The 72,089-nt window shown below is 38.1% G+C and overlaps 1 long non-coding RNA gene across 1 annotated transcript; it reads left to right on the top strand.

The window, feature by feature from the left end:
- The first annotated feature begins 22,880 nt into the window (after nt 1-22,880).
- LOC125173938 (uncharacterized) lies at nt 22,881-30,093 on the top strand. Its single transcript, XR_007155197.1, has 3 exons — nt 22,881-22,953; nt 26,107-26,184; nt 29,890-30,093. It is a non-coding gene; the product is annotated as an uncharacterized LOC125173938 (long non-coding RNA).
- The last annotated feature ends 41,996 nt before the right edge of the window (nt 30,094-72,089 follow it).

Here is a 72,089-nt window from a genome sequence, read left to right as displayed (position 1 = left end):
AAATCAGTGTTCAGGGAAATAGAGTACATTCTCTTGGATCTATAAAAAGTAATTTTACATATTTCTGATATTGGTTAAATTTTCCTTTCTATTATTGAAACAGGGTGCTGTCGAAAAAAACCACCAGATGCCGAATAGAAGTGAGGAAAGATTTTATTCACAGCCGGGCCAAACCTGATCTCTTGATCTTAAGGAGAAAAGTGCAGAGAATGGCCCCGAACAAAGGTAGCAGTGAGCTTATATGGATTTTAGCAAGTCAGAATATGTCATTATTTAGTTAACCAATTACAATTTACAGCATTTCATGGTAGCCAATTATATTGTGACATATAGACGTTAGTTTTGGTGGGAACCTATCAATTTAAAGTTCTTTGTTCTAAGAGGGTTTAAAATGACCAATCATAGTTAGACACCTAAGATACCTTGGAGCAGTGAGTTCTTGACTTTTTACATGTTGGTCTTTGCCTAGGCCGGATCTTGGTAGAAGGGATGGGGGAGTGTTTTGCAACCTAAGTTATGCATTTAGCAAGCAGGCGAAGTTACAGAAGCGAGATAGGGTTGTTAGTAATTTCTGATAACCCTAATAGGGAACTACATAAGCTTTTATCTCAATTACCCATGAAAGGTGAGTTTAAGCCGAACTTACATACAATAAGCTTTCATATCTTATAAGTTGACCTATTACAATTATATCATGCCTATCTGATTAACCTTTGCTAGTATGATTGATAACTTTACTATTGACTATCTTTTACCTATTTTTTTAAATGTTTATAAATTTTTTAATGTTTATTTATTTTTGAGAGAGAAAGAGGGGAAAGGGGCAGAAGGAGAGGGGGACAGAAAATCCAAAGCCGGCTCTGTGCTTTCAGTAGAGAGCCTGATGTAGGGTTCAAACCCATGAGCCCTGAGACCATAACTTGGGCTGAAACCAGCTGCTCAAACAAATAAGCCACCCAAGTGCCCCTATAATGCTTATTTATTTATTTTTGAGAGAAAGAGAGAGAGGGCAAGTGTGTATGAACAGGGGAGGAACAGAGAGAGGGGAAGAGAGAGAATCCTAGGCAAGTTCAGGCTGTCAGCACAGAACCCTTCCAGAGGCTGTCTCTCAGAACCATAAGTTCATGACCTGAGCCCAAATCAAGAGTTGTTCGCTCAACCAACTGAGCCAACCCAGGCACCCAATTAACGACTATATTTTTAATGTTTACTTATTCTTGACAGAGAGAAAGAGACAGAGTGTGAGCAGGGGAGGGCAGATCGAGAGGGAGACATAGAATCAGAAACAGGCTCCAGGCTCTGAGCTGTTAGCAGAGTCAGACGTGGGGCTCAAACTCACAAACTGTGAGATCATGACCTGAGCCCAAGTCTGACGCCCAACCCACTGAGCCATCCAGTCTCCCCAATGACTATCTTTTAAACCCAATTTCCACTTCATGGATATTTCCCTTTCAGTGTTAGCACAAGTTCAAAGTTTTGTCTTCACCCTTTGTTTCAAGAATTTCATTGAACAGTTTACAGCCACAAAGCACGTGCTTTGTCCATTGTGCTGATGAGGAGTAAACCGCTAAAATACCTACAGCTCATTTTCTTCTAAGCGCAGTGAAGGGAAGTGTGTCCAATTGAGCAAAGCAGAATAACAGGTTTGTACATTCCTCATATTCAAGGTTTTGCTTTGCCTCTTCAAAATGCAACACTATCATCTACCCCATTCAAATTATATTAAATGCAGAATGACTCAAATAGTGCCAGCTGCCAATTTAAATTTCAAATGGAAACCTGCTCATTTGCTGACTCTTCATTCACTCCTTCTCCTCCCACCCCGAAACACTTTTTTTCTACTTCTTTTTCCAATTTATTTTAAAGCTACTTAATAGGTATTTCTTATGGAAAAGCCTGCTCTAGTGAGTAGTGCCTTTGAGTAAAAAACTACTTCCGTATTTTTCCCTGTGCCATAGCAATATTTTCTATTTGCCTGCCACTGCTTATGGACAAACCTTAGAAAGCTTCAGATTATGTTACAAAAATGAGGACCCCATTCTCCAGTCGAATTGCTCCAAAAGGGGGAATGACTATTCTCTGATTTTTTGCGGCCAGAGATAAGGAACTTAAAAATAACTGAGGCTTGAACTGAAGATCCATATATGGATCCATGCATTTAGACTTAGCACAAAGTTATTGAGAACTGTGTCTCGCTGTCTGTAAGTGGGTCTTGTCTCAATGCCGTGCTCTACTGCTATCTGAGGTGATCAGAATGAACTGTCAGTTCCCAAATAGTTAAGGTATGATTCAGGGAAGGTGGTAACCCCACCGAGAATTTTGCTTTCTACTAGCATTTGAAGGGCAGCACGCACAGGCTGTGTTAGAGATCACCCTAAGAAGAGGTTGGAGTTAGTTTTAATGCAGTTAGTGGAATACATATTGAAACTTAGAAGTGATAGATGGTCCAATTCTTAACTGAACTCTAAATCTTCACTCTTTATTCCGTTGCGGCATTTTTTAAATAAAAACTTTAAAAATTCAAGTATAATACACAGAAACATGAGCAAATGCTAATTGTCTATTTAGATGAATTTTCACAAAGTGAGCACATCCATGTAACTAGCACCCAGAGCAAGAAACAAGGAATATCCAGAACCCTGGTAGTCTCCTCATTCCCATGCCTGGTTACTATTGCCTGTTGAAGGCTAATATCCATCCTGACTTCCAGCACAACTACCAGCTTTTCTTGGCATTGACCTTTATGTTAAGGCAGCCACACAGTCTGAGACCCTCATTCTCAAAATGGTTAAGAAGAAAGAGAATAAAAGAACTGACTTTTTTCTGACACCCCTTCTCCTTCTTGCTCTCCTTCCCCTCCTCCTTCTCCTTGCCTTCTTTTTTTTTCTCCTACTTCAACAAACTTTATATTTTGGAATAATTTTACATTTACAGAAGAGCTGTAAAAGTTTTCCAGGGGTTTTCTGTATAACAACTATCAATGTTTCCTAATGTTAACATTTTTAACACATTTGTCAAGACTAAGAGAACAGTGATCTATAACTTTAACTAAAAATCAGACTTTATTCATGCTTTACTAGTTGTTAACTAATTATTATGTTTTTGGTTTTATGATCCCATCAAGAATAGCACACTGCATTTTGTCATCATGTCTCCTTAGATTCCCCTGGTCTATTACAATACCTTAGTCTTGTTTTGCCTTTCAAGACTTTCATAGATTGGAGAATACTGCTCAGATGTTTTATAGACTGTGAATTTGGGTTTGTCTGATGTTTCTCTTCTTATTGGCTTAGGTTATGAGTTTGGGGGGAAGGTGAAGTGCTCTTTTCTTCATGTTATATCAGAGAGTACATGATATCAACATGACTTATACTGGTGATGTTAACCTTGACCACTTAGGTTACAGTAGAACCTGCCTGGAATTTTCACTATAAAAACACTCCCCTTCCCTTTCTACTATATTTTTTGGATACAAGATACTAAGTCAAGGCCCCACTCAAGGAGGAGTGAGGCATAGGAGTTACACTCCACTTCCTGGAAGAAATAGTATCACCCTATGTTGTTGTGTGGAATCCTCCTATAAGGATCATTTGCCACTTTTCTCCTACCTATTTATTTAGTCAACACTTATTTATATCAGCATGAACTCATGTATATTTATTTTATACTGTGGGCTGTAATCTAGTGTGATGTTATTAATTCTGTTACTCATATTGTTCTAGCTTTTGTATTTGGGAGTTTGTTCAGAGTGGTCCCCATGTCCCTTTGACATACTACCATCCCTTTGTATGTTATTTATATGTTTATTTATGCTTATTTATTTATATGTTTATTTACTCCTGTCTTGTGTTTTGGCATAGATATTCTTTGAATTTCCCAACATTACCTGGGAATGTTGACTCTCAGTTTAAAAATAGAATTGAGGCTCAAAATATGCCAGTAACTTATCCATAATCACCCAGGGAGTTAGGAGTAGAACTAATATTTAAAACCAGAAACTGTGGGTGCCTGGGTGACTCAATCGGTAAAGTGTTCGATTCCTGGTCATGATCCCATAGTTCTTGAGTTCAAGCCCCACATCAGGCTCTGTACTAACAGCACAGAGCCTGCTTGGGATTCTCCCTCCCTTTCTGTCTCTCTCCTGTTCTTTCACTCTCAAAATAAATAAACTTTAAAAAACAAAACAAAAAACCCCAGAAACTCTGATACACAAGTCCCCAAGGTTTTGGCATGACAATACCTACCTCACAAGATTAATTATAGCTAACAAGACACCAGGACCCAAGCAGGAGAACTTTACCTCTAAATATCAGTGGACTCAGAAACAGCTCTCTGGCCTTGGAACCTCTGGAAGGAGCATGAAGGATGCTGGGTCCCTGGTGGGACATTAATTATGAAAGCTAAAATTAATTGAGCAACTAGGCAAGTTCTGAGCTCTGTTGCTATTTGGTGCTCTTGTGGGCATGCATGGGGTCACAGAAAACTAATTTTGACTTGTTTTTTGTTTCCTCTCTGTTTTATACTTTTAGGTTTCCAGATTGTGCAAGTATGTATCTCATTAAATAAGGTTCTATGATCAAACCAGCTAAGATTTTGCCGAATATTTCTGCCACGACTACAGTATCTAGCCAAGAGAAGGCTTATTAGCATTCAGAAGGTGACCTCTCCAAGACTCTGGTCCATCAGTTACACTCTGAAATAGGTATTGCTTTTAGCTGGCCAAAGCATTTTCACTTAAATCACGTTGGCCAAACTACTGGATTATACATAGTCATAAAGAAAGCTATCACTTGTACACAGGAAATAGACATTTGTGTTTATAATTGTCAAAATACTTTTCCTAAATTCAGGGGCCAAAATGCTCATATTGGGGGAAGTATGTAAAATGTCTTCAATGGTCATATAATGCTACACTTGCAAATTTAGAACAGTACACTAAACTTAAATTAACATGGGAACAAGGGACTTCAATCACATTGGAGCCACAATGTGGATTGTCCTCAATGTGGATAAAAGAATTTATCATGCTTTTCGCGATACACCCAGAATATTTTTTTACATTTATTTATTTTTGAGAGACAGAGTGAGACAGAGCCTGAGAAGGCTCTGAGCAAGCATTCAGCACAGAGCACTATGCGGGACTCTAACCCACAAACTGTGAGATCGTGACCTGAGCCGAAGTTGGACGCTCAACCGACTGAGCCACCCAGGCACCCCAGTACACTCAGAATTCTTGATAAAGGTTTCTTTACATAAGAGGGAAAAAAAACCTCTATATTTTAACAACTGTGAATTCATTTTTTAAATTTTTTTAATGTTTATTTTGGAGAGACAGAGACAGAGACAGAGAGAGAGAGAGAGAGAGAGAGTGTGTGTGTGTGAACAGTGGAGGGGCATAGAGAGAGAGAGGGAGACACAGAATCAGAAGCAGACTCCAGGCCATGAGCTGTCAGCACAGAGCCTGCCGCTGAGCTCAAACCCACAAATTGTGAGATCATGACCTGAGCTGAAGTCAGACACTTAGCTGACTGAGCCACCAGGGGGCTCCTCAATGTTCATTAAATCCAATAACACTGGGGCAATTTGTAAAAAAATAATTTTAAAAAATTTTCAAATTAATCCCAAGCCAGTAAAAGATAGGTCACTGAATGGTATACAGAATACTCCAACAGTAACATAGGAACAAAAATATGGGTGCCTATTGTACAACTCCAGATTAATGGTGGTATATGCCTCAGGCAATGTCCTTAGAACATGTACTATCATTCTTTGACATATGATTAATCCATTTCATCATTCTGAAGCCAAACAATGTTTAACGATGCCAATAAAAAAGTAATTAGAAACTGCAATTTTGACTTAGGACTGAGAACGTGTTTATAAATATAGCCTAATAAAGCAGCGATTGATCTATGTGTCTTATTCTAAGATATGCTTCCCTACTCTCACCCAATGACATGGAATTACTAGAAAAGGAGGCCATATATGAAATTATAACTTTTCTTTGGGGATTGATTACCATAGTACAGAAACAGACTTTCCAATTATCAACAAAGGCACACATTACCCATTATTTAGGGTATAGAAAGTGTATAAATCATTTTGACAAGTGACTGAAAGTTTGCTCTCCAGACCTTCACTTCCCAAATGCCCCCACCAGTCTTCCACTGACTGCTGTCTCTTGGATTTCCAGCCTATTATTATTTTTGAATCATGGGGGACACAGGCAAGCAACAACAATGGAACAGAAGACCTTTCCTTTCTCTGAACTATTCAGTTCTATGAAATTTGCATGAAAGTGTTTATGTCTATGAACTCGGTATCATTAGAGCCAAATGTCTGTGGTACTCCTTCATGGCTGTGTAATTGAAATGACAAGTTCTCTGAGCATTGTGCATTGTTAATAATGCATGGATTGGTGGTGGCTCAGGGACTGTACCAAAAGTCACAGCTGGACAAAGACTGGAATGACCCGTCACAGATAATGTCAAATCCCAAGGGAAAATGCCATCCTTCTGTCACCATTCTTCTGAAAAAACCCAAAAGTAAAATATAATATGGACCTGTGGTGGCCATGAGGTTAAAAATAAAGCTCAAAAGTAGAAATGCAATGATAATTTTAGCACATTGGAAATATTAAAACAGTATTAAATGTTTTTGAAGCACACTTTATCTGTAGGATACCAGAATGAGCCATCTTAGGATAAAAAAGACAAAGAAAAAATATATTCTCCTTGCTTTCAACTTACTAGAGAGATGAAGTGTACCCATATGATATACTGGAGAATAATTACAAAACAATACAGGAAAACATATAGTTTGGCCATAATGAATTGGTACTCAGACATGAAAACTGAAAAAAATTAGCATGGTATCAGAAGTAAAACGTTGAATCAATGCATGTCTCAAGTGAAGGAGTATTTTAGAAATTGTCTTGTTAATTTGGCTGCTAATTTGACAGTAATTTGTAGATGGCCAAAGTAGGCATGTGGGACCCAGATAATCAATGTGTAGGATATCTTACCATTCTGCTTGAGACAGTTTGTGACATTTTTAAGTTTTTGCTGGGGCAGTATCTTTTGAACACTGCTGTATTGCTAGTAGCCCAAACTGAGTTCGACATACGGTAGGCAACCAATTAATATCTGTTTTTTAAGTAAATATTAAGGAATACAATAATATGGTTGCATTGGGAGTTTATGATACGCTAAGAAGACCCACAATACTGTAGTCATCCTTATAGCTGTGATTTATTACAGTAAAAGGATGCTAAAGGTAAACAAAATAAATGAAAGATACATAGATAAATCCCAGAGGAAATGAGGGTGCAAAATTCTAAGAGTTCTTCTGGTAGAGTCACATGGGACATACTTAATTCTTCAGCAATTTCTGACAACGTGTGTGAAAGGTTGGCATTAGAGAGCCAGTTCCTAAGGTTTTCATTGGGGGTTGGTCATATAGGCATCCTCTGCCTTGCATCTACCAAAATTCCAGACACCCAGAAAAAAAGTAGGTGTTCAGCACAAGCATATTGTTTGTAGAAACACTGTAGGTACAATAAGCCATTTTTGCCAGGGAACAACCCTCTCAAAATCCATGTTCCCAGGTGATAGCCAAGGATCAACATTTTAAGCATGCCCAAGCATATGCAAGCTTGCTATGTTAACTATTTTTGGACAAGAAATTTACCTACTTCTCTTTGGCAAACATCTGAGTTTGTGTATGGACGACAACTCTAATGGGGAATTTGGTGGTTCCCTAATTAACATGATTGTTCATAACTTTTCAAAGTGAGCACACTTCTGAGTGATGCCTTATTTACAGGTCATCTCAACACTACAAGCCCTTGTGTTATTGCTAATATACATCAAGTTCAAATGGTGCTCCATGCATTGTATTCTCATATTGAAGCAACACCCTAAAGATTTGACTGGCTCATTTATTCATTACCCATAATCATGGCTCTTCTTCAATAGTATCTAATGAACACAAAATATAAACTAAGAATATATGTCAATTATCAATTAATTCAAACTTCTTTTTTAAGTTTTATTTATATATTTTCTAAAGAGAGAGTGAGCAAGCAAGGGAGGGGCAGAGAGAGAGAGAGAGAGAGGGAGAGAGAGAGAATCCCAAGCAGGCTCTGAATTGCCAGAATAGAGTCCAGTGTGGGGCTCAAACTCATAAACCGGTAAGATTTGATTTTGACCTGAGCCAAAATCAAGAGTTGGATGCTTAACCAACTGAGCCACGTAGGTGCCTCAATCACCAATGAATTCAAAGTTAGGGAAATAGGGTATGTCAATTTAAATTTTTTGGTTTCTTTTGTTGACACTTAGAGCTTGTAAAGAAATCAACAGAGGCACGATAACTTGAAGACATGACTGTTATCCAATGCTAGATGAAAAGTAAAATATTAATTCAATAATATGAGTGTTTAGATCACCAGAGTTTAACATTTCATCAGAGGAATTGCTTTCCTTTCTATGTAACTTTCTAATAGTTGTAATACTAAAAGCTTTGCATTTTATAGTACAGATGCCTGCCACATATGTATACTTGAATATCGTAGCAAGTTTTTAGTGTTTTCCTCCATTTGATTACTAGGTGTCCTTCTTTATTTCCTGTTGGCCATGTTCACTGGTCATTGAGCTAAGCCATAATGCCCATTCAATAATCTATAGTCATCTGCTTCTCCTCAGTGGGGACAGATGGTAGGCATGTTCAGGAGAGTTGACGACCTGGGTTATTTTCTGACATAAGATATTGAAATACATACTGTAGTTTTCATTTTTTTCCCCCGGAGGAAATCTATTTTCAAACAAACTCTCACTTGGAAGCCCAAGTAAAAAGTAAAAATCAGAGGTAACAACAAGAGATGAGGGAGCCCTGAAGCTGTACTTCACTTCCTCAATGGTAGCTCCTTTCCAGCAACTTTCCAGAAAATACTATTAGCACTATTTACTCTTCTTGGAATCTAGCACTCATTTGTTTCTTAATATGCAAATCTGTCAATTTGATCACATTCACAGAGCTGTTTCAGTGGATGAGGCAGACTAAAGTTGCCCTGACCCCAAAATGAGACATGACAATATTGGATTTATCCACCATTTTTGAGGTGATTTGAACTTGACCCCAGTTTCTCTATTCAGGGGTGGAGCAAAAGAATCCCAGAGCAGTGTGATTACACACACCAGACTTCTTTGATGTCTGGTGTGACCTCACACTTGAGTCTAGGTTTCTTTACTCTGAGGACATGAATTGGCTACTATACTAGAACAGTGTTTTCATTCTTTTTATGTTACTCTTCATTCTTCTCAAATCATTTTCCCCTCAATTTTTTTTGTCCTTTTATAGTCTATACTCATGCTTATGTCTTTTGCCTGTAAATCTCAATCACCAGGATTGTTATGTGAGAATCAGCAAGTTCCTTTGTGCAGTATAAATTAATACTCATAAAATGATATAAGGGGAAAAAGAGTCTCTTCTTATCTATACTCTTGTCTGATAAATATGTTACAGTAAATTACCTAATTAAACAAGCATAACATGAAAATTAGATGTTTGTTTCTATACATCTTTGAAGAAGTAACCATTTTCCTTCCTGTGTTATTTATTATCCCTTCAATTTGCAAAAGCTGAGTCATCAGGAATTCCTCACCATGGCTTTAATTGCAAGCATATCCACTAAGTGCTGATTTGGGGATATTCAGTTGCTGAGCTTTTTAAAAGTGACAACTTTTTCTTTTCTGTTTTCTTCTCCTTTTTTTGTTTCTTAGTAATTAAGGTAGCCTATATAATCATACCACGCCCTTATCTGCACAGTATTGTTCTTTAATATGTATAGTTTTTTCTTTAATAATCTAATTACTTGACAAATAACAAAGATACTGACAATGATAATAACCATAATAATAAGTACAGTTGGTTGTCTGCATGCCATATGCCAGGCATCACGTAAGCCCTTGAAATGCATCCTTTTGTTTAATGATGTCAAGAAAATTATTTAAGCATTTCTCAATGCATCAGAGGAAAACTAATTCAACCCATGGCGCTTGCTCTTCTCCAGAGTTCTGCATCACAAGGAGTCAGGAGCACATGCTCACTTACTGTTCATCACACCATCGTGGACCATTAGCTCACCACTCATATCCAGCCACTTGTGTATTGAACAATGCATTTACTTATGGAGACTGAAACTCAATGGTTCCTTTTCCCACAGTCTCTCTCACTTTCTGTGTCTCACTTGCCACCAGGCTCTGTAAGTCTAATCTCCAAAATCAGGGATTCTCACAGTTTAAGATGCATAAGCATGCTCGGGATCCTGTTAAAATGCACATTCTGAATCAGCAGGTTTGGACATGTCCATTCTGAACTTCTCTCAAACTTCCAGGTGATGCCATGCTGCTGGTCCAGGGACCTCATTGAGTAACAAGGTCCTAAGCAATTCCAGAATTGCTCATTTACCTTCTGTCCTCGGTTATTGTCTGGACTATGTGAAAGGAACTAAGGACTTGATTTGTGGATGAGATCATGGGAATAAATCCCAACATGCCAGTTTTTTCTCATGTTGCTCTGTCAATAAGTACCTTTACACTCCCTTGTCCTCCTTCCCTATAAGGTGTATAAAACTCTAGTCAGGCAAAAATGTGGCTTATGGGTTTTTCATACACATTATTCTCAAATGTTTGTATCTGATGGCTCTTAACCCAGATGTCTTGATGGATTAATGTGGTGAAGATTCTGATTCCAGAAAGTCTACATGGGGCTTTTAGAAAAGAGCCTGGTGAAATCTGTATTGTGGGCTGGTTGATTTTTAGTGCCCCTGCCCCAAACCACAGCTAATTTATGAAACACATAATGATGAACCACCTGTGACTCTCACAGTTTATCTCACTGTTCCATGCCAACTGCTTAGCCCACTTTCTATTCTTGGGGATGATCCTTCCTGGGAAGGCTTTACTAAGGGAACAAAGTGAATGGACCTACAGCAATCTGTGGAAAGATACCATTCAAACAAAGTTAAATGACCAGATATGGTGAAAAAATATTATGAAAGATGCTCAACTCTTTTGATTAGTAAGTCAAGGAAATGCAAAGGAAAAGATTTTGTTGTCTCTATAAGATTGCCAATAAAAGAATAATAGTTTTGCTGAGGATATGATCAACCTCATGTATTGCTGGTGCACAAATAAGTTCAGGGGACTTATTTGGGAAATGTATGTCACATGCCTTAGAAATGTATATGCTTTTCCATGACCAGCAGTTCAACTACCGAGAACTTATCCTGAAGAAATTAGTAGGCAAGTGTGCAAATGTCATTTACTTACATATATTTAGACAAACACAGGATTGTGTATACATGGTATTTCTCTAGATACTGAAAATTTAAAAACAAATATTTAAAATTTAGAAATTATTACATTATGTTGCACTGTATTGAAATAATTTGTAACTAATTATCTATGACCTAAGAAAATGGCACTTTAATAGGGCTCACTTTAATAATTAGAGTACATAAGAATAAAAGAATACCAGAACACTATTAAATGTATTTATGTATGTATATCTATAGATATGTACCTAGAAACATATATGGAAGACCTTCAACCAAATACCAATAGTACTTATATCTGAGTTTTAGGATTATATTTACTTTTCCTTTTCTGTATTTTATCATTTTTCTCTCAATAAACTTGGGCAAGTATGTAATTTCAAAATAAATAAATAAAAAGGCCAGCACTGAGATAACCAATTAGTGATTTTCCCACATTAACAATTTTAAGCTCATTTCCAGTAACCCAAAGTTGGGGGTACTTCAAAGTATTTTCTGCAGATGGTGACGGGATAATATGTGTTATTAGAAAAAGTAATTTCCAGTTATTGTATTAGAATTCAGTAATTACTTTTTCAATAAAGAAAGTGAAAACTATTAAGAGCAAAAATGTGAAATAAATTAGCTTTATATCCTACACTCAATTAAACTATCATAGCAAGAAGGTAATGAATTAAGATAATTTGAGGATAGGAATAAGGCTTTACAAAGCAGAGATTTAACACTCTTCTAAAATCCATTAAAATACTCCAAAAGAAGATCACAGTAAAGTGGGTAGACCACAAGATAGTTAGACAAACTGCAATGTGCATGCTAAATAGGTAGAGAGACAATTTTCGGCCTCAGAAGTCTTACAGGCTCATGCAAAAAGTAGCTTGAACTTTGCATGGTTTGGTGACAGTGGCCTGAAGAGTAAAGCTGAATTTGTCACTGGCTTCACTACTTTCTAGAACAGTAAGATCGTCCTGGTCTTCTGGCATGTGTTCTCTCAAGGAATCCGCATAATATTTGAGCAATCATTGACGTACAAGCATTTAATTAATTATAAGGGGCTGTTTATAAATAGTAGGGCCTGCTACTCTCCTACTAAGAACTCTCCCATGTCTCCCTACTGCAGAATAATCTCATTTGGAATAAAAATGAGATTGCTTTCTGGAACCTACAAAGCTTCAGCTTTTGCCTGTCTCACCATTGTTACTCTCTATCATTCACATGGCCTTCTCTCTGTTTCTATAGTCCAAACTCTTTCCTGTTGCCATGCCTCTATGCTTGCTGTATCCTGTAGTGGGAATTCTGTCTCCTGTTCTCTGCAGGGCTAGGTTCTTGTCATTCAACCTGGGCTCAAGTGTCAGCCCCTCAGAGTTCCCCAACCAAAAGGCAAATGAAAACAATCACCTACTCTTACCCTTGTCATTTCCTATCATATCACTTTTATTATGCTTAATTTTCTTCACAGTACCTATCACCATCTGACACTCTGCTTTATTTGGGAACCCCAGGAGAAAGAAGAGGATGTATCCTCAGTTCCTAGAACTATGCTTGGTGCATAGATATTCAGTATATGGTTGAATAAATGCCATGGCCACCATGAGAGTGGTCTGGATTATTTCTTTTGTGTGGATAAAATGGTTCAAGGGAACATAACTGAAAAGATGGAGAGTCTAGGGATCCCAACTTTCTAGAGTCCTGGCCAGAGCTGGTCAGGTGGGTTTCTTAACCAAATACCACAGTGCCATTTGGTTCTTCTGGGCTTTTCCAATTCACCTCACTTTGATATGAACTAAGCTATCAGTAACCAGATGGGTGCTCAAGACTGGCTCATGTCATTTTTTATATAATCAAACATCTGGAGGTTCTGGAATGAACCTCTAAAGAGACACTTTCTTACCTGAGAATTGTGGCAATTTTTTTTCTGCATGTTCTCTATGATTTATAAAACAAAATTTTACTTTATGTAATCTGGATTACAGAAACTGTGGCTTTTTTTCTAAACATGAGGTTACACCTCAATATTGCTTAAATCTTTTCAAACTACATGCTGGCCCAATTTCCACATGCCTCACCATCTTGACAGACATCTTCCTCCTTGCTCCACACTTCCCTGCCTTGAGATTCAGTGAAACAGAGCAGTGCTTCCTGAACTATTATCCTCTTACTCTTGAGGATGCATAGATATATTTTCAGAAGTCCTTGAAAATGTGTTTCCTTCCAAAGGAGTATGATGTCTCTCACAGAAGTTCGAGAATCATTGAGGTAAAAAGTTAAATGAAGGAGAATTTACACTTAAACGCTAATATCTCTAGGGGAACAAAGGTTCTGTCATTCATATTATAGAGTGATTTAGCTTAATCAGCTTATTTTCCCCTAATGCACAGCTGAGACGAACTACTATGTGAAAATTGGAGGCTTTGCTAGAAAGAAGGAGAACAGCAATTTTGTATCATGAAGCTACTGGTCTTGTTCTCCAAATAGGAGCTCTGGGGCAAGCGTATTAGCATAAGAAAGAAGGAAGGAGGTAGTTGAAAATGAAATTAGGGCTTTGTGTGCTGAGACAAACTATCATTTTAAATCTTGCTTATTGGCCTTGAGTTCAGGAAAAGAAAATGGGATTACCTTCTTCCATCTATTTATTCCTGCCAGAATATAGAATTTAGGCTTAAATTCTCCTTAGCAGTTTATTTAATTTCTTTATTGTTTAAGGCACCTTTTATAGGTTACTATGGAAAAACTAGATCCCACACCTAATGGCATTAATAAAGCAAAATGCATTCTGAATTTTCAAATCCCAGTCTACAAATTCTTTAGCTCCTTAGACTGAAATCTTTTAGGGACAGGATTCCATTTTATTCATTGCTGAACTCCCAGGGCCCTGTGGATTATCTCTAGGGTAAATTCTCAATAAATACTTTTGAGTTCAAGTATTGTGATGTGGCAACACAAATGCTCATAAGCTGAGAGGTGTGTTTCTGGTTTTTTATTTAAGGAACTGGCCATGTCTGTGCCATTCATGAGGCTCAAAGATGGTATCTAACATCCCTCCCTCAGTTACAGTCCTCTTGCCTGCATGAAAGAGGCCCTTTCTTGGCAGGAGGCAGTGGGACTTGGTCAAGGACAGAGCTTCCAGCAATGTACATACTAACAGAGAAAAGGACACCTCCATAGTTAGAGACAGTGTTTCTCACACCAGACCAGGCAGCAACTTTGGCAAGGGGAAACTTTAGAGGAAAAAACCCCAAAAAGCAAAAAACAACAGGTGCCCTATTTCCATCATCTCTCCCAAAAGAGCAGCATGCTGTCTATTTTTAAGAACTTTAAAAAACACATAAGACTCAAAACACAATGGGGAGGGATGAGGTGTGATTAAAGAGTTCAGTCATGTATTTTTTTCAACCATTCAGTAACCAGAAAGGAGCCCAATCCCACTTGCTCTACAGGGTGACATAGTTACTGTAGCTGTAAGGGGATTGGATGCAAAGGAAAATAAATGAAGCAAAAATCTATCTCCTAGAGTGGAAAAAATCTTGAAAAAGTTTAGTAAGGAAGAAGGAAGAAGGTAGAAGGAAGAAGGAGGAGGAGGAGGAGGAAGGGAGGAGGAGAAGGAAGAAGAAAAGAAAAAGAAAAAATTACTGCCTTTTCAGCTTCTTATGCATATTGTGAGGGCAGAGAAGAATAATGTGAATACCTTCCTTTTACAGCTCAGTCTAATTTGGCATGCCATTATAATTTCTGGCTCAGTTAGCAAATGACTGGAAACACTGTTTTCTGCAATTTTCCCTAAAATATGACAGTTCTATAAGTTGTTCTATTGATGTACTTGAAACCAACCCAAGATGGGAGTGACTATTATTCTTAATTTTTATTACCAGGGAGGCTTTATCAGTACCTGTGTGGAACTACCTGAGGGGCCATCTACATACTGTCATTATGAGTTTGGGGGAAGAAAAGACTTGACCAGTTTCAGGAATGAAAACGCCTGGAGTTCTCACTAGAGATCAGCTCCTTTGGATTAAACTTCCACCCTCTGGAGTAATATTTTTCCATATGGATATGCTTGAAAAGGTTATAATAAGCAATCACTACTGATATCTTCACATGAGAAGGGGCACGAATGTCTTAAAGTTATCAGAGGGGAGGGAGAAAGTAAGGCCTACTTAGGGACAGATAGAAGAAGAAAAAAATTTAAACTGCCTCAAGTTCTGAAGCAAGGCACTTAAGACCAAGTGTTGTTTTTCCTTATAAACAAGGTGACCTTGAGTAAATTACATAACCTATCTGAACCCTGATCATTCTTATCTGTAAAGTGAGTGATAGAAGGGAGATTTGAAAAGGAAAGAAAGCCAAAATAATGCTACTTTATCACTTTGGCCTTCACTACAGGAGGTTCTTGATCCCAGGGGGCCTTCTGAGAAGCTTTGTAGAACATCTCTCAGAATTTCCACACCAGCACCACAACACCTTTGGATCAAGAATGGCCCTATAGGCATCAAGTGTCCTGCCCTGGGCTTGTGCGTGTACAAGTGCAAAGTGCTGCCACCTTGTACCTGAGAGCAACTGGTACAAATAGTCACCAATCGGTCGCGACAGCAGTGCCTCGAGAAGAGGAAGGATGGGGGTATTTTTTTTATTTTTTTATTTTTTTATTTTTTTTTCAATATATGAAATTTATTGTCAAATTGGTTTCCATACAACACCCAGTGCTCATCCCAAAAATGTGCCCTCCTCAATACCCATCACCCACCCTCCCCTCCCTCCCACCCCCCATCAACCCTCAGTTTGTTCTCAGTTTTTAACAGTCTCTTATGCTTTGGCTCTCTCCCACTCTAACCTCTTTTTCTTTTTTTTTTCCTTCCCCTCCCCCATGGGTTTCTGTTAAGTTTCTCAAGATCCACATAAGAGTGAAACCATATGGTATCTGTCTTTCTCTGTATGGCTTATTTCACTTAGCATCACACTCTCCAGTTCCATCCACGTTGCTACAAAGGGCCGTATTTCATTCTTTCTCATTGCCATGTAGTACTCCATTGTGTATATAAACCACAATTTCTTTATCCATTCATCAGTTGACGGACATTTAGGCTCTTTCCATAATTTGGCTATTGTTGAGAGTGCTGCTATGAACATTGGGGTACAAGTGGCCCTATGCATCAGTGCTCCTGTATCCCTTGGATAAATTCCTAGCAGTGCTATTGCTGGGTCATAGGGTAGGTCTATTTTTAATTTTCTGAGGAACCTCCACACTGCTTTCCAGAGCGGCTGCACCAATTTGCCTTCAGGATGGGGGTATTTTAAGTGGCACGAGAGCAATGCCAGATGCATGTATTTTATGTGTATGTGTGTAGCTATTTAATATCTGTTTCCTGCCTCAGTAAAGGAAGCTCCATGAGGGCAGCCGAATTGTTTTCACTTACTTTTGTTTCACCCCTGCTTTTAGTCAGTACTGTTGAGTAAATGAAAGAAGAACAATAGTTGCCTTTGTGCTTTAACTATGATTTTTTTCTGGTGTAGATTTTTGTTCTGAAATGCTTATTTTTGCTGTTGTTTTGGTGTGTTCTATCACCAGCATTGAGCTTTTTCTCTTTAAGCACCTTCCTTTTTTCAATTAACTTTCTTTTTACCATTTTTCCCCGGATGCAATTTTACACTTCCAATCACTGAGTTAAGGGTCTTTTCAAATCTTGTTTACTTTTAAAGGCTTTAATTTAGTTTTTATATTACATCATTAAATTTCTTTAAATCCTTCCTAAACTAGCTTTTAATTTTAATGATTTTGCTCATAGATCCTTTTTGTTTCCAATCTGTCCTTTAATTTTCCTTGTAAAGGAAATGGTTTACGCTTCTGGATTAGCATATTTCACCAATGTTGTCTCATTTGATCATTATATAGACCCTGTGTGGTAGAAATGACAGGGGAGAGCATGGTTCTCCCCTCTTCTTATGACCAGAAAGCTCACGAATGTTTGCAAGCTGATGTCCACTGGTTCTCACTCTCTTCTTTCCATTCTACTATGTGGGGTGCATCGTGTGAAATTACTGAAACAAGCTAATTGAAATCACTGAAATTATTCTCCAGAAAAGCTGGGATATGGTAACATTTACTTTAAGGATGCAGTTAACATAAAATGCTACTATAGTCACTACCCACTTAATTACTTACTCTTGCATAATGTGTTTTCCCATGGCTCTGAATGCTCTAAATCTGTAAATGTGACAATAAAATAAAAAGAGAAGTTAAACTGGTGTTGATAACAACTGCACTCAATTGACCATTTGGTTCCCATGTCCCCTCAGAAGCAGTCAGTATAACTGTTATTTTTCTTCTCTACTCAAATGGGTGACTTCAGATTCTATAAACTCAATAATCTAATTCGAAGGAATTTTCTTTCTCTGACTAACTTTTTGCCACAGCCAAAGGTAAGTATAAAGAATTGTGGTATGGTCATACACACACACACACACACACACACACACACACACACACTCATACATACACACAATTTTAATTTAGTAGGCTTAGGTGTAGCTTCCTGAGATGACTTTGAAGAAGTGACTGACTTCGTGCCACTTTAATTTCTTTACTTTCTTCAGCTGTGAATCAGGAATAACACTTGTTTAGGGCTACTTTCGAAGGTAGTTCTAAGGATAAAATGGGAGGATGCATTTGTAAAAGGTATTTGAAGAGTAAAAAGTACGATATAAGATTTAATGTGCCTTATTAAAAAAAAAATTCTATGAGGGCGCCTGGGTGGCTCAGTCGGTTGAGCATCCGACTTTGGCTCAGGTCATGAACTCATGGTTTGTGAGTTCGAGCCCTGCGTCAGCTGTGTGCTGACAGCTTGAAGCCAGGAGCCTGCTTTGGATTCTGTGTCTCCTTCTCTCTCTGCCCCTCCCCTGCTCACACTTGTCTCTCTCTCCTTCAAAATAAATAAACATTAAAAAAATTCTATTTTATTATTAAAAAAATGATACATAAGGATTATGGAGAATTTGGAAGATGCACAGGAGGAGGCAAATGTGAGTGGCCTTGGACCCTTGTTACCTTCTCCCTTTCGGTAGTTGAATGAAAAGCTGGCTCTGCAGATCTGACATAAATCAATGGAACAACAGGCAGATCCCATAGACTGAGCTCATGATATTTGACCCTTTTTGAAAAGGTCATTTTCTTTGGCAAGATGCTTCCATTATTTTATTTACCTAGATGTTCCCTGCTCCCCTACTTTCTACGTGGGCAGAAGATCACAGTGGCAGGGTTTTCTCTCCCAGGATGCTTTTCACAGTATGTTGAAGTCTGCTGGTTCCAGCCTATTTCTTGATGGAAAAACAATAGGAGTTTCTGTATCATGTGCTCTGAAATTGCTACCAATGAATCTTTTCATACGCCTGCACCATGTGTCACAAACAGTGAGTATACCTGTTTTCCTTTGCACAAATATAATTGAATAAATGCATAAATAAATAGTAAGCCATGAATCCCACAGTCCATGCATAATTACTTACTGACATTTCTAACAGCACTTTTAATTCATTTGGAAACATTCAAGTATTTGAAGATTCACAGCTAAAAGCAACTTGCCTCTGTGAGCTTTTACAATCATCTATACAGCAAACTGATAACAGCCATGTATTAAGAAGATTTAGAAAAACCAGAACTGTTTGCCTCCAAACTGTACATGCAGAGACATTTCACTGGGAGAATGGACGTTTTTTGGTACTGATCTCCCTCTCTGTAAAAAGTTATTTTGTGTTTATTCACTTATTTTATTTTTAATTTTATTCAACTATTGTTTGTTGGCTGCAAATATATGGCATTTTATGGGAATCTTAGAGTGGTTAAAAAAAGGAAAAAGTATATTACACATCCCTTGCCTTCTGAAACTTCTATCCTAGAAGGAGAGACAAGACAATCACATGTAAATTAAGTGTTTCATTTGCCATTATATTCTCAGTAACTGACAAATGGCACTCAACAGAATAATCTTCCCAATAACACTGTAATGTTCTTGACTTCAAGAGTGTCTCATATCTACCCTCAACATATGCAAAATTCTCATTCAGACCAAGTCAAAATAAGAATGCATTAAAGTAATTTAACCAGGAAGTCTATTAATTTAAAATGTCCTTCTTTTTATGTTGATAAATTCACCAATCAATTCTGTAAGCATTTAAGACATCTTACTTGAATATAGTTTAACAAAATTTCTAATAATGAAAATAATAATACCCTTCAAACACCAAAGCATCTTTCTTGAGAAATGTGGCATTTAAATAAGTATATACAAAATTTAGTGGTGTGTTAAGGTAACAGTAAACATAGAAAATTTAATGGAATTAAGAACAACAACCAGCTAATTTTTGTTTTGATATATAAACATATTGTCTTTTAGTATATATCTTAAAACCAAATTGTCTCCTGTATCCTAAGGCATTAAATAATTCTGAACTCCAACTTCTGGAATTAGATTGCCACTTAGATTGGTGCTCACTTTGACTAATTATGTCTTTTACATTTTCCATGGAACTGTATTTTCTAAGGAATATACAATTCACATATAAAGAAGTTTCCATGGGGGAAAAAATGAAGTATGACAGTTTGCCACTTGTTTTGTTTCCTCAAAGTAAAACTTTAAAAATGGTTGATGGAGTTTGGTGACAAAAACCTCCTATGTTATCACAGCAGTATCATCTGCATTTGATTTCCTTGGATTAGTCAGGACAGATCTTTCCTTTTTCCTTCCTTCCTTCTGTTCTTTCCTTACCTTTCTGTTTTCTTTCCTTCCTTCCTTCCTCCCTCCCTTCCTCTCTCCCTCCCTCTTTCTCATGATACCCTCATAAGGAAATAGTTTTGGAATTATTGATAACCATGGTCACAAAAGTGTGAATGGCTAAATTCCACTTGATGAAATAATAGTACTGACAGAATTCCAGAGTGCTATCAGATGATTCTAGCACAGTTCTGGACATCCCTAATGCCAGGATATGGTAAGGGGGTGATTATCACCGAGCAGAACATGTTATAAACAGGCCATAGAATCAAATGGCAAGTAAGGTCAAGTTGGACTTATGATGAGATATAAAGTGTAAACTGATATTAGATTGGACCCTGACAAAAATTAGTAGTATTCAGTCATGAGTTCAACTTTTATAAGATAAAAAGACAAAAAGACCCTCTAAGGAAACTGGGAGACCTCTGATGCCCTAGGTATGCTACAACCTTGATGAGAAGCTGCCATGGACCTCAGCTAAATCCCAGAGAGAAAGTTGTCATTTTGTTAACACTTAAAATCATTCTGGACCATCTCTCTCTCTCTCTCTCTCTCTCTCTCTCTCTCTCTCTCTCTCTCTCTCTCTCATCATCTCTATCTCTAGAGAAAGATCCTGAGAAGGGTCTGGTTGCTTCTGTTCTGTTTTTCTTGTGAGAACCTAGCTTCATCTTTATGAAACAGAGTTCCTCATTCACATGAAGAGCATTTAATCTCCACATGTACATTCAGGAGAGAAAACTAAGTCTTTTATCTTGAAGTTCCCCAGAGGTATATACTAATTAGAAGACCATCATCAAGGTGCTGCTAATTTTTACTTGTATAAGAAAGGGGAGAATAGATTATACATCAATTTTATAAGTACCACAAATGATTGTGACACTATTAAATTATACATTGTCTTTCATTCAATTAAATTCATGATTTGTTTTAATATGTTAGAACCCTGTGGCAGAGGCTGCTGGCAATACCAAATTTCCATTATATTTTCTACCTAAACATATATGTGGACTCCAGGTTCTGGTCTGTTTTGGGATTAGGTGCTGCCATGTGCCAAGTTGAGACCAATAGGAATTGCATGAAATTGGCCCATACCACTTTCAGGCCTGGTTCCTGCACTCTCCTGTGTCATCCTTTATGATATTTTCTCTTTTCATCTCCCAGTTTGATCAAAGCAGGTCCAGTGGGACACTCCAAGACTCTAAAGCTTAACAAAGCCATTAGACAGAATAAGCCTGAAACCCTAAATAATTGCATGGAGCAGAACCAACCTACCCCCTCCTCCCCCATGTATCTTAAATCAACTATAACATGAATAGGAAATAAATCCTTATTATATTAAGCCATCAAAACTTGGAGTTGTTATAGATTTATCCACTGCAACTATTGTTATATGACACAGTAGATATTTTTGAATATTATTATTTGATTAAATCACATTATATAATCCCAACCATACCAATGTCACTCACCTTATTTTTTTCACTCAAAACACACACACACACACACAAAAAAGTGAAACTTTTTCATGGGTAGTACACTTTAGCGTCTTGCATTGTGAAAATCAACTATGATCCATTGAACCTAGGATAAGACTTAGTCTACTGTTACAAACATAATCCCTTAATATTACTTAAATATGATGATGATGATGAAGATGATGATTGATGGTGATAATGATGATATCAATATCTTACTGAATTATAAGTACATCTTATAAGTAATATAGTTTATTTGATTGTCTTACTGTCAAGATGAACATTATTATTCCCATTTTAAAGGTATTAAATCTGAAACCAGGCAATGTTAAGTAACTAATAAAAGACAAGAAATATTCAAATTCATATCTTCAGATTATTGAGCCTAAAGACCATGCTTTACCACTACCCTACAATTTTTTAGGCAGACCTTGTCACCCAAATGATGGGTGAACAGGAGTCTAGTTAAAGGGCATGGAGCTTTTGGAGGATGTCACTTGGCAAAAGTTACTATAAAATATCTCGGTACTGAGGATCAAGGCATTTCTGTTTAATGATGTCATTACCATATAGTCAGGACATTATATTGCATTTAAAGAGATGTAAAGTTGTCATTTAAATATTTGCTGCTGTTGGTTTCATATTTATTACTGATTGCAGCTTTGAGATGAAGATTCAAATACTACTTTACATTTATTTCTCAAGTTCTGTTATAATGGATTTCAGCACAAGGCATTTAGCATTTCTGAAATGGCTGCTCTTCCCAGCTAGTTGCATCGGGTAAAACCCCCTTCTCTACTTGCTGTCCATGACTGTAGCAAGTGGCTTAACATTAGAGATTGAAATGGGACAATTGCCCATTTCTGAAACTTTTGTCTAGAAGAAATATGAGTTAGTAGGAATAATATATCCAAATTCAATACTCAATTGAAAAAACAAAAAAAGAGGATCTAAAAATTTCTATAGAATGAATATGGCCACCCCCAAAATTCTTATGTTAAAACCTAATACCCAACATGATGACATCTGGCAGTGAAACCTTTGGGATGTGGTTATGTTATGAGGGTGGAACCCTCATCAACAGGATTAATGCCCTTATGAAATAGTACCCAGAAAGCTCCCTTTTCTCTTCTTCACGTGAGAACACAGAGAATGAACAGTCATCTATGATCCAGGATCCTCACAAGACACTAAATCTGCCAGCACTTTGATCTTGGACTTCCCAGAGCTGTGAGAAATAAATATTTGTTGTTTAAGCCACCTACTCTATGGTATTTTTGTTATACAGCCTGAACAGACTAAGACAGAAGTTGGTACCTGGTACCAAGAAGTGGAATGTTGCTGTAACAAACGTCTAAAAGTGTGGAAGCTGCTTTGGAACCAGGTAATGGATAGAGACTGAGGAATTTGAGGTACATTCTAGAAAAAACCCATACTGTTGTGAATGGAACTTTAAAGGCGATTCTGGAGAGAACTCAGAAGGAAAAGAACTGTAAAGAAAGTCTCCATCTTCTTAGAGAAAACCTACAGAACCATGAACAAAATATTGGAAGAAATATGGATGGTAAGAGGCATTCTGACAAGGTCTTAGACAGAAGGGAAGAATGTGCTATTGGAAACTGGAGGAAAAGCAAACCTCATTACAAAGTGGTAAAGAACTTGGCTAAATTGTATTTATGTTCTAGTGTTTTATAGCAGGTAGAACTTTTTTTTTAATTTTCATTTATTATTTTTGAGAGAGAGTGAGCAGAGGAAGGGGAGAGAATCAACAAGAGCCCAATGAGGGGCTTGAACTCACTAACCAAGAAATCATGACCTGAGTTGAAGTTGGACACTTAACCAACTGAGTCACCCAGGTGCCCCAACAGGTAGAACATTTGTGATGAAATTAGATATTTAGCAAAAGAAATTGCTAAGCAAATCTTTGAAATAGAGTCTTGGCTCCTGATTACCTATACTAAAATACTAGAATAGAGAAAAAACTTAAAGATGAATTGTTAAGCAAAAAGGAAGGAGAACTTAAATATTTGGAAAATTCTCAGCCTATTCATATTGCAAAAAATGAGAATACTTAGGGTGTGGCCAGGAGACCACTAGATAAGGAGGTTAGTGTGGATCACCCTTTTCAGTAAAGGCCAGGAATTGTTCTTCAAGACAAAGGAAGAATGACCCTACAGGTAATTCAGAGATACACTTGCTGTGATGAGTGCTGGGTGCTGTATGGAAGTGATGAATCAATATACTGTACATCTGAAACTAATATAACACTGTATGTTAACTAACTAGAATTACAATAAAAACTTTTTAAAAAGATAAAGCTGGGGCGCCAGGGTGGCGCAGTCGGTTAAGCGTCCGACTTCAGCCAGGTCATGATCTCGCGGTCCGTGAGTTCGAGCCCCGCGTCAGGCTCTGGGCTGACGGCTCGGAGCCTGGAGCCTGTTTCCGATTCTGTGTCTCCCTCTCTCTCTCTCTGCCCCTCCCCTGTTCATGCTTTGTCTCTCTCTGTCCCAAAAATAAATAAAAAACGTTGAAAAAAAAATTAAAAAAAAAAAAAAAGATAAAGCTTAGCATGAAAAAAAAAACAGGCATTAAAAAAAAAAACCCACATGTATACAAATGCACAAATGCTCAAAGTGTCATTACTCATAACAGCCAAACAGTGGAAACAACCTAAATTTCCATCAGCTGAGGAATGGATAAACTTTTTTCTAGCCATAAAACAGAATGTTATTCAGCCATAAAAAGGGATGAAATACTGATACATGCTGCAACAGGGATAGCCCCTGAAAACATGCTAAGTGAAGTAAGTCACCAAAGACCACATATTGTATGATTCCACTGATGTGAAATGTCTAAAATTGGCAAATGTATAAAGACAGAAAGCAGATTAATGGCTGCCAAGGGCCCAAGAGCTGGGATAAATCAGCAGCGGTTGCTAATGGGCATAGGGTTTCTTTTTGGGATGATAAAAATACTCTAAAATTAGATTGCTATCACGATTGTCCAACTCTGTGAATGTACCATAAGCCAATGACTTGTATACTTTAAATTAGTGAGCTGTATGATATATGGTTTCTCAATAAAGGTACATATGTATATACATATACATATATATAATGTTGGAGAACAACTGTTGCAATGAAAGTATGTTACAAGGGAAAGAATGATCCATAATTTGGGAATTGAAAGTCAGGAAAGTTTTCGTTGACAAGGTACTTGAAGTGCTGCAACCTTAAGGATAAGTGTGGGTCTTTTCCCTCTCTGTGTAGCCAAAGCCATTCAAGCAGAAGGAGTGATGTGTCCAAAGGCATGGATGTGTGATGTACCAGGGCATGGTTGTTTACCCATGGTGCAATGGGAAAATTTTCCAGAAATGGAGAGGTAGCCCGGACTCAGATCATGGAGGACTTTTTGATCGCTAATTGTTGTCTAGTTGTTCACTCAATTAGATAAAGTCCCTAACAACTAAGATGTATGTGCACCTAATTTTTTCTCTGAAACTTTGTCTCTTTATCAATCACTCTATCTAAATCAGTATGTTTTCCCATCCTGCCTTCAAAACCCATCTCATTTTCCAGTTCTCCTGGAAAGACATTTCTGACTTCATTCCCCAATTCTCCTGCTTTATGCATCCTATCACAGTGAACTTTGTCTCCTTCAGGGCAGTTCCCTTGTGTCTCTGTATATTTATTACCAAGAATGTAAATTTATTTACTTAGATATCTCTGTCACCTTAAAGGGTAGTTCTTTGAAATCTGAGACAGCTTATTATTGTTTTTATTGCCGAAGCCTAGAACAGCATAGACTAGAGTTATCCAATATTTATGAACTGTGTTTAATTGTGTGATATGTTTTTAGATTGCAGTTCAAATGGTTAAACAAAAAGTGCTGTGATTTTAATTGTTGGAAATGTGAATATTCTCTGTTTTCTGGCTACACCTTTCTAATTATTGCTGCCATATACTCAGAGGGAATCAGTTCTAAGACTTCATGGAAACATTGCTTAGAGAATGAAAATTTACGAGGCTCCTCTGGCCCGCTAGAATATTCCTGCAGGCTGAAATCTACTCAGTTTAAGCTCAGCTCAAGCAAGATTATAGGGAAGCTGATAAGAATAACAGAAAATTTCCATAATGCCCAGAAGTGGGATAGAAATGCTGATCCTTGAATTTCTGTGTATGGCTTTAGGACATTTCTAAACTTGTCACCAACCTGAGTCTACCCCCTACCAGCTACAGAAACCCGAAACTCCCAGTTAAAATCAGTTAATTTCAGGGTTAGAAAGGACTTTTAGATATCTACATTGGCATATCTCAATTTGAGCAATATACAGGCTGTAAGTCTAGCAGTAGATTCTCCTGGTATGTTCCACTCACTACTAAATCTTTCCTTGGATATTTCATTACATATATAAAATTGGGATAATAATAGTAAGTAAATTATGGAGTTGTTTTGAGGACTAAATAAGATGATGCATAATGTTTCCCCTCTAGTTGTATCTCTATCTAAGCACTTAACATATCAATGTATCTTACAGAGTCAAGAGTGAGGAGCAGGACCCAGGCTGGTTGAGTTCAAATTCCATCTCTCTTACTTAGTGGTTGTGTCATCTTAGGTAAGTCACTTGATTTATCTAGTATTCAGATTTCTCATCCTTAAAATGGGAATGATAGTAATAACTACTAAAAATTTTTTGAAAGAATTAAATTATATGAAGAGTTCAAGACAGGGTCTGTCCATAGTTAACAGAGATGAAGTTGAGATAAAGGTTAGCATCAGATCAAAGAAGTAGTTGAATCTCATGTTTCAGGAAAACAAGTTAACTCTTGTAGGGTTCCTACTATATTAAAAAAAATTCTTGTGAAGCTTTGGCCCATTGATGTTACTCAGTCACTATTGTTCATTTATTACCAGCTCATCAATGAATTTCCCAATGCATTTATAGATCATATACCATTATTTGCAATCATGATAAATATAGTCATTTCTGCTTCACAGTTAACTTCTGAACTTCAATAATTTGTAAAAGTCTCTTCAATTTTCTAGTAAAAATTTAAAGCTAGTGTTAGGGTATATACTTGTTTTTCTTAAAATAAAATTATTTGACTCTAACAGAGTCACCCCAAACCTCCTGTCTCTTTATTCTGTTCCTTTCTCTAATAGCCAACTATGTCTTAAGATTACTATTTTTTCCCCCTCTCTTGAGAAGTTCAAATATGGGGCACTTTAACAAGCAAGTTAATAAAGACAAAGCCTCAAGGCCCCATTTACTGTTATGGATAGGATGGTTAGGGAATGCTGTACATGAAGACCATTTGCTTGCCTAGAAACCATTCAGGCTCACATAAGAGTGTCAATTTCACCATATATATCTTTTTATCATTTTAAGTTATGAGATTCTTAAGGACAGAAATTCTATATAATCATCCCTGGGTCCCTAACTCCCAGCACAGATTAAAACCCGCAGTGGATGTGTTGAATAAATAAATACAAATACTCGATTCTTCTTAGACATTGGGTTACTGATACTTTTTAATTTATGATTATGTGTGTGTGTGTGTGTGTGTGCACACATTGGCAGATACAAAAACAAGCAACGAAGTGTAGAGATTGTATCTATATGGACTATTCCATCAGTTGATTGCATATGGATTTCAGAATGTTTTTAGATCTAGGCTTTTGTAGTGATTTTCAAGGACTTTTTAGTAAGTTTAGATTCCTAGAATCAGATCACGCGTCTGCATTGCTTCTTTAGAGAAATGCAAAGGCCTTAGAAATGTGCTAAGAATGAAAATGCTTGCTTTGGTTTCCAATTATACCTTGCAAGATAAAGGACATTAATTTAAGAACTGTTATGCTTAGCTCCTTTGGGGAAAGGGTGTGGAAAGAACTAATGTTTATTGATCCTGCATTATGTGTGAAACTCATTACACATCTTCATTAAAAATAAGAAACAGGTTTGTTGAGTTATAATTTACATAAAGTAAAAGTCCATGATGAGGTTTGACAAATGTATATAGCTGTATAACTGCCACAACAGTTGATAAAGACAAGTATATATCATCCCCCAAATTCTGCTTGTGCTCCTTACTAGTTGACTTCCTACCTGTACTCCCAGTCACTGGAAAGCATCCATCTGACTCATGCCTAAGGTTTTGCCTTTTCAGGGATGTCACATAAAAGAAATTATATGGTATGTGTAGGGTTTTTGTCTGGCTTCTTTTACCATATGTCATAATTTAATTGTTACTAAAACCCTATGAGGTATTTGTTGTCATTTCCATTTTATAGAAAAGAAAATGAAGTCTTAGCTTAAGAGACTTACCCTAAGCTAGGTTTTATCTCATATCTAAAAAAAGATGAGATGATACTTTTGGGATAATGTTAATGAAATCCATTACTTAGGTATCTGCTCACATCTAGCTAATGCTGATATATTGGCACATAAGTGGAAAGGTCACTGGATCAGAACCACCTGGTTCTAGCATTTTAACATCAAGCTCAACAGATGCTAAAAAAAAAAAAAAGAATTCTTAAGGAAAGTTAGGAATTGGTCATGATGAGATGGCCCTAATGTTCTGGTCTACCATACCTCTTAAAATGAGACTGAGTCAGTGCAGAAATACTTGCTTCAGCTGAAAATAAGATATGAGGTGGAAGACATAAGAAACATACACTGAGATAGAGAAAATTTATCCACAAGGTACAATATTTATAGAAAAATCTCCCATTCTGTGAATGAGGATGACATAATTGTTTATCAGCCAAGGTATATACATTCCTCTATTCTTATAAAAGCCTAAGTCAAATACGTTTTATATTTTATTTTGAAAAGAATAAGTAAGACAAAAATTTTGGGTAACATGTTATTAGAAATAATTTTATGTTCCTCTGCTCTAATAGATGATTTCATATCTTAGCAAAGAATATTAGGGTAATTCTGATATAATGTGAGAATTGGGGAGAAAAGAATTCTACCAGGAGAGATCATTTAGATTCTAGAATGAAGAATTTTCTTTAATAGTTAATCTTACTTGATAGCTATTATTGACCTTACTATATTGGCCTGAGAATGAAGGGGTTATAAAAAGTAATCTGCTTTCAGGGTGCCTGGGTGGCTCAGTCGGGTAAGCATCCGACTTCTGGTCAGGTCATGATCTCATGGTTTGTGAGTTTGAGCCCCGCATCAGGGTCTCTGCTGTCAGCACAGAGCCCACTTCGGATCCTCTGTCTCAACTCTCTCTCTGCCCACCCCACCCCCCCACTGAAAATAAACATTAAAAAAAAAAGTAATCTGCTTCCTTGGAAAAATCACAGTATTCATAAATGTGCTTGCTATATTTTTAGGCCATGGGGCTTACATATTTTTTTAAAAGTCAGACATGTTTAATCTTTTATTAGCCTTAAATCAGATTAAGATTATGTATGACTCTGGAAAAATATGCAATTCTTGGAAGTGTTCAATGGATAAAAATTGAATACTCCCCTTTCTAGTTCAACTTAGGATGTCAAGTGGTAGTGAATGTGGGTTTTCCCACATGTTAAGATTCTGTCTCCTTTCCTCTATTGACATATGGATGCTATCGCTAAAGATAAAACAAGATCCTTTCAGAAATAATTACTCCTTTTTTTTGTATCCAAGATATTATCTTCACAAAATCTATTGCATTCTTTGAAGAAGAAGCCAAACACTGACTTTGTTTTCCTCAAGTCATTTATCCTTATGAGGATGGACTCTCTCTGGTAACTCTGGCTGCTGAATCAGGAAGATGATGAGCCAGACAGGCCAAACAATGAGGGATATTCAGGTGGTGTGACCGTAAGGCAGCAGTCCAGGTGAGGAAGGACGGATGACTGCCTGAGCACTGGCATGGGTGGCCACACTGCACACCACTGCAGGTGGACCCATGCCCTGCACAACCATAATCTTCCCTAAAACAAGTTCAGGATATAATAAGCTGTCAGCTTCCTCTTGGTTAATAGATAAGATGTGTGGAGCCAGTTCTCTGACAAAATTTCAAGCGTTCAATTTTCCTCAGTTATTGCTGCCCACAGAATTTTTTCTCAACATATCCTAAATGAATTAGCTCTGAAGAATGGCACTTGCCAGCTACAATCACAACATAGTGGGTAAGTGTTTAGACTACTACATGCATTAAACATAACATTGATATCCAGAGTTCTCTAGGATATCTGACACTAAAACATCTTCTCTTATTATAGTCATTTTTTTTCATTTGTTTTATAACTATTTCTTGCTAAAGACTATCAAGGAGACAATGCTGAGACAGAACTTTTCTTTTTCCTTTATTTTTTTCAGAATTTTTGAATATGTGAGTAGTTCCTGGAAATCCTGATTATTCCATGTGGAGAAATGACCTACAGATGAAAGAAAAACAGCAGAATGGGTGTAAGCAGGACCCAGGTTAAAAAAGAAATTGCAAGCTAAAGAATGGCATTGTTATTCAAGGCCAAAGTCATACCTTATGTAAAAGATTTTTCTATCTTTTATAGTCCACGTGCTCCCTTCCTTTCCCAACTACATAAACTTGCAAGTATTATGTCTTCCTTCAGCTTTTATTTGTTAAATATAAATTAAACTCCTTCAAGTGTGCTTGCTTAATCAAGGGGGAAGCATATTTAAACAAAATTTTTAAATGTTTATTTGTTTTGAGAGAGTGAGAGACACAGTACCAGTGGGGGTGGGGGGAGCAGAGAGAGAGGAGAGAAGGAATCCCAGCAGGCTCCCTGCTGTCAGCACAGAGCCCAATGTGGGGCTCAAACTCACAGAACAGTGAGATCATGACTTGAGCCGAGATCAAGAGTCAGATGCTTAACTGACTGAGCCACCCAGGCACCCTGGAGAAAGCATATTTTTGGTTGTAAAATATACTACTATTTTTCTTTTGCAAAAGTTGGATCCATTCATACTCTTAGCACCATTGCAGAAATATCATTTCTCTCTCACTCATGCTCCATGTAGTTCAATCATTACTACTAGCATGTATGTGATTTTCTATGCTAATATAAAATTAATGTCATTCTTAAAATAAAAATAATACTACAATAGTATCGTTGGGATATTTTCCCTTCCATAATGTAAATTCCCCCTTTTCTCCATGATGGGGGAGCCACCTATCACTTAACCACGGGACTAAAGTCATTCTCTGTCATTCTCTTCTCCTCACACTCCTAGCTCCCCAGAGAAAGAGGGATGCTTCTCTTCTGATTTGCTGGCTTTGAGAGAAGGAATTTGGCATGAATGTGTTTTGATATTTTTTCCCCTTTGTCTTTTAGAACCAGGCTGCTTACAAAGGAAGACCATTGGTGCTCTGCACATGGCAGAAGGCTTTGCTCATGTTGGGAAGGAATGGTTTTCCAGCATTGCCTACAATGATATCAGTGGTTGTTTTGGTCTAATTGAGGGGCAGAGTGAGCTAACTTCTTTGGTCAAAGATCTAAATCCTTATTTCTGAATCAGCTTGTCAGAATAGCAGTGACATTATTTTAATCTCAATTTGTCTCTCTTTTTGTTTAACTCAATAGAAAGTTGGAAGATCAAGAGAAGTTTGTAAGTTTCCTTAACCCTCTCTGTGTGTGTGACTGTGTGTGCATGTATGCATATGTGTATGTTTACATATGAGGAACCATATTCATTTACCTAGGTATTTATATTCCTACTTGCAATTATCCAAATAGATCATACTCTAGTGATGAGAATGCATTTGAGCTACTGAAAATTATTAGTGACATAAAATTTTACCTATGATCTATTCACAGGATCTTAACAGGATTCATACTACCTTTTTTATGATTGCAAAAGCATCAAAACAGTTTAGCAATTCTGTCTACCTTGCTCCCTCATGCATACCACCTCATTTTCATCTTGAGCCAATATTAGTTTCTCTGCTTAAAAGGTGAGGTTTTTCAATATCACTCTACCTTTGGCATGCTGGGACTCTGTTTCTGGGAAGGAATGGTGGGAGGGGGAGAGAGAGAGAAAGAGAGAGACAGATTGAGAGACAGAGTTAGCAAATTTCCTGGTGTAACTACTCCTGTAAACAGTTTAAAACTGTTTACTGCCAACAGTTTAAAAATAAGCTCACAGAATTCCTAAGTCTGTAACAGGCAGTATCTCAATGCAGAACAACCACTAATGCACCCCAAGTTTTCAGATTCAGACTCCTATGTTTTATTCTGCCACAGTTTTTTATCTCTTTATATGGTCCTCTCTTTAGTTTAATTTACTATAAGCCTTAAAACTAGATTTCAATTCTGTCCTCTAGATTTCTCCCTTTCAATGCATTGTCTAAGTGGCAAGCAGAGAGTTCTAGCATGTAACTTTGATTTGGTATTACTCTTGATGCATTCAACTACGTCAGAGGCTTCCTGCTGCCCTTATGAAAAAAATTTAAACTCTTTATACAATTGATTTGGTTCAAATGCAATGAACTTTGTTTATATATCAAATTGTATCAGAATCTTGACTCTTTCAGAGTCCTCCATTATCCTATATCATTTAAATTAGACCCTCTGTTTCTTCCAGATGTTCCTGTGGTAGGTGGAATAATAGCTCCCAAGGATGTCTATGTCCTAGTCCCCCAAAATATGAATATGTTGCTTTATGTTGCAAAAGGGACTTTGCAGATGTGATTATTGTGAGGAACCTTGAGATAAGGAGAGTATCCTGAATTATCTAGGTGGATGTAGTCTAACAACATGAACTGTTGCAATTAGAGAAGCTGTCCTCGTGCTGTCAAAGAAACGTGATTTGAAAGGACTCAAACCCCTGCTTTTGCTGTCAGAGGAAAAGACCAGAAGCCAACCAATGCAGCAGCCTCTAGAGAAAAGGTAAGAATGGTTTTCACTTTACAGCCAGCAAGATAATGGAACATGGACCCTCCAGCTGCAAGGAGCTGAATTCTGTCAATAATACTAATGAGCAGGAAATGAATTCTCCCCTTGAGCCTTTAGAAAAGAATACAGCCCTGCTGATAGCTTGATTTTAGCCCAATGTCTTCTGGACTTCTGACCTCTGAAACTGCGAGATAATATACTTGTGTTGCTTAAGCTGCCAAGTGTGTGGTGATTTGGTGTGGCAATAAGAGAAGACTAATGCAGGTCCCTTCATCAGATTCCAAGAATCAGCTCTGGATATTCCACATAATGGCCTTTCTATTCAAATTCAACCCATTTTGCAGGCTCCAGTCCTGAAGCCATCTTTTCTCTTTACCCCACAGTGATAGCATTATTTCCTCAATTTGTTATCTCTGTCATTCATTTAAGCAATGCATTTATTTGATCATTGCTTTCCCAAGATAGCTTACAAGATTAAAGAAATACTGTGCTATTAATTCATACTTTGTTCTTTATACCTTTTCAGTGTTTTGTATTTCCCAGTTTCATCCTTATTAGGTACATCATTTTCTCTCTTTATTTCTAATTATGTTAGTGGGTATTATGCACTGAATATTTGTATCCCTTCTATAAATCATATGTTAAATCCCTAATCCCCAGTATGATAGTATTTGGAGATGGAAGCAGTTAGGGTTAGATGAAGTCATGAGATCCTGAGGGTGTCACTTGTCTGGGACACCCATTAGGCTTGTGTTAGACCTGTCCATTCATCATCCAAGTCTTTTAACACTAGTTTCATATTCTTTACCTTTTCCTTTTTGGTTATTTTCTTCAAGTCTTTCAGTTTAGGAATTTTTAAACTGTCTTTATCCCACACATGGAGGGTTTTCTGTGTGTGTGTGTGTGTGTGTGTGTGTGTGTGCGCGTGCGTGTGTATGTTTTAATCCCTCATGATGGAATTAGTGTCCTTATAAAAAGAGACACTGGAGGGGCGCCTGGGTGGCTTGGTCGGTTAAGCGTCCGACTTCGGCTCAGGTCATGATCTCACGGTCTGTGAGTTCAAGCCCCGCGTCGGGCTCTGTGCTGCCAGCTCAGAGCCTGGAGCCTGGTTCAGATTCTGTGTCTCCCTCTCTCTCTGCTCCTCCCCTGTTCATGCTCTGTCTCTCTCTGTCTCAAAAATAAATAAACGTTAAAAAAAAAATTAAAAAAAAAAGAGACACTGGAGAGCTTGCTCTTTCTCTTTAACACGCGAGGACACTGCCATGAAGCAGCTGTTTTCAGCCAGGAAGAAACCCTTTGTCAGAAACTGACCATGTTGGCAGGCCGATCATATATACGTAGCCTTCAGAACTATGAGAAATTAAATTTCTGTTTATTTATTTATTTATTATTATTATTATTATTTATTTATTTTTTTTAGAGACAGAGAAACCTGGAAAGGAGCAGAGAGAAAGCGACAGAGGATCTGAAGCAGGCTCTGTGCTGACAGCAGTAAGCCCAATGTGGGGCTTGAACTCAAGAACTGTGAGATCATGGCCTGAGCTGACATCAGACGCTTAACGAAGTGAGCCACCCAGGTGCCCCATAAATTTGTGGTGTTTGAGTAATCTAGCTTGTGGTATTTTGTCATGGTACCAAACAGATCAAGATAGTGGGTAACCCTGACTGTTCATCATAAAGACTTATTAATGTCTAAAGTCAATCAATATGTTAACGGCCCTGACTCCAAGTGATTCAAGTACTTGAAATACTAACACTGATCCATCAGCCCCTCTTGGCATATAATGCATGCTGTATTTACTATGTACTTACCAAGTTCTCTACTATTTTCATTTAACTCTTGAACCTTTACTAAATCATTTCTCTCCTTCCATAATATATCATTTAGAACACCTGCTGAACAGTTCCATTGCCTGAATATACCAGAACTTTCTACCATTCACCTACTGAAGGACATTTGGGTTGTTTCCAGTGAAACTGTTGTGAATATTTGTATGCAGGTATTTGTGTGTATATAAGTTTTCATTTCTCTAGGGATAAATGTCCAGGAATGTGATTTCTGGGTCAAATGATATTGCATATTTAATTTTGTAAGGTGATGAACAGTCTTCCAGAGTGGCTATACCCTTTTATATTCCCACCAGAAATGTATGAGAAATACAGTTTCTCTGCATCCTTACAAGTATTTAATATTATCACTTTTTAAAAAAAATTTAGCTGTTCTGATAGGTTTGCAGTGACCAATAGTTTATCATTTCAGTGATGATGATTTCCAGAGTTCTATGTGAATCTTTTCCATAACTGTTTAATTGTTTATAGTAATTTCTCATTCTGTGCTATATTTGTGTTTCAGCTGTTATTTCCTTAACTATTTCATATGTATTATTTTATAGTCAATATTTAATAATTTTAGTTTAAGTCCTTGGAAGTCTAGATATGTTTGTTATTTCTGCAGACTCTCCACTGTGGTGGTTTATATCTTATATATTCATTACTTCGATTTTGTGATAAGCTCACATTTGGCTGAATTTAATGTGTATGATTCCTGAGAGCCAAAAATGAAGATTTCCTCTAGATAGGATTTGGACTCTCATGCTGGCAGCCACAAGTTGCTGCTGACTTGGGATCCCTTTAGCCTTTCTTGAGGGTCCCAAATGCAGGGATCTCAGTTTCACTTCCAGCATTTTAATGAGACCCTCCCTCCCACATTAGTTTCCAATCTCAGAACTTACAGGCATGAATGCTGGGTTTCCAGATTGCTTAACATTAATTTTTTTTCTAAGTTTTAGCTAATTATTGTTATTGTGAGTGTGTCTAGATCATCGGAGAATTCCTTTCCTAAAATTTTAGGAATTTAGTACAATATATGCTGTTACAATTGACCTAAGATCTTTATTTTGTAGTAGGAGGGCGTTGCTGAGCGTGTCGTCTGTACTACTGCCAGAAGCATATGTCCTTGGTTCCATTTCTCATAGTTGTTATGGTTGCCTCTTAGTAGTGCTTTGTTCATCAAAAAATGCTCACTTAATGGATGAACAAACACAGAAATGAATACATTAATGAAAAGTGTAGATACATGGTCTCAATTCATCACCTCTTTGGGATGTATCAGATTCAGATTCAAACAGCTTTCTCTTAGAAAACTTCCATTCAAAAAATGGAATTAAGCTATGGTGTTTTAACAACAAAATTTTCTATATACTCCCCAACACACACATCTGTATGATTTTGCCACAACAATAAATCACTGTGTAATAAAAACAGATCAAAACTGTAAAGCATAATTTTTGAAAGCTGATGAAGGTCAAAGATGAGGCTACCTATGAAACAATAAAAATCAAAAGAAAAAAATAAAAATGTGACATGTTACAGGTGACTAATCTGAATATATAGAGCTGGTGATTCCTGATTGAAATGACTGACCCAATACAGACAAATCATTTGAAACCATGTTCATTCAAAAGCTAGAATCACACCTCTGCTGTCTAGACAGTGTATTTGTTATATTACAAAAGCCTAACCTTTCAAGGTCATAGCAGATAACATTTTTTCTTCTAATATTCTTGTTATACTCAGTATAATGAAGTCTTATCTTCTCTAGAATTACACACATAGAAAATTTAAGCAAAAAGTATTGCATTGATTGCTAGAGGATTGAAATACTTTCCTACTCAGTGTAATTGGTGGCTTATTTAACTGTTGATTCCTTTCTTAATACATCAAAATGTTATTCATATGTGGCAACAATACTTTTTAAGGCAAAATAAACATAATGAACTCATAATATTTTTTTCATATTTATTCATTTTTCATATTTATTTTGGTAATTTTGAAGCACTATTGGCCTTCATGTGGACAAATACCATTAATTAAAAAATTTAAAAAAAACCCTTTATATCATGAACAGAAATGCCAGAACTTCTACTTTACTAGCTCCATAAAAAATAGTTAAATGGCAAAAGTAAGCAACGGCATAGACTTGAGGAAATTTGGTCTTATAAAATAAGTCTGAAAGAATTCTAGTTTCTCTCTAGGCATAAACTTTAGGGTTTTTAATTGTATGGATGAATCTTAATGCCAGGAAAATTGAGATCAAAAGTGGGTTTTTTACCCCTCAGAGTAACTTGTCTAGAAAGAAATCTGAATGTAATAGAAACATGATTTAAAAAATAGCAATTTAGGAGGCTGGCAATTGCAAGGAAATGAAAAACACAGTGAGATATGTCAAGCACTACAGTATAAATAATAGAAAAATATGCAGTTTTTCAGATTAAATAAACTATCCTACCATTTTTGATGCTCATCACAATGCTATTTAGTACTATAGTTTGAAGCATCCAAGTAACTATTTAGGCAGTATTAACCAAAGGTAGTTTCGTAAAGAAGCAAATCTTTGAGCCTTATAAAACACAGCTTTTGGAATTTGATGTGCTCTGTGGAGTGTTCCAGACTTTAAAATGTCTTTCTGCAAAAAAAGCTAGGTCTGTGGAAACAATATAAAGGAAAGAACAGTCAGGATCCAGGATCTTACCAGAGAGGTACAAGGATGACACCACCTGAGAGAATAATCCACAGGAAGAGGAAGAGGAAGGAGGAGGTGCAGGGGGCTGCCATTCTCAGGTTTGGCTGAAATGCATTAGTTGGCCTAAGGCCAGAGTCCACACATATGCCAAATTCTAAGGTATCTGCTGCCAATTTTCCGCTTCTCATTTCCACTGCCGCTGGGATATGTGGCATTATAAATGTGCCAATTAAACAAGATCCTTTCTTTGGTTTTCAGGATTCTTTATTAACACTGTCAATTTTTTTTTTCTGATTGTAACTTACCATATATAATTGAGCATGCAGTTTCCTTAGTGTTTTTTAGTCTTTGTAAAGCACAGAAACTATAATCTTTACTTGTAGAAACAATTTAAATAAGGAGAAAAATATAAATTAGATCAAGAAACAGAAACACTGTGTTCAAAAGCAGCTTAACCAACTTTAGAATTCATTTTATGACAAGTGTACAGGGTATCTGGGTGGTGCAGTTGGTTAAACATCAACTCTTGATTTTAGCCCAGGTCATGATCTCGTGGTTCATGAGCTGGAGTCCCATGTCCAGCTTTGCACTGACAGCTTAGAGCCTGCTTGGGATTCATTCATTCATTCATTCATTCATATTAGCTCTCTCTCAAAAATAAATAAACTTAAAAAAATAAAGAAGTGTATACTTTGATCTATAAACTGAGTGAGCTGTTCAGCTAGCTAGTGTTAGCGCCCCCTGAAGGTCATAAGAGGAAGAAAGAGTGATACCTGACTGCCTGACTGTAAACCATGTCAGTGGTTTCTTCTTAACTCTCCAGATGAAATCCCAAGTCACTGAGTATCGCACAAAAGACCGTTCATGATTTTGCCTCTTCCCAATCTCCAGATTTATTTCTGAATCTTTCCTCATGTGTTTGCAACACTACACTCAGAGTGGCCTGCAGTATCTCCAAAAGCACCAGCCCTTTCACAGCCTGATGCCCTTGAACACACCACAACCGTTTCCTAGAAGGTCTATTCTTGGATTTTTTTTACCCGAAAAATTTCTACCAATTGAGAAAGACTCATATCAGGACTCAGCCCCTTCATATATCCCACATCTGGGTGAAATGCCTTTTTCCTGATCTCCCAACAACACATATATGCATTGCTTTCATAATGCTTACCAAACCATACTTTATTAACTAGTTTATTCATCTGTTTCCTCCTCTGGATTTTGGAAATATCTGTGTCTCTCATCTCAGCATCCTTAGTACACATCAGACCATCAGACACATCACAGATGCTCAATAAAGGAATGCATTTCATAAGAGTTTTCCCACTATTTTGTGCAGGTCAGGAACAATCTCTTGTGCCTAGCACCATTTTTATTCAGACAACGGTTAAGGCTCCTCTCAGGATGTTATGTTATGGGTCTGTTCTGATGCTGCCTCATAACATCTAATTGTTCGATTTGTCTGTCTAGTTATTGGCAGCCTGCTGGGTGTTAGGAGGCAAACTCACAGCTATTTTAAGAGCTACTTATTGAGTCAGCCCTGAAAGTTTTGTTTATCATTTTTTTTTGTATTCTGCTTCCTTTTATATTCCTTGGGACCACTCAAAAGCATTTAAAGCCATCTTCCAATTTATTTTTCCAATGTATATTTCCAGCTGAGTTCTTTTTTATTACTTGGTAGTTCTTCTTGCAGAATTCTCAGACGGGCTTTGAGAAGAGTTCACATCACATTATTCCAGTTTCTTAGTTGTTTATACCATTATAGTGAGGAATGCAACAGGAGGGAGAAGAAAGTCAGATTCTCTTTGAGAGGTTAGATAGTACTGCATAGCAATTAGAGTAAGCAGAAGAAAAGATGTGGACGCAGAGACATCCAGGTAGATTCTTGATCTAATGTTTAAGGCCTCCTCCACAGCTGCCATTTGAGAGGAGAAAATCTCTGTTAGGAATTTATACTGACTTCAAGAATGTGCCAAGCCATGTAATTAAAACCAGAAAGGTAGTTGATACAGGAAAAGCAAATAAAAGCAGTGACTCAAAGAAGGCGTAGCAGCTGCTTTTTGAATTCCCCTGTTTGTGCTTGGAAGGGGAGAATCAAACTTCAAGTAAGACAGAAAGTGGCAGCTAGCATAATGTTATTTCTGAGCCCCCAAACTAGCACTGTCCTTTGCCTTTCTGTCACCGTGGGGCTATATTCCATATCAATGCGCGATAGAAGAAAACTAGTCACATTAGGGAAAAGAGAAAATAAATGTGTTTCCTTATTAGAACACTTCTTAGAGCACTTTCTTGGAGTTTGGAATCCCTAGAAAGGGGGTTTTTAAGTGGTCATGCAGTTCCTATGAAGTAGCATGGCAGGAGGCTGCCAGGCTGGCTTTCAGACTTCCACAGATTTGGCTAATAAAGAGACAATGGATTTAAACCATGTATTATTATCATTGTAGCAGGTGACATGAGCTCCATGCTTTCCTGGGTCCTTCTGGCTTCCCAAGTTCCACAGGGGTGATGCCTGGAGGGCCCAGTTGTCTGTGTCACATCAGAGGAACACCGAGCTTAGGCAACCCCTAATCTTACAAGAGAACTGCTAGCAAACCCATCTATCCTCCCCTACAGAAAGGGACATTACCTTTATTAACCAGAAATATAAGCAAATCTGGCCAGGGAGGAGAGGGAAGCATTTCTACGTTACTCGCTTGGAATGTCTCCCCATACAAATATTCTTACATTGACATTCTTAAATTCTTAAAATGCTTTTGTTCAGAAGAACGTATGAAAATATGAGACACATAGGGAGAATTACTCCCAATAAGGATATAACATGTAGTGTTTTCCAAATTCACATAAATCACTAAAATTACCCTTCTTTCTTTTTTTCCTATGCATTTTCCCCAGTCCAATGCTCCTTAGAATGCTCTTTGAAATACATTGGTGGATGGATTGTACAAAGGGCTCAGAATTAGATACCTTGGTTTAAAGGACAGCTTAAGACTTTGTAGTTATATGATCTTGAGCAAGTTTCTTAAGTCATAAAGAGCCTCAGTGGTCAAGGAAATCAACAAAAAACTGAATCATTGTGACAAAGTTCATGAATGTGATGTACCCAAGAAAAAGTCAAAGTAGCCAACAAGAATTCTTAGTTCCTCTGCTTCACTTCTTTAAAAAAAATCCTTTTTCTTTCTAAAGTACCTTCATTTTCTCAGTTGTATGTATTTGCTCATTTTCAGAGAGTTCCTCAAACATATTCCAGACACATCCAGTAAGACACAATATCCAATCTCTGTGAAGTCAAAAATTGACTTTGCCCCTTTTTCCTTTTTAATACAAATTTCATTCATTTTAATGATGTGGACTTTTTCTCTCTGGAATGAGATTAAAAATGCAATTTTGGCAAATCATGCTATTACTGTAAGTTAAAGAACTAGATTTACTGGTGCAGTCAGTGTATCTTACTTAAATCAAGTTTCCAAGAAGCAGGGCCTAAGAAGGAGGGATACAAGTATGTAGGGCGTGAGTAAACTCCAAACACAACCAGTAAGGAATAGAGGGAACTGGAATACAGCCAGATTAGAAGCTCAAGGAAGACCTGGTTTAACTGCTAGCTAGTATCAGTCAGCCTTTTCCTACAGGGAACTCTGGAGCATAGGTGGCATCACAGATGCATCTACTCTCCAGGCAAGGAAGCTGGCCTGTGGCATATTGGTATCAGTTAGATGCTGGCTGCAGGATACCTTCAGAGCAGAGGCTGTGGTCTCCCTGCTACTTCCCTCTACACTAAAACAAGTCTTAGGGGAAGGATGCAACTCCCCACCATTAGCAGCCCTACCTGGTAAAGAGGACCTGGGTGGGACAGCAACAGAATCTCCTGCAGCAAGAGACCAGCTAGAAAGACTTTGATAGCAGTGAAGTTCATGTAAGAGATAGAATAGCTCAAGTATAGGGTGATGATATCACAGATGGAGTGAAGTGGGTGGATGCAGGATGTAAAAAATAATGAATGTTAAAGGTAAGATCTATCAATTGCTTCTCTGTTGGTGTTCTTTCCTTATATCTGATTCCAAACATTGTGTCTCCTCTTGAAATTCTTCAATCTGCTTCAATCTCCATAAATCTCTTAGTTGCTAACTATTTTGCCTGGCACTTTGACTTTGTGTTTTATTCTGATCCTTTGGTTGGCAATTTCCCAGGTACTGTCTATTGCACAGCCTTTAGAAATCTCATTTTGCACTCCTGATCTCAACTTATTTCCCTGGCCTCTGACATACTACTGCCTAAACGCTTATAAATCTCCTGTACTCTGCTTTTCTGGTCCCAATTGCCTGCCTTGTCCCCACAACCTTCTAGCTGTGAAGTAGCATAGACAGAGCCACTTGCAGACTAGGACCCAAATAACTTTGCAGAAAATCTTGCTCCAGATCATAGTAGCAGTCAGAAATAGCAGGAAGGGAAGCTACAGATAAAACCAAAATGGTTTTCATTCTTTCTTTCTTCCTTCCTTCCTTCCTTCCCTCCTTTATTCCCTCCTTCTCTCCTTCCATTCCTTCCTTTCGTTCCTTCCTTCCGTTCATTCCTTCCTTCCTTTTTAAGATTTACAGATTACAGCCTGGACCTATTTACTATAGAAACAAAGAAATATAGTGAGTTTTATTGTCTGTAGTATAAGAATATTTTATAGTCTTGTTACTACCGTATCAACTATTCTCTTATGAATGAGACTGATGCCATCAGTAACACATAAAACAATCGCTTTCCAGTTGAATCAGGTCACAGTTTGACCACAACCAAATTGACTTATTTACAAATATTTGGTGCTTCATATGGAAGGCATTAATTATCTTGAAATTTTACCTTTCTGGGTGATTCCCTCTTTCTCTTAAATGTGATCAATATATGCAGTTAGTGTAATAAAAGTTTGATTGAGTAGAACACTTGGAAAGTGGTCTTTTTGATAACTTAGAAATTAACCCAATTTGTCTCAATAGTCCTGGTGAAACTCTTTTGAAAATGCATTAGTCCATTTCTTGTCTTGCAAATGGAGCCTTTGAAAATAATTGACTTTTTGTTTTATAACTGAAAATCTTACTGGATCACAAGGTTATCTGAACAACTGTCACTTAACTAGATTAAAGGCTTAGGGAGGTTGCCTTGAAAGTTTTTTGAAAAATTTTTTAAATTTCATGATGAAACTTTATTTTCCTATCCCTTATGTCATTTTCTGACAAGCCAAGTGCAGACAATGTACAGTTAATTGAGGTTTCTGCTAGGTTCCAGTGTGATTAATCAAGGTTTTGCTGTAAAATAATTCATTTTTCATGCATAGAGACATCTCTAATTTAGCCTTATTTTTTACAGGGTTAGAGGGAAAATCTGAGCCCATACATTTATTTGAAATACAATTAGAATAATAGAAACATCTATATCTTCTTAGCATTAAAGACTGTAGAATGGACAATTAAAAGCTATCCCAGATTAATACTATTAAAATGTCATGAGTAATATAGGCCTGGCCATCTGATTTATCATTCATCATTACTATATAACTTACTCAGAAGCCATGTAATGAGGAGGGATGCTAAATTAACACAGCTATGAATTCTTAAGTAGAGTAGGAAAAAAATCCTCAGATTAGACTGCTTCTCAGAATAAGGACTTCAACTGTCTAACATGTGATTCACTAAAATGGAAACTTGGGGATTTGCTCAGCATATGCTATATCTAAGTTACCTGCAGAAGTGTGGAGCATCTTTTCATGTGCCTGTTGGCCATCTGGATGTCTTCTTTAGAGAAGTGTCTATTCATGTTTTCTGCCCATTTCTTCACTGGATTATTTGTTTTTCGGGTGTGGAGTTTGGTGAGCTCTGAGGAAGGGGAGGGTGGGTGATGGGTATTGAGGAGGGCAGCTTTGGGGATGAGCACTGGGTGTTGTATGGAAACCAATTTGACAATAAACTTCATATATTGAAAAAAAAAAAAGAAGTGTGGATGGCCAGTCACAAAGGTTACAATATTACGAAGACACTGTTTGGTACAAAGTGTGCAGTGTTGAACTGGCTGTGTGTATTAAAATGGCAACTGCTTTAACTGATTTTTTTTCAGGCAAAAGTTCTGGTAATAATTAGATATGTAGTTGTATGAATCGACAAAATCTAGATCTAAAACTAATCAATAGAAATGACTCCTCTGGGGGTGCCTGGATGACTCAGTCAGTTAAAGTATCTGACTCTTGCTTTTAGCTTAGGTCATGATCTCACAATCTTGTGAATTTGAGCCCCAAGTTGGGCTCTGAGCTGGTGGTATGGAGCTTGCTTGGAATTCTCTGTCTCCTTCTCTCTCTGCCCCTGCCCTACTCTCACTGCCTCTGTCTCTCTCAAATGAATAAATAAACTTAAAAAAAAAAAAAACTCCTCTTGAAGTACATGTGCAGAGAACCATCTGGAGTCAGGCCACACTGAGAATCGTATTTGACACAGAAGAGGATCTGAACCTACAAGGCCAGCTGATTAGATTTCTTTCTGTAAGAATTTAGGGACTTTATGTAGAGGGTCCCTGCAAAACCAAAATGGGTGTGTGACCTGTGACTTCAACAGAGTGTGGGGATGGTGAGCTGTTGACTTCAACAAAAGTAATCCCACTGCTCTCCTGCCTCACCATACAGCCACACATCAGCAACACCTGGAAAAACTTCTAAGAGCAGAAGGCTGAGTTCCATCCAAAGATCTTCTGGTTTGGGAGACCTAAGGTATGTTGTGAAAATTTGTATTTCTGACAAGTTCCAAGATGCTATTGGTCTGAGAGTCCCACTTTGGGAATTCTCAACATCTGTTATACATTGGATCACTTAATAAGAATTTATTTGAAGAAAGCATTTTCAAGCTAAAAATAAGTTTCAAATGTTAGAAGTACTTACATAATTAAAGTCTTTCTGGCATATTTATTTTTTCTTTTTATACCCTTTTCCCTGAGGTCCCTGGTACCTGCACCCCTCTGGCTGCCAAAGGCATCCCACTGTGCAATTTTTATTCATTCTTATTTACTTGTGTCCTTCCCTCTTTCCCTCCTTCCCTTCTCCACACATTCAAGACAATATATTGCAGACCCCAAGACAGGTGCTATGCATTCTACTATGACTAACCCTTTGAGAAGGTTACCATCTGATATGTAAAGTATTCACATGATGACCTGGGTAAGAGGTACTGCAACAGATCTCTTCTCATACTGTTTTGCCAAGGAACAATTAATTTTTCCTAGGACTACGAATAAATGTTTCACTTAAGACATAATATTGGAACTTATTCTTAAATGATGAGTCAAATTTTCCCAGTCAGGAAAAAAAAGTGGTGTTTCAAGACAAAAAAAAAAGACATCATGAGACTGTGCTTAGAAATTTCTGAATGTCTGACAATTAGGGATGGAAAGAGAGTTTAGGAAAGAATAGCTTGAGGGAGACATTGTGTTCGTGCCATTTTATCATCTTGGGTTGACATTTTATGGAGATTGGTGATTTATAATCTTTCTTAAATTTGTTCCCAATTCCCGGTGTTGTCCCCTGGCCCTACTCCATAGAAATTTGGATTTATTGCCTGTTGTAGAGCTTAGACCCCAGGGCTTTGATGATGCTCCCTGGGTCACTATAATATGCAGGTGGTATTGAGAACCACTGTGAAATCAGCTCTGACTCTAACCTATTCTGAAGCACTCATATTGGGTAACAAATATGGAGAGTTGAACTGAGGTGGTTCTCCAATTTTCTTACCTAGGTTTAAATAATATTTTTGTTTATATTTACACGCATGCATTTTTCTCTTCCAACTTCAACTGTTGTCAACCAAACAACCTTGGATCCTGACCCTGATTCCCCAGAGTCTACAAAGTCCTTCTCATGGATGAATTCCTGCTTAATTTTGCAGATGCTCAAATAATGCTAGACATGTTCCTTTGCCTTTTCCTGAACCAACACACCTCTATATCTTGTAAGCAACACCTCTCTTACATCACAATTTTTCCTCCTTCCAGATGTCTCTTTCTTTCGTCCTTGCATCCTCAGAGTCTATCTTAACTCCTACCACATGGCAAATACTCAACAAATATCAACTTCAATTGATGTCAAATGGAGGGGAAAAAGGCGCACAAAAGATATAAAGAATACAGTGGTACAATAAAAGAAATAATAATGAATGCATGCTGTGACAACATTCTGGCACATATTCCTTTCAGAGACTTGAACACCCTGTCTGCCCTTGCTTCTGCTCCCTGTGCCTTGCAGCTCCATTGTCCCACAACTGACATCACCTCACACTATCCTTGACTCAGAAGGGAGGAGAGGACCTGGAGATTCTATCTCAGTAGAGACTCCTCTTTTCCAGCACAGTTTTCCCAATCACGATATCTTGTTTGTTTCCTTCATAGCACTTAATACAACCTATCATTTGTTTCCTTATTTACTACCTTTCTTCTATCAAATTGTAAATACCAACAGGTCAAAAACCTAATCCATGTTAATCACAAATATTGTAACAATTTCCTAGTCCAGTGCTGGGTACCCAAAGGAGGGGCTTCGATACATCTTTGTGGAATGAAGGAGTGAATGAGTAAATGAATGAATAAATGCGATAAAAAAAGAGAGAGAATGAGCACCAAGACAGATGTTTCCCAGTCCAATTTTATATCTAAAATAATATTTCACCAATATATTTATTTAAACAACTTACCACTTTATCAACAAAAACATCCCATTAATCCCATTATATCATTAAAAAAAGATAAATATATATGAAATGATGTAATCCAAACTGAAATAGTCACAATGATATTTTTATTAAGTTGTTACTGTATCCTCCATCTTTTTTTAAATAACTTATATAATTTACTAACATGAAATTTAACTAATTCTTTAAATACAGTTTGTTTGCAGGACTACTTATTTTTCTTGGAAGTCAAACCCCAGTTTATATTTGAAAAACATGTTTTCCTTTGTTATTTTATTTCATAATTTCATGCAAGTGTTGTTCTTATCCACTGGATACTCACAGTCAGGTTAATTGTTGTTAATTGTTTCATAATCATTCCTGAGAAAAATCAATGAGAGAAATGTCACCTCTACACACGGGAGCAGACCACCTTGGCCTCAAACAGACTTTCCTGACTCAGGCTGTAAATTACAATTATCTGGGGAACTTTTAAAACAAATACAGATGCCAGGCTCCACTCTCTGAGATTTTAATTTCGTTGATTTGGGGTAGACTCGGGGGATTTCTACTATTTTTAATGCTCCCAGGTGATGTTAATATGCAGCCAAGGTTGAGAATCAATGATTTAAAGAAAGAAAAAGAACTATGCTCAAGCAGACAATGGACCGCTTGCTCTCCAGACTTTGAGAGTGGTCCAGACATTCAAATCAATTGAAACATCACATATGAAAGGCAGAGAAATTACTGCTACTTGTGTTCTCCGTGCTGGCAACCTGCACAGGCGATGGATATAAAAAACTTGGGCTGGAGAGCTGCTAAATCTAGTGATTGGCTTGGAACTAGATCTGGTCGTGAGGAGAATGAACGGCCACCCCATCCAAGCCCGGCCGTCTATCTCTCTGGCCCCTAGATGCTTTGTGCCAAGCCTCTGCCCATGCAGCTCTCCGTTCCTACAACATTCCTGCCATGTCCTTCTCCTCTCCTGCTGTTAACAGTCTGCCTTTCCTGCTGGAGCCAAAGCCATGATGTAGCACCAGTGGAGGTGCCACAGGATTGTTCTAGCTCCCCTTCCCCATCTTGTAGTCTGAACTATAATTTTTATAAATTTTTAAAGTTTGTGTATTTTTTTAATGTTTTTTTCAACGTTTTATTTATTTTTGGGACAGAGAGAGACAGAGCATGAACGGGGGAGGGGCAGAGAGAGAGAGGGAGACACAGAATCGGAAACAGGCTCCAGGCTCTGAGCCATCAGCCCAGAGCCCGACGCGGGGCTCGAACTCACAGACCGCGAGATCGTGACCTGGCTGAAGTCGGACGCTTAACCAACTGCGCCACCCAGGTGCCCCAGTTTGTGTATTTTTTGAGAGGGCAGAGGTGGGGCAGAGAGACAAGGAGACAGAGAATCCCAAGCAGGCTCCGTGGCTATCAGTGCTATCAGAGCCTCCTATACAGGGCTTGAACTCATGAACCCTGAAATCATGACCTGAGCTGAAACCAAGAGTCAGTCACGTAAACAACTGAGCCACCCAGGCACCCCCAGAAATATATTTTTTTTTAAATCTTGAATTGAGAAACTACTTAGGTACTAAGTATTACCATTAGGAATTTCACACTATTTCCTTTAGTCTTCGTGCTAATCTCTTTTTAGACATCTAATATATTGTCTTATGCTGCATTTTACATTGCCATATTTGTGCCTTTTTCCTCAAGATTACACGTTCTTCAAGGTCAAGTAAAATATGAAATATTTCATTGTATTAAGTCACAAGGCTAAAGGATGAAGAAAGAAGGATGAGAAGGAAAATTGCCATAAAGAGTCCCTCCTAGATATAAAGTGGTATCTTGCTTTATTTTCACAATAGTCTCTGGTGATTTATCATACCATCCCCATTATGTAGATGGTAAACTGAGGCTCAGAGAGATTAGACTAAGAAAGCATAGAATTTGAGCTCAATTTAGTCACTAATTAAATACTGCAGGGTGAGGAGAACATTAACCTGACATTTGAGATGAGAGTGGATTGGTAAACTTGACACTTAGGCTTTTTTTAGGGGGAAGGGAAGGGGAGACTACTAATTAATCACTCACTTCTGTTTGCAGAAATAGGACATCCATTAGTTCATCATTCCTGGTCTCTTTCTATTCTCTCATAGAATATCCTTTCTTTGGGAGTGATGAGTGATTCACCTGATTGATGGGAAGAACTGAGTCTGCTCAGTAATCTTTTTCTCTTTGTTTTCTTCAGGAGCTAGCTGTTTGCAGGAAGCATGCATTCTGCTTTGCTTCTTTGCTCTATCCGTTTTGTAGGGGCAGGTCCTCCTCATAAGGGGTTGCTGGTGGGGTTCAGCGCTGCTTGTGAACGGGTGCACTCATCTAATTCTGGGGCTCTGTCTCATGAAAGTCATTGTTGACATAATGCCTACATCATATTCGCCACTATCAACTTCATTAGCAAAAGTAACATTTTCATTTCCTTGTCTGTCTTTTCTTAATTGGTAGAAAAAACAGGAGCAAGTGAAACAGGAGTGTTCTTTAAATCTATCTCTTAAAACAGTGGTTCTCTAAGTGTAGTCTGGGACCAGCAGCTTTAGGAGCACCTGTGAACTGTGCAATGGAAATACAAGTGCTCTTGCCCCATCCCAGACAAACTATCTGTGCTTTAGCCATCCTCCAAGTGTGTGAGAAGCTCTGCTATGGACAGCGCCTTGGGTTTGGTCTCTTTCAACTCTGACACAGTAGGCAATGGTGATGTTCTTTTCTTTTTTCTTTTTTTTCTTTTTTTAATGTTTTTATTTATTTTTGAGAGAAAGAGCACGAGTCGGGAAGGGGCAGAGAGACCCAAACACGCAGAATCCAAAGCAGGCTTCAGGCTCTGAGCTGTCAGTGCAGATCCCAACGTGGGGCTTGAACCCATGAATGGCAAGATCATAACCTGGGCTGAAGTCGGTTGCTTAACTGACTGAGTCACCTAGGCACCCTGTGTTGTTTTTTTCTATGCAGCTCCAGGCAACAGAGTCTGAGTCTAAGCTCAGGCATGAGTCGGTACAGGATGATTGCTAAGCAGACATGGATGGCACAGATTGACAAACGACTGTGGCTAGAGACATGCCATCTATCAGTTTTTCCTTCCAAGCTTTGATCAGAGTGGTTTCTGGATTTTCTTGTGCGTTGTTTCATTGTCTCATTCTTCTCTGTTGCTGTAGCACTTTGCTGTCTATCTAAAAGTATGGGAGGCTTTCCCTTTCTATTTTACAGATAGCTGAAGAATAAGAAGATTATTATCTTTCCATTGTCATCCCTGAATAAACTACCAGAAGAGGAGGAGGGAGGAGCACTTGATCAGGGGAAGGGGTGTCCACCTGTCTTCCTGAAAATTTACAGCTGAATTCAGCTGGGAACAGCATAGTCCAAGGCAGGGGTTCTCAAAGTGTGGACCCCAACCATCGGTATCATCTGGGAATTTATTAGAAATGCAAATTCTTGGCCCTAGCCCACACCTCTGAATCATAAACTCAGGAAAAGGATCCAGCAGTCTGAGTTTGAACAAGCCTGTAATGCACACTAATGTGTGAAAACCATAGTGGGGGCCTTGAGACTCATAGTGTGGTCTGGCACAATAGCAGAGGCGCAACCCGGGAGCATGTTAGAAGTTCAGATCTCAGGCCTCATGCCAAACCTATTGACCTATTCACAATCTGCATTTTAACAAAATCCTCAGGTGATTGGTTAGCACATTAAAGTTTTAGAAGCACCGGCATTGAGTCGAGGATGCTAATGCCATATCAGGGAAGAGAAGTGAACGGGATTTCAATGAGGTTTTTAGCCCAAAGTACAAACATGTAAGTTACTATCTAAGAAGTGAGGAAATGCATGAAAAAGTGGACAGAGGTTGCTGTGTGGAAATCTAAAAGTCCGAGGCACATATTTCAGTCTGGTTGCTCTCATGATCTCAGGCTGACTCATTGGTTAATCCCCCTTGTAACTTGCTTGGGCCTAGACAACCGCCAGGGACTTAACTGTATCTCATTTCACTACAGGAACCTGCACTAGCCACCTTTTTAGATCTGCAATAAATTCCCAACCAAGCTTCTTTTGGAATTCTTCTCACAGCAGGGCAGCACCCCCACTCCCCCACTGCCGATGTCCACAGAAGGTCATTTCTCTGCCCAAACAGGTAGCGGCCTGGGATCAATAAGGACCAAATCACCACTGAGCATTTAAACAGGTGGCTGGAGTGTGAATAAGTAGTTGGAGAAATTGTAAAAAGGTCAGGTAGCAAGTACTAGCTTTGTAACTAGCAAAAGTGCCTGTACAAATTTGGCATTTCACAGAACCTGCAGGCTGAGTTTGATTAGTTATTAAAATTATGGTCAGCCGGTGGGGAGAATCATGATAATTGGTACAGGTCATAGACAGTCAAAAGTGTCTCTCCCAGTGGGATGAAACCTATTAAAATTTGTTATTTAAATCTCTTTGCCATTTCTACATTCTGCTCACATGCAAAATGACTTGTCCCAATCTTGGTCTCCAAGGAAGAATGCAAAGGCTTCCATTGTTCTTTGTTTGGTGCTAATTAACATTTTCAAGAGGATTGACTTAGATGCAGCTCTGTATACCCCAAAGCAATCACTCCATTCAACTTCCAGATCATAGCTTTATCTCATTAAAGAATTAGCTTTTAATATTCAGAATGCTTAGATTATTTCAACTGGTGTTTCCAAAACTTGTAATTACACACACATTATCCACAGCCTTATGTAGGCCACCAGGACTGAGGGGAGAAAGGCTTTTGGGAGAGGGCTATCCCTCCCTTTTAGTTTTGTGCTTTGGAATAATGCAACCTCAGTTCCTGAGAGCCAGCTAGACAACATGGACTGATTTGGTAGAATTTGGTAGAATTGGCATCTACCCCAATGATGCATCTAACCCAGAAAGTATTGGGATCACCTGGGGAGGTGTTAAAACTAAAGATGCCTGCTCCTTTCCTGAATACTCATTTATATAGTCTGAAGTAGAGTCCAGTCACCATTTTTTTTTTAAACAGCTTCCAAAATTCTGGTGTCATTGCACAAATTACCTTCCTCTTCTCCACTCAGCCTTCCACAAACTTTGCTTTCATCACATCTTTGTTTGGACTACTTGACTCTTTATCTTCCTAAATGGTCCTATTTTTCTTACAAACTGTCCCAGCTGCTCTACCCATTCCATTTTTTTCATGTATTTTAAACATTTTTTTTTTTTACAAAAGCGTATTTGATACAAAACATGGGAAAGCACAAAGGAAAATTCTAAAGAAAAATAACAATCCTACCACTCAAGGATAATTATGGACACTATTTTTTTGTGTATGTGTATCTCTACACATTTTCTTTACCAAAACTTATCATGCTAAATATATTCCTTTGAACCTGAAATATTTTCCCTGGCACATTATTTAGAGTGCCCATGACAAATGATTCTTTTACCACAAGCATTTTTGAATGATCGGGGATGTACCATCATTGTATGCCCCATAAATTAGTATACTAATCACTTGGTTTTTGGAGTTTTTGTGTTTTCAATATTTTTGCTATGAAAAGCAGTGTTGAGATGAATTTTTTTGTTTACATAGCGATGTTAACCTTGTCATTTTTCATGACTACTGATGGGGTGGTGGTCCTCAGGCACAGAGGACCTTGGTAACAACAAATAAAGTAGTCCATTCTTTCTGGAAGCTGAGTCTTCATAAAAGACATGGTTTGCATGTCAAGGTTTTCTGCTCAGACTGGAAAATTCTCGTTGACCTACTGGAGAATTTTGGATGCTCAAGGTACCTGTTTCTCACAGGCTGTACTAAGTGAAAGTGTTCTGCAAGCACTTTCTGTTTGTTTACAGCAGTGATTCCCAAACCGTCTTGGTGCCGGGCCAGATTTTTGCTTGTTTCATTTTGTTTTACTTCCAATTTTTCATGGATATATACTTTCATAAAATAGTATAAAAACGAATTTCTAGAAAAATGAAATAAAAATGACATACAAAAAACAAGGCCCATTTTTTTTATTACTAGATGCAAGAGTCATAAAATTTCTTTGACAAATTGCCATAAATATTTTAAGAGCTTACTCACAAACTGTATAGTCAGTTTCATAGCAGGCTAGTAACTAACTTTACAGCTCCTCACTGATGGACCACAATTTGAGTGGCACCAGTTTAGAGCAAGTTCTCAAGGAGATGGATTAGCTAAATTAAATAACCCAGTGTTTGAATGGGGAAAAAGTTCCCTAGCAAAGTTGTTGTAGAAACGCAAAGTCAAAGTAATATTTTTGGTAACAGTAAAATAACCAAGGTAGAATGTAGTAGTCATGAACAATACTAGACACACACTGGGCTCATAAGTTCATGCACTATAGTTGGAATGATCCAGAGAACAGAGCATTACTGCATGAGATAGCATGTAAACCCACGAAGAGTCCATATTTTTCCAAAAATGTGCTATTTCTTGACCTAGCAATGGTTTTACAGGTTTTTTCCTTAGAACAATTAAACATACTCATAAGATTATGCTGTTCTATATACTTTATAATTACAAATGCTTTACATTTGCCTATATGTTAATGTGTGCTGTGGGCTATCTGCGACAAATGCTTCTCTATCAGCACAAGTGAATGCAGCTAAGTAACAGAAAGTGTACCCTGTAGGTGACGTTGGTAACTTCACATTCAAAAAGTACAGTGTTTATGTCTCAGATTCCTTGTGATGGCCCTTAAATAAAAGATCTCATATTTACCACCTTTACAAAGAATAAACAACTGATAAAACAAAGCCAGACTAAAGACTTATTTTTACTAGTGAAGAACATAGTTTATTATTCTTAAAGGAAAGCTGTCAGGTATGATGCATCCTAGAGGAATAATACTGTGAGTGTGTGACTTACATCTAAATGCCTGAGACTGGGGATGAGAAAGGACAGTCTTACTGACTCTCCCTCCATCTCTCTGTTATTTATGTTTCAGTTGCTTGAGAGAAAGAGGGGACACTCCTTTACTCAACCTTTACTCTCAGATGGCCAAGAAAATTATTCAGAACTCTATGGTATATATGCATACCTCATATATATGTTGTGATTAGCCCAGGAAATCCCTTTTATGTTTCGACTTGCATTTCGGGGACAATGTGCCACTGGTGAGTTAAGCTTTGCTTTTCTGATTTTTACTCATTTTAGGCTTAAATGATGAAGGGGCATGAGGTGGCTGGAGAAGGATAATAGCACCTTGCTCCTTATGATACTCATTTCCATTTTCACTTTCATCTTGTCCCTGGAAAATGCCTTGAGCACTTTGCTTTGACTCCTTATCTAAAGTTTTAAGCCACAATGTGTCTCCTGGCTCCTTTGGAATCTGCTCATCAAATACAAAGGAAGACAGATGTGCTGGACATTTGTTCTAGCATTATTCTCCAGCCCACCTTCCACAGCCCTCTGGAAGACTTTCTCCTTTTCTCTGCAACCAGAATGGGCTCCAGACACATTAAGTCCAGACACAACAAGTCCTGGAGGCTTCTCTCTTCTGAGGAGAGATTGTTCATGCCTGAACTCTGTAGCTATGGGCAGGTCACTTGCCCATTTAGGGCTTCATTCCCTCATTTCTTTGACTGATTTTTTAAATTTCCTTTTAAAATTGCTAAAATATATATTGATTTTTCTGCCCTAGGAGCAGAGGAAGGAGGGGGGAAAAGACTGATAATGGGGTCAGAGCAAATGAATGAGTGAATTAAATGCACTTGGCTCAGCAGAAACAGAACCCAGTGGATGAAGCCAAAGAGGACTCTGCTCTTTGAGCCCTGGGGACATCTATTGAGCTATGTGTCATCGTAGTTATTTTTATTGGCATTTCACAAGACATTTGGGTAAAGGATCAGAACAAGAGAAAATAGGAGGAGAGAGAGGGAAAGAGGAAAGGAAATGGAGAGTGGGGAAGAGAGGCAGTTGTCCAATTTTCTTTGGTCAGTTTCCTTCTGGTGGAAAACAAGAGTCAGAAATAAAAGATAAAATGAAGACGTAACACAAGATGACAAAAAAGTAGTCAAAGAAGTGGCAGCAGGCACATCATCAGGGGCTTTCTTCTCTCCTGCTAGTCACCAATAGGAAGGCTACAGTGCTTATAAATCAAGGGTTGCAACTCAAGTGCTTCGAAAATCCAGTAACTAATGCGTTAATCTCCCCTTATTCACAATTTCACTTTCTTTGTTTTCACTCCCCCCCTTCAGCTATGGTCTGGAAGCAGGTGATCCTTCAGGAAGTTGATAGTAGCCTAACCCCACATCACAGTGCCGGGGCCATTCCCCTCACTGCATGTCATTATGTAGGCATTTTATCATCTCACAGCATCAGGAGAAGGATGAACACAGGGCAGCATTTTGAGAGAGAGTACTTTCACACCATTTTTATTACAGCTTATTGTTATAATGGATTGATTTTATTATTGTTGTTGTTTATCTCTTTCTGAATTTATAAAGTAAACTTATTCCTAGATATATATAGAGAGGAAGAAAACAGTATATATAGGGTTAGTACTATCTCTGGTTGCAGGCATCCACAGGCATGCGTCTTGGAACAGATCCCCTGTAGGTAAACGGGGGGAGGGGGGCTACTGTATAAATAAATGAATCTCCTGCATACTGACATAAGAAGGAATGATAGGAATTGTGTGAACAAAAGAGCATATTTCCCACATGAAGGGGCAGTTACCACTCAGCTCCAGGGGGCTCCCGCATTGGTAAGTCAATGAGCCCAGTGTTGCCAGCTGTTGTGATATTTCAAGAGAAACCACATATCAGGATTTGTGTTTGAAATGTTCGGATTTTCAAAACATTCTTTAGTTGCTGTGGACATGTGTGTTTGTCCCTACTCCTAAGGAAAAAAGGAAAGAAGTCAAGAAATGGAAATTAACTCTCACATTAATTCTCGTTTGGTATAGTCAATAGTGCTTATATTATTTTCATGTTTTTCATAAATGGACATTTTGCTCTTGGAGATTTAGAAATTCCTGAAGGGCAATCACCATGCCATCCATTTCTTTATGCTCTGTATGCATTCACCTACACAGACTAGAGTTCAGGCTTCATTAAAAAATGCCATGGAGCACCTGGGTGGCTCAGTCGGTTGAGAATCTGACTCTTGATTTTAGTTCAGGTCATGGTCTCCCAATTTGGGGGATTGAGTCCCACACTGAGCTATATATGCTGGCAGTGTAGAGCCTGCTTAGGATTCTCTCTCTTCCTCTCTTTCTCTGCTCATTCCCTGCTCATACATATTCTCACACACTCTCTCTCTCTCAAAATAAATAAGCAAACATTTTTTTTTTAAATCGATGAGTTAATTAAAAGAACCTGGTAATGCCTTTCTTCTCTTTTTCTCCCTCTAGTGGAACAAAAAAATCTGTTATTACATAGGTTTATGTGGCCGTCTTTTGTCATCAAAGTAGAAAATGATGGTATGAAACAAATTTATTCTCCAAGTGTTTCTTTTAAAAACACTGGTTCCCAAGTCCCTAATTAAAGGCTTCAACATTTCAGAAGCGATTTCCAATATACCCCAAAAAGGAAGAGTAATGAGGTTCCATGAGCCAATTCATCTTCTGAAATTTACCTTAATATTATGATATTCCTGATAAGGAGTCAGCAAATGTCTTCTGTAAAGGTCTAGAGAGTGACTATTTTAGGTTTTGTGGCTCTGTGGATGAGCTACTCCACTCTGCTCTTATAGCACAAAAGCAGCCACAGACAAAATACAAACTGATGAGAGTAACTCTGTTCCAATATAACTTTATAGAAACAGGCAGCAGGCAGAATTTGGCCAGTAGGCCATACTTTGCCCACCCTCCCCTATAGGGAAAATCTTTTCTTAACCTTTATTCTCTGAATAACTGCTTCCATTTCAAATTTATTTCCCAGTGTAGGCAGTTTCCTTTATTTAACATCCTCTCCTGCTCCTGCTTAGAACTTCCCCCTTCCTGATAATCCTGTGTCAGTCTTAGGTCCAGTCATCCCTACCTCTGATATCTGCAAATCATTACTCTTTCCAATGACAAGTTCGACCACAATTCAGTTTTCACTGATTTTGTCTCTCATTTGATTGTTGAAAATAGTTTCCAAATTGGTCTTTCTGTATCCTACCATGCCTCCAGTATAGTCTACTTAGATATACTGATTTTTTTTTTTACTCTGGAAGCTATAATTTTGTCACTCCTTGTTCAGACATCTTCTATGACTCTCTGTTGGTCACAGAAATAAGCTTCAGACTCCTCAGTAAGACATGCCTGCCATCAGAATTTTCTAGCTATGTACACATCTAATCATTGATCTTATATATCCTATACTCAGCCAATCCAGAATCTTTACACTGTTCTGTGCTTTGGTTGTGCTAATCCTTGTATGGATCCCAAACTGAGATAATTCTCAGTTTGCTTTAAGACCAGTTCAAATGGCACCATCTTCAGGAAGTGTCTTAGGTTCTTCTCCACCAGAGCTATCCTTTCTTTCATCTATATTCTAAAACTTTGTGCCTTAAAATGCTTATTACCCTCAGTCTTAAACTACATGGGGACAAGACCAAGAACCCATCACCACAAGAAACAAGACCTGAATCAGCAATCCTGCTCATAGAGGACATCATTATCGAAAGCTAATATTTATCAACTGCTTTCTATTGGCACTATAAAACTTGGTGTTTTACATATTTATAAGTATTCAATCATTTAATCCTTACAACCACATATTTTACAGTTGAGCAAACCAAGTAGATTGTATAATGTTTATTTTATGGATACGGAAGCAGTCACAGAGTTTCATGGCTACTTGGTTGCAGAGGATACCAAACTGAAAAGGGCAGCTTGGGAGCCTGAACTTTAGATTCTTCATTCAACCATCTCTCAAAAGATTTTTACAGGATATACATTTTACAGAATTTGAAATATATACTGCTGTTTTTGAATAGTGATTGTAATAATTGTATCTATGCCTTAGTGGCATCTCCTTGGTCAGAATTATGATGTAGAGTAAAACCTTGGGCTATGAGTGTTCTGTAAGATAAGCAAACATTTCTAATACATTTTAACTTGGAAAATGAGCGATGTCTTGCAATATGAGTAGTCCATGATGCTGAACGTCACACGATCACAAGTGAGCCAATGGCTCCTTTCTCTCTCTCTCTCTCATTGAGAAATTGTGGGTGACTATCTCCCATGATCAGATGTTCTGTCTCAGGCCACAGTGTTTGGCAGAAATCAGTGATTTTTCAGAATGTTGGAAGGTGCCCACAACTGGCACTAGTGTATTTTTTGTCACTTTAAAGCACCAATGGACAATCCTTTGGTTTTCCATACAAGAGTGAGCTTAGGAATGCTTTGCTTCATTCTAGGTCAGGCTTCCCGCAGATATATACCCTTTCCTCTGAGCCTTATACTGTATTTAATGAAACTGGCAATATGACAACAGTTTATTAATACTGTACTGTGTCAACTTCCGTTGGTGATAGTGAAAGCTATCCTACACAATAACCCTCTTCTCTCATGTCTCCCTCACACCAGCCACAAAGGTTTTCAAAGGTAAGTGCAGGTTAATTTATTTTTATGTATATTTTGTATTTTATTATTTGTATTATATTACAGTATCATTGTACAGTATCATGTGTCATACGGTAATCATGTTTATATGAGTATTTTTGGGTTGTGGAACGAATCATCTGAGTTTCCATGATTTCTTATGGGGAAATCTGCTTTGGATTAAAAGCATGTCTCTGGAATGAATTATGCTCATAAAACAAGGTTTTACTGTATTTGATATGGGGTACATTTGTTCTGAAACAAAACCCTCAGGCATAGAATTTTTGTTGAAAACTACAATCTGTTCTATAGTGTTCTCCTTGATTATTTCTAAAATAGTTATGTTTTTTCAAGATTTAAAAATCCCATCTAACTGGCCTTTACTTTTATTAACTTTGCAAGTTAAATTACGTTTTTCCATTTTCATCCAAACTTCAGGTTTGGATATGATTTTTTTTATATTAAAGCAAAGTCCATTTAATATTAAAGCAAAGGTCCTCTCCTATTCATCTATAAACTTACAATATAGTTTGTTCTCTTCACGGAGAGGGGTGGGAAATCACTAGTAAGTATCGTAGAATCCATCTATAAATAAAAGTTGGGTTTTGCCATGTTTCTAAACACAGATCTGCTGAGTGTTTTGGGCAATATTAACTTACCTACATTGATGTATCATGCCTTGATATACAGACCACAAAAGCAAGTTCAAAAAAACAATTAAAAACCCTAGTATGTATATATATATATATATACACACACATATTATACACACATACACACATATATACACACACACACATATATACACACACACACACATATATATATATATATATATATATATATATATATATATATATATAAATCTTGGAGAGTCATCACATCTGCCTTGATCTGTATGTCACTGGACTGGGTAAGGTGGATTCCATATATCTCTTCTGTGTCCACAATAATCTTTCCTTTTGATGGTGACTAGATCTTTCTTTTCCCTTTTGTCTTGGGCTGCTGATGCCTCAGACTCTTCCTTAATGCTTCGGTAGGTACAGAGAAGAGTCCAGAATGAATAGTGGGTGGGGACCAGACAGTGATGAGGAGTGCATCATCAGTTTCTTAGGGCTGCTGTCACAAAGGAACATAGACTGGTGGATGAAAACAATAGTTTATTCTCTCATGATTATGGTAGACAGATAACTAAAATCAAGGTATTGGCAAGGTCATTCTCTCTTCAGGCCTCTAGGGGAGGATCATTCTTTGCTTCTTCTACTTCCTTGTGGCCTCAGGTGTCACTTGGCTTGTGGTAGCATCACTCCTGTCTTCACATGACCATCTCCTCCCCATGTGTCTCTGTCTCACATGGTGTTCTCCTTCCACAGGAATGCTAGTCAGATTTCATTAGGACACACCCTAATGACCTCACTGAACTTGACTGCATCTGCAAAGACTGTATTTCCCAGTAGGATCTTATTCACAGGAATTAGGATTTCAACATACCACTGTGTGTGTGTGGTGGGGGGCGGTGTTAAACTTAACATATAACAAAGGGTCAGACTCCTTCTCTCCCTTTCTTCTTGCCCCCATAGGCCAACATGAGGAAGACAAAGAGGGTAGACTATCCTCCAGGAATTTGAAGCAAAAAACCCTAGTCTTTACAACTCCTTCCTCCTTGACACTGTCTCTTTCAGAACCAATCCTGCTCTCTATTTCTCTCTCAGCCTTTGCTTATTGCCCAGAAACCACCCTGAACTGCAAGAATAGTTATGGAAAATATTCATGTTATCCTTATTCTTTCTGATAACCAGATACTCCTCTATTATGCTAGGATGAGTATGGAAGTTCCTCAAAAAATTAAAAATAGATCTACCTTATGACCCAGCAACAGCACTGCTAGGAATTTACTCAAGGGATACAGGAGTGCTGATGCATAGGGGCACTTGTACCCCAAAGTTTACAGTAGCACTTTCAACAATAGCCAAATTATGGAAAGAGCCTAAATGTCCACCAGCTGATGAATGGATAAAGAAATTGTGGTTTATATACACAATGAAATACGATGTGGCAATGAAAAAGAAAGAAATATGGCCTTTTGTAGCAATGTGGATGGAACTGGAGAGTGTTATGCTAAGTGAAATAAGTCATACAGAGAAAGACAGATACCATATGTTTTCACTTTTATGTGGATCCTGAGAAACTTAACAGAAGTCCATGGGGGAGGGGAAGAAAAAAAAAAAAAGAGGTTAGAGAGGGAGAGAGCCAAAGCATAAGAGATGCTTGAAAACTGAGAACAAACTGAGGGATGATGGGGGGTGGGAGGGATGGGAGGGTGGGTGATGGGTATTGAGGAGGGCACCTTTTGGGATGAACACTAGGTGTTGTATGGAAACCAATTTGACAATAAATTTCATATTAAAAAAAATTGGCCTGTAAAATCAGAGTTCTGTGTGTGTGCATGTATGTATGCATGCTGTCTGCATATATGCATGTACAATATTTTAAAAACCCTGTATGAAATACACCTTGCAGAACTACCATTATTAAAAATACCAGAAAACACAGAAGAGCTTATTGGTTGTCAAATGTTGTTAGATGAACAATTAAAATTTTTCCGAGTATTATAAAAAAAAAAAAACTGGTTACTGGTGTCTGGAAAGTAGCTTCTGTTGGTACATAGGAGTACAAACTTTGCCATCCAGGAAAACCAGGTTCTTATCCAAATCCTTTATTTATAAGCTCAGCATTTCTTGCCTATTTGAACTTCAAGTTCTTTATAACATAAAAATCCAGATAAAATTATCTTCTGAAATTATTGTAATGACAAAAATGCCACAATATATAAAGTGCCTAATATATAAGCATTCCTTAGCAAATTAACTTTTTAATTTGGAACTCTGAACAAATTTCCCAAATTCAAATGATGCCAGATAACCAGATTCTATAGTGTCATGAAGTCTATAGTGCAAGTGCAGTGTATGCTAAAGAAACCAATCCATGAAGGGAATGGATGCCACATTTAAACAATTGACCTAGTACGGAATTTTTGGGAAACAACCTGATCACTCCTTTGATAAGGGTTCTAATTAATTTAAGGCAAGACCTTTGCCAAAGCCTGCCTCTGCCTCCAACATCATGCTTTCAGAATATGTTGTATTTTCCTTAGCTTTATCATTTGGATTATTTGGGTGTTGCCATTCTATCATTCTATATGCATTTCTAGATGCATTCTACCTCAGAATGAAAAATACATTTATTAAAAGGCAGAGGGTAACTCAAAGAATCAGAAGAGCTGTGGCACAGCCTGATCATAGAAAAGATGGGAACATGCTATCTCAGAAGAGCCAAGCAGCAAGAGCAGATATACATCTAATTCATGATGAATGAATAACCTGGTGCCATATGAGGCATAATTTTGAGAAGAGATGCTCTGTTTGAGCTAGCACTTCCCACCACTTGTCCTGGGCATGTAGAGCCCTTAGTTGGAGAGTCTCAATAGGACTGCGTGCACTGGAGAAGTTCCCCAAAGGACAAGCTGTTGTTACTAGAGAAAATTAAATGAATGTCTAGCAAGTAAAACTGACGTATGTCTAGTGTGTTGTCATTTTAAGAGGAGATTTACCTTGACTTTCAATTGTCATTCATATGATTAATTAAATGCATTACCCGAATGAATGATGGCTTGCCTTGCTTCTAAAAGGACTTAGAAAAAGGAGGACCAGGTAGTGAAAGCGATGTTAGGAAAGAAAGACTCCTCCAGCTAAATCTCTCGAAGAATTTCTCCTGTGAAAAGTCCTTTATTTTGATTAGCATTTATTTCCCTAACATGTAAAAAACCTGTTCTAGCATGCCAACCATTTGTCAGATGTTGATGGAGGATTAAGTTACTTTGGTATTTTCATCCTGCTGGCAAAACGATATGATGAAACCTCATCCTAGCAAACAGGGAAGTAAACTGGAGACAGGTAGGAGGAGAGGCTGTGTCTCTAAGTACAGTACTCTGGGAGATCCCTGTCCTGCGTTAGGGAGGTGAGGGCTGCAGGGATGGGCTCCTGGGCTTCCACAAGTCACCCTGAGCATCTCACACAGAGAAGGAAGACTGAGAAGAGGAGAGGGAACGCAAGAGTGGACAGCTTCCAGGGCAAGTATCATAAGTAGTAACGAGTCTGTGCCCCTCCAACAGAGGTCACAGATGTGCGGTTCACAGGCAGAGCATCCGCTGAAAGAGCAGGCAGTTACCTGTCCTTCCTTTCCATCTTAGTCCAGCTTAAATGTTCTATCCTACATTTCTATCATTTTCATTTTACAGACAGGGAAACTGAGATTCAAAAAAATAATAAAATAAAATAACTCTCTTATAAGTCCATACAGCTAAGCAGTACTTGAACAGGAATTCTAGAGCAGAACGTTTAGCCCCTAGAGTTCCCCTTCTGACCCTGTGCTATATGGCCACACTGTTTCCCAGTCTTAATTTTCCCCACCTAGGGGTGAAACAGTTTGTTCCTTATTAAGATATTTAAGCAATCAGCTGAGAAGCTGTATGTCCTGGAGACTGGACCATAGTAATGAGAGGGGGGGACAGTGGGTAAAAACTTCCTGGCCTTCCTCCAATCACCCAGGCAGGCAGCATGCTCATGGACTAGAGAGGTCTTCAGCTATAATTGCGGTTTTAATTCTGACTATGTACCAAGCACTGTGAGGGGTGCTTTTACATATTTTATCTCATTCTGTCCTCACAAAAGCTTTGTCAGGCAAGTAAGACAATGTGCATCACACAGCCAAGGAAGCAGGCTAAAGTGTCTCTCCCAAGGTCACATAGCTAGTCCTTGACAGGGCTGAGAATATAACCCACGTCACTTGATTCCCAGTCTCACACTTTTTGCACTGTCCTGCGCTATCCTTTGGGACGCTGATAATTGCAAGTCACTATGTGACCTTCTTGGATGCCAGCCTTCTGAAATAAGAACACACAGATCTCCGGATTTCCTGAGATGGGAATAAGGAGGCCTCCTATTGATTCTATCGCTCCACTGTTTCTCCTTGAAGTCTTACAGATTTCCCTTTCCATCAAGCTTTCTTTACAAATAGGGCTTAGGAAAGGCTGGAGGGATGTTTATCTGTCAGACAGATTTCTCTCCTGCAGAAATGTTAGCCTTTTCACACACCACTGCATCCTGCCTTAAAAATGTGTTGTAAACTGAGAGATGTCTTCTGGGACCAGAATGATGGAGGAGACACCTTCAGTCAGAAACAAGTTCAGGCCATAGCTCAAGACCCTCTATTTAGCTCAGGTGAGGGCAAAGTCTTAGTGAATTTTTCCTGCTTTATGGAAACTTGTCTGATTAAGTTCCAACAAACTGAGTTAAATAAGCTGGTAATAATTAATATCTAGCATACTGTAAGTACCTATCCTAGTCACTGCTATAAGCAGAAAATAAAAAATACTCTTTTGTTTTACATTTTTTAAGGTTGTTACAATTGCTAAAGATCATAACCATTTCTTCTCTACTACACATCTATTGCTTTTGTTAATCAATGTAGATGGTGACAATTATAGAGGTTACATTCATATAGGTTTCCGTGTTCTATGTAATACTTAACACAGTTACTGTGCATTTCTGAGAGTTCAGCAAACACTTATTGATTGAAGGACTGATGTAGTAGATAGTTATCCACCCTAGGGTTATCGTTAAAAATAATCCCAAAAATTCTGGGAGAGTCTCTCATGGCCTGACTGTTTGTAAACCATGAAAAAAGTCTAAGTGATCAGAAATACAGATGTATTGCACTACAACGTTTAGGCTTTAGTTTCTAAGTTTGTACCATGTAGCACAGAGCCAAAAAAAATAAAAATAAAAGGAAAGTTGGATATTTTTTTTTTAGACAGAGAGTGAGTGGGGGAGGGACAGAAAGAGAGGGAGACACAGAATCCGAAGCAGGCTCAGGTCCCAAGCTGTCAGCACAAAGCCTGACATGGATCAAACTCACCAAATGTGAGATCATAACCTGAGCTGGAAGTCAAATCCTTAACTGACTGAGCCACCTAGGTGCTCCTGGATCACTTTTTACAAACAAATTAAGTCCCCAATTCTGTCTAAGTAAAGTGAAGGGGAAAGTAATCTTGACCCAAATTATCAGTACTGACTCTTTTCAGAAATTTTATTTTCTAAATAATTAACCATAAAATTTTCTGATTTTAATGAACTTTGTCATTCATGAAATCAAACATTCAGTTTATCTTTCTAAATAGTATCCAATTATTTGGCATCATTATGATATGTTCAACTAGTTATTCAAACCTTTGCCTGGATGTTCATGCATTTCTCCATTCATTTATCAGATGCTTAACAAGGAGCAAGTTAGGAACCATGCTAGGCAGTGGGGACATAGGACAAACAAGATGGGTTTTGTACTTGAGAAATTTAGTTTTTAGGCAGACACAAAGGTAGATTTATCATAAGAGTATGTAACTGGGAAGAGGCATGAGCATGTTTGCAGTTTAGGAGGAGAAAACCAATAGAGGGTGACGTGTGATATTGCCTAGAAAGGGCCAGTTGAAAATGCAAAATCCCAGAGGAAATAGAAGAAGGTGGAGTCCTGAGAGTACATGAAGGGGGCTTGGACTGGACCTGAGACCCATCTTCCAACACAAGTAGGGAGAACAATATGAGTAACAGAAATCTAGAGAGGTTTGGGGAGGTAACGATAGCTGTAAGAGTAAACCAGGAGAAATTGCCCCTTGAACATTCCAAAGGCCCCTAATAATTGCTAATTGCTCTAGTTAATGACTTTGTATTTATCTTAGAAAAAAATTAACTGTAATTTATGAACAATATTTGTGTGCTCTTTTCTCACAAATTCAGGTTTTCATTTGACACCTCAAATACCTGAAGATGGTAGTTACCGTCTTATGAGAGACCCAGGATATTTCCCCTTTGATGATGATGCCTGGTTATAAGCAAACCCTCTGTCACTCTTGCAAAAAGATGATTTGCTTGCACGTTAAAAAGAATAAAATCTCATAAGCAGAGGGATGGAACCGATATGGATAATAATCAGTATGTTTATTATCGCTTAAAATAGAGAAATAAAGGAGAGTGGCAACTGTCTCAAAGATTTTTATATTGGACTCCTGAAACTTCTGGACCCTTGGCTTATTTAAGGAAAGCAAAATAGGGCTAACCTAGCAGAAAATATTCATGTCTGCCTTTTTGCAAGCACTGAAAACTCTCTGGTCTCAAAGCATGGAAATGTTATAAAAAGTGGGTGTCATTATTATAATAGCTCTATATTTTTCTGGGCCAGAAGCCTTTTTCTTCTTTTTCTTTTGTTGTTATTTTTGGATAACTGTAGAAATAAATACAAGGATGTGCTTTTTATGGACAGAATTATGTCTCCCCAAAATTCCTATGTCAAAGCCCTGGCCCCAATTCCTTAGAATGTGACTATATATGGAGACAGCATCTTTAAAGAGATCTTTAAGTTAAAATGAGGCTGTTACAGTACACCCTAACCCAGTCTGGCTGGTGTTTGTATGAGGATGAGATAACCAGGGATAGCCGCGCACAGAGTAAAGGCCACATGAGGACACAGGGAGGAGACTGCCACCTGCTGGCCAAGGAGAGGGGTCTCACAAGAAACCAGACCTGCCGACACATTGACCTTGGTCTTCCAGTCTAGAGAACTGTAAGAACATAAATTTCTGTAGTTTAAGCCTCCCAGCCTGTGGTATCTTGTTATGATAGGTGTGGCAAAGTAACGCATATACAGTGCCACAAAGATTAGTATTTCTAACTGCTCCAAATAACAGCAAAAATTCAGAAGTACGCTATCTTAGATCTTCTTATACATTTTCCTGTGATAATTCTTCCTGGATCTGGGAAGCAATTGGCTTAACAAACCAATGTTACTAGAGTGTGGTACCACAAGGCCTTGTCCATTTTGTCTCAAGAAATTATTTCTATAAGTTCTTCCTATGGAAGGAAATGGAAGCAACTGAATCTTTCTCTGGCATGATTATGTCTGCTACTTTATAATAATTCTATTTGAAAACAGCAAAGTCAAGCCTTTCTAGCCCAAATGATAAAATAAGTGGATAGTGGATATCATCACTACAAACATCTAAAATATAGGGGGTGCCTGGGTGGCTCAGTCGGTTGAGCATCTGACTCTTGATCTCAGCTCAGGTCATGATCTCACAGTTTATGAGATTGAGTCTGGCATTGAGTTCTGCTCTGAGAGTACAGAGCCTGCTTGGGATTCTCTCTCTCCCTCTCTCCTGCCCCTCCCCTGCTCACACTCACTCACTTACTCTCTGTCTTTCCCTTTCTCTCAAAATAACTAAACAAACTCAAAGATAGATAGATACGTAGGTAGGTAGGTAGATAGATACATAGGTAGGTAGATATTAAGAAGAGGGTCAGAGAACCTCCTGCCATTTCTGGAGAAAGGAGTGACCAAGTCGTATTTACAAGGCTCTACCATCGATGAACATTTTGACTATCTGTCCCTTCTGAGGCTAGAAGTCCTGAGCATTTAAAACAAAAGAATAAAACCTCTCTAGCAAAAGGCTGAGAAACCAGGGCTGGAAATAGATTCTCTTGTTTGATATTATAATGGGTAGGAAATAAAGAGGTCTTGTTTTTCATTGATTTCTGTCTCTTCATAGTATGTTCTAAACATTTTGAAAAAGAACCAGTTAATCAATTTGGTCCTGGAAAAAAAAATAAAGAACATCATCACCAGTATTAGCCAAAGATCTCAAAATAAGTAGGATATCTAATCAACTACTGACTGATATTGAGGGAAGGTGGAATAGCACAGCATCTGCAGAAGAACAGGTAATGTTGGAGATGTCTGCTCTGAAGAAAAAGAGATGGGGCCAGAAAAGAAGTAACAAATCTGTGCAAAGGTATCCAGGGTGCAACTGAAGTTGGGAGCAAAACTTGTAGGGACTTGGAACCAGGCTTAAGACTTCATACCATCCCTGTTACTCCACCCACAGCCTACCTTCAAGCAATCACCAAGACCTGCCATTTCTAGTACCTCTCAAATGTGTGGTCTCTGCTTTCTTTCTGCCTCTGCCTAGTTCACACCATCTTCTCCTTTAATATGGGGGCAGTGGTATGGGGGTAAGAACTGGAGTTCATATCCTGACTGTAACACTTATTGGTTCTGTGACTTGAGCAAGTTATTTAAACTTCCTAACAAGTTTTTTCTTATTTGTGCTTATTTTAACATTTTTTTAATGTTTATTTATTTTTGAGAGAGAAAGAGGGACAGAGCACAAGCAGGGGCCGGGCAGAGAGAGAGGGAGACACAGACTCTGAAGCAGGCTCCAGACTCTGAGCTGTCAGCACAGAGCCTGACACAAGATTTGAACTCACAAACTGTGAGATTGTGGCCTAAGCAGAAGTCAGATGCTTAACCAACTGAGTCACCTAGGTGCCCCAATGTTAACATATTAATGTGATATTAATAGAACCTACCTTATGGCATTATTTCAAACATTAAGTGGAATTTGTGTAAAATTGTTGGTATATAATAAGAGAAAACTATTAGCTATCATTATTCACTTTCATATAGGACTATACTGAAAAACAAACAAAACAAGAAATGTTAAGTTATTCTTCCCTCAAGCCTTGTTCCCTTTTCAATCTATAGTATATACTGTAGCCAGAATGAGCCTTCTAAAATAAAAATTATACTGAGTCAGTCTTCTGCTGAAAAACTGTTAAATGGTTCATATCACAGTAACATAAATAGCAAAGTCCTTAGCGACATTAATGAGATCCTTCTTCATGTGGCCCCAGCTTACATCTCTAATATGATCTTCCTCGATTTCACTCTCCCTCATTCCCTCTACTCTGTTCTGGAGCCATATTAATCCATCTGATTCATCAAATCTGTTATGTTCTTCCTTCCTTTTGGGATTCTACACTGCCACCTGCCACTGACTTTGCTTAGACTTCTCCCTCTTTCTCTCCCATTTCCTTAGCCTTGGACTCAGTTTAAAGACCACTTCTTCAAGGTAGGCTTTCCTGACCTCAATAATAGGGTCAATTGTCTCTCTTATGGATCATTGCCCACTACTTCCCTTCTCATTGCATGTCCTATGCTATGGTCTGTTGTCTCAATTGGAATGTAAACTGAGAAGGTCTAGAACTAAGCTCTCTGGCATTAAAAGGTTTTAGCACTGTGAGGCACTCAACCATGAGAGCCATCATCAAGAAGATCAGCCCTACAGAACTGTAACAAAAAGTATTTCTCAGGACCAAGTTCTTCTTGGAACTTGGAAATTTAATTGAAGTTAATCAAATCCTAATAAGTGATATTAACATACCTCCAACAAGAAAATGTCAACTGGGTGCAGGGGGTAGTTTAGTACAAAATATGGACAAATCAGTCACAAAGGCAGAATACAATGTCCAGGGCAATAATGCCACAACTTATGAACCTGAACAGGTTTATTTGACAAGTGTACCCTCATAGCAGAGATGGATGCACTAGGATATTAAAATCCCTCTCTAATTTCTTGTGATATAATATTATGTTCATTGAAGCACACTTCTAATTTTAATTTGACTCTCCATTTAGATTCACCAGGAAGGCTACATGTGCATCAATCAGCTAAAAAACTCTCTGGCTGACTCTTTACTTCTGCTGCTCATAGCAAATTGAATAAAAAAAAAAGTTGGTATGGTAAGTAATATTGATAAGAGTCTCTCGTAGATTTGGTTAAAAAGAGACTATCTCAGGGCACCTGGGTGGCTCAGCTGGTTAAGCATCTGATTCTTGATTTCAGCCCAGGCCCTGATCTTACATTTCATGAGATGCAGCTCCGAGTTGGTCTCTGCACTGACAGCAAGAAGCCTGCATGGGATTTTCTCTCTCCCTGTCTCTGCCCCTCCCACACTCATGCTCTCTTTCTCAAAAATAAATAAATAAATAAGCATTTTTTTTTAAAAAGAGACCATCTCTAAATTAGAAAGAAAAGAAAAGAAAAGAAAAGAAAAGAAAAGAAAAGAAAAGGAAAGGAAAAGAAAAAAGAAAAGAAAAAAGAAAAGAAAAAAGAAAAGAAAAGAAAAAGGACAATGAAGCTGGCTGGCTCAGTCAGTAGAACATGTGACTCATGATCTTGGGGTCATGAGTTTGAGCCCCACAGTGGACACAAAGATTACTTAAAAAAAATTTTAGGGGCTTTTGGGTTTCTCAGTCAGTTAAGCATCTGATTTCTGCTCAGGTCATGATCTCACGGTTTGTGAGTTCGAGCCCTGCATTGGGCTCTCTGCTGTCAGCACAGAGCCTGCTTCAGATCCTTTGTCCCCTTTCTCTCTGCCCTTTCCCCACTGGTTCTCTCTCTTGATCTCAAAATAAATAAACTTTAAAAACTTTTAAATAAAAATAAAAAATAAAAAGAGACCATCTCTGAAGGACGGAACAAGTCTGGATGCCACTCCAAAATTAATGTCATGGATCCACTAAATTAAGATGGAACCTTGGAAATGTGTAGCCACACAAAAGGACTGCCCTTTCTTGAGGTCCTCTTAGAGTGAGTGGTCAGTGTTTGTCTGTGGTCTTGCTCTCTGTGGTTGTGTTGTTTTATTTAATGGAATAACAGTTCCATTATCTACCATCCACTGTAAAACCACACAATTAATTAATAAAACAGAAATGTTTCTGGACTAGACTTTAGTCAATGCCTATTAAAGTGGCAAAATTGCTTTTTCCAAGAGTCTTTATGCTTTTTTAGTGTGATTGACTTTTCACATCCAGCTTTTGTTTTCTTTCTTTTCCTGTTTGAACAGCTAGGTTGCATTATACTTTTATTATGCCTCTATTCTACCTGAGAACAATTAAAAATCATTTTCAGAGCTTTATTTCTCATTGTATGAGTTGTGAGCATTTCTGATAGAGAAAATTACTTTAAAATAACGCTATTTTTCTGAAAATTTCTGTCCTATTGGCAAGTAGGTAGAAATTCAAATGATGTGACAGTGGGGAGAAACTACTTTCTTCCTACAGTTCTCACTGATTGTTCTGGTCCATTTCTAAGGGATTGCTTTCTTTCATGTTACCCTTCTTTGACTACACTTGCTATTCAAACTCATTTATAACTTTAAGTTATAAAGAAGACCATAGAATTGGTAAATCCTCCTATTACTTGAGGATTTGCCCTACATTTTGAAATGCAGATAAAAGTTGCCTCAACATCTATATGTTTGGTTCTCAAAGATGAATATGTACTATAATCACCTGGAAAGCTTGGAATACCCAGATTTCTAGATCCTGTCACTAGAAATTCTGACCAGTAGGTCTGGGGTGGGGCTAGAACTAGCATTTGTTAAGAATTTCCAGGTGGCTCTGATGCTGCACTTCTGGAGACTGACCACACTTTGGGCCTTTACTTTTTATTTCTGATGGAAAGGACTTTAGCCAAAGGCCAGAAACAGTGCCTAGTCTCCCTCTTAGTTCTGGTAAGTTTCTAGGTTCATTGCATCCTGGAGGTGAAAGCCATACATAATTGGGCTGGTGTGCACAACCCACAAAGATGCTCAGAAGTTTATGGGATACATTTTACCAAGACACATTTCATTTTTAGTGGTAAAGTTCTAGCTGCTACTCATAACCTAAAAAATGGGTTATTCTTTCTGCAGATTTCCTTGGAGTCTTCATCTGGGTCTATTCAGTAAGCAGTACTGCCACCTTCTGATTTTCAATTGAAAATGTATATACTTAAGGGTTTTCCTTTTTGTTGAATTTGTTAGGTACTCAGCAAGTATTTATTTTAAGATCTTTTCTTCATGAATTTGTTTTCTCCCTTGGGTCTCTTATTTTCAATGTTGCTTGTTGTTTCCTGTTTGCACATTTCTATATGAAGTTCTTGTACTATAATCACAGCCCCTCAGTCTTTTATCAACTCTGGCCCAAGGAAACCTCCCTTCTTTTATGAGTCTGGAGTCATGTGCCAAAAAATATACCAAATATTACTAAGTTTCTTGTGAGTAGGCTGGTTTTCAAAGATTATTTCTCAAGAGGCATCAAACCCCAGTGAATAGTCTTTTTTGTAAAACTCATTTAAAAAATACCTTTGTCCACCTAACAGAGATTTGTCCTCAAAACACCCTCCACCCCCATATTTGATATTTCATAGAACCTAAAACTATTGAATGAAAAGCTGTTTGTGTATTTTCCTTCAGATGGAAAAATAGACCATTGGAGTTTGTTGGAAGTAGAGAACTTAATCTAATCAACCCCGTGATTTTTGCCTCATAGAGAAAGGTCAAAAGCTGGCTCAAGGTTATATGTATTTAGTGGCAGAGCTGGGACTCTTTCCAAACACAGCCTACTTCTCTGGACAGACCTGGCTCACAAGAGTGCAAATACTATCTCTGGACCATTTCTGTGTCCAAAGGAATGCAATGCTGCAATTGACAAGCCTGGTTCATGTTCCCACCCCTGTGATCAAGGGTCAAGGTTTCTGACCTGACCTGGGAAAGTCATGCCTTTGAAAAAACCTAGGCTTAGAATAAAGTCACTCTCCTAGATGCATATAACTAGAAAAAGGCACAGTTGGAGCTCAGATGAGGTTGTGACTCCAGAGCCCTGGAGTGTTCAGTCCTTCACTGCCCTAAGTTAGAATTATAGGTAAGACATAAAAAGATGATCTTGAGGGGAAAGTGATGACTTTCTGCATCTTTTCCTCACAACTCCTCTGACATAATGAGGTCTCCATTATCCTTCTCCCTGCCTGCCTCCCATTCAGTCACCCTTCCACCTGAGTAAGACTAGGGAAAGATTGTCCAGTGCTAAGACTATTCCATACTGTGTTCTCAAACTTTAGAGGAATGGAAAAGAGTCAAAGGTGAAGACTAAGGATGAAAACCTGACCCTTATTTGTACAATTTCCATTTCTCTATTAGTACAAACTAGTTCTTGTTCATGAGCAAATTTATCCCAGTGTCTTAATTTTAGCCTCTGGCATTGGATATTAGTCCTGCCTCACAGGATTATATGAAAATTAAGTGAATTGTGATGACAATGATAGACAGATAGAAGACACTCAGTAAAGAGTGACTCTCAGGGTGCCTGGGTGGTTCAGTCGGTTAAACATCCAACTTTGGCTCACGTCATGATCTCACTGTTCATGAGTTCGAACCCCATGTTGGGCTCTGTGCTGACAGCTCAGAGCCTGAAGCCTGCTTCAGATTCTGTGTCTCCTTCTCTCTCTGCTCCTCTTCCACTCATACTCTGTCTCTCTCTCTCTCAAAATTAATGTTAAATTTTTTTTAAAAAAAAGAATGACTCTCACTGCAAAAATTTTTATTATTGGCATTATCACCTCAAAAAAAGGTGGTCAGAGTGACAGATCTACTCTTCCCTACTTAGAACTACCTCTGTCCCCTACTTGTAGTAGTCCTTTACTACACAAATCTCAAATAATTTGGACTAAAAAAGCTGACTGAATTTGTGTAGCCATCAGGGAATAACATGTTGGTTTTCCTAAGAGTGAATATTTGAAATCATCCATTAAGGAAAAATAACCCTGCCCCGTGTCCATTTGCAAGGCCAGCAGTGGACAGCGGTTTGGGGACTTGGGCACCATGTTGGCACAGGGACCCAGGCTGCCAATTAACATATCCCAGGGCTCCTTTTATTTTTATCCTTTAAAAACAGCCTGCTGGATCATACATGACATCCAATCCTGCCTTATTAACTAGAAACTAAATGAGCATTCAAGAAATTTAATTGAAAGCGATACTCAGAATGCTAATAAGCCTCTGGTCAGGAGGGAGATTGATGTTCCCAGCTGCAAACCCAGCCTGGAGGAAGAGTCTCTGAAGATCCTGTCACCAGAGGCAGACTAAGCTTCTATTTGCTGCCACAGCCT

The sequence above is a fragment of the Prionailurus viverrinus genome, chromosome C1 (assembly GCF_022837055.1).
Source record: "Prionailurus viverrinus isolate Anna chromosome C1, UM_Priviv_1.0, whole genome shotgun sequence".
In the NCBI taxonomy this organism is placed as follows: Eukaryota; Metazoa; Chordata; class Mammalia; order Carnivora; family Felidae; genus Prionailurus; species Prionailurus viverrinus.
This window is presented reverse-complemented; position numbering and strand designations above follow the sequence as displayed.